Below are 60,948 nucleotides of genomic sequence, written 5' to 3' on the forward strand. Positions count from 1 at the left end.
CTTGGAACCCAGGTTCAAAACCCTGAGGTCCTTGGCTTGAGCGTGGGCTCATCTGGCTTGAATGCGGGGTCGCTGACTTGACCGTGGAATCATAAACATGACCCCATGGTCGCTTGCTTGAGCTCAAGGTCGCTGGCTTGACCAGGGGGTCACTCACTCTGCTATAGCCCCCCGGTCAAGGGACATATGAGAAAGCTATCAATGAACAACTAAGATGCCACAAGAAAGAGTTGATGCTTCTCATCTCTTTCCCTTTTTTTCTGTCCCTATTTTTCCCTCTCTGACTCTCTCACTGTCTCTGTGAAATAAATAAACACACACACACACAAGTTATTCTAACAGGTGTAAGGGGAGAATCTCTTTAATATTAAATATTTCTTTATTCTTTTTGTTTGCTTAATTTCTTTAAATTTGTTGAACTCTACTTATCTTAATTCTACTTATTTTTCAGATGCAGTTTTATATTTTTCATGTTATTTTTTTATTAACTCTCTCTCATCACTTTGTATGCTCAACAAAAATTTTAAGCACACAAATACTCAATAAAATAAATATCTCTGAGTACATAAGTAATTAAATTAATGAATTACCAGGTCAACACCTTTCTATTTTATTTCCATTTCATTCAGCACACTTTACTGAACATCTACCATGTACCAGATCCTGGATTAGAAGTGTCTTGAGGATACTGTTAAATATCTTTGCCTACATGTTGTCTCGCTATCTTTGTTTAAGCCCTAACCTGTACCATCAAAAGTTAAGGCAGATTGGAAAAGTAATATTTCCAGTAAAGTTATCAAATGTATGTCTGTTGTGGCTGGTATCTCAATTGGAAACATGGCACCACTGCTAGGGAGAGATCATTAAAATACAGATTGTAGGGCCACCTGGGCTATGGGACCAGTGATACATCTATGTTTTTAAAAGCCCTTCAATGAGCCTCCGATGCACCTCAGGTAGAAAACCTATTGAAAAACACCTGGCTCAAACCTAGCTCCACCACTGATCAGATGTTTGAGCTCACGTAATTTTCCTATCAGCTCTTAGCCTGTTTCTTTTCTGTATATTGGGTTTTGGTGAAGAGGAAGTGACTCTTAGAGCACTTGGCTCATAATTTGACACCATTTTCAGGAGCACAGAATGTTTGGAATAAAAGGTTCATTATATGTTGCTCAATTATGATTCTCAGCTCAAACTCTGTTTGTTCACAGGAAGGATAGATGAAGGTTGAGAAATTGCTCAGCGCTATAACTTCCCAGGAAGCCTGTCAACCTGATCTTGAAGTACCAGCTTTCTGCCACTGGAGGTCCTTTAAAAGATTCCTGACTGATTTCCAAGGGAGTCAAGCCAGTGTGGGAGCAGACACACTCTGGTTATTGCGGGTAAATGAAACCAAGTGGGGAAGAGTGGGCTCAGCTACAGTAGGAAACTCAGATCCATCCTTATAACCTTTAATCTGGTCTTGGTCTTCCAACAGAACTAGAAATGAGAAATCAGAAAATAAAAATGCCTTCAAATATTTTATTGCATACAGAGAGATCGAGTAATTTTTTTCTGTGATCCATCACCAGTATATTTGCTAAGAGATGGATATTTATTGCTTTCACAAAATGACAGATTTTTTTCCGGACACACATGCTGATTTAGTTTCAACTATGTGGCAGAATTTCTTATAGACCATATCTTTCACATACTCTGGAGCGAGGTATCCAGCTCATTAATTTTGAAGAAAGGATTCTGACAATGTATGACATAAATTAGAACAATAGAAGTTTTGGGGGGAAGGGGCAAGAGCTGTCAGAATTTAAGAAATTAGTCTAAAGAAGTTGCAATGCTGAAGGTGAAATTTTGCATTTTGGTTACTAAGTTATTTTGTAGTATTCAAACATGAAAATCAACAAAATGTAGACATTATTAGAACATATGTACCAGATTTGGAAAATAATTCCGTGAATTGACTGCACACCATTTTCCTAATAAGATTGGAGAAATTTTCTTACAAATCCTCTTAGGTGTTCTAAAGAAAAACTGTGGGCAAGTGTATGGTTTTATTACAAATATTATGAAAAAGGCTGAGTGATTCCTAAAAGATTATCCAGCTAATAGGACAGTGCCTGAATTTGTGTCAATTCTCCTAAATTTGGGGGTTATTTTGATAAACATTGCAAAAATAACATCTGTGATCTACAGGCACTGGCTGTATTTTCAACCTTGTGACTCTAAGGAAATGTACAACGAACAGAATAAATGACAGATACGCAGGCCAGTCAGTAACCAAAGTTGGCGTCAAAGCTCTGTACCTAGCTGTGAGGCTGGGTAAGCGAGTTTTCTTGGCTTGGAGGTTGCTGTGTTGGCTGTTAAGCCTGGACACATAAAACATTGAAAGCTTTATGCCACCCTCATGGTAATTTTTCATTGTCACATTTCTCTGGTGTTTCAAATAAACTGCAACAGTTCAACTATGATAGAACATTGACCATAGTGTGGCTATGAGTGGTTTCTAAGACTATAAGCATGGGGGTCAGTGTAAAGACTTAAAGACTATTGTAGTTGTCCAGGTAAAAGAAGACTGTTGCCCGATTAAGTCAGATGAAGTAGAGATGGAAGAAGGAGATCAGTTCAGCTTGGTGTTGTCTGAATATGACTGATGAGAAAACAAATGAAGAAGCAAAGATGATGGTCATATTTTTTGACGTGAGTGATTGGGTTAATATATATTAACTGAGCTTTGGAAAGAGGAGAAAGGCAAGTTTTGAAGTAAAGATTATTGATCTATTTTTGGACATAATTTGTTGATACCAGTTATGTTTCAGATACTGAGATCTAGGAGGCAATTGGATAGATATGAAGGTCAATGTGACAGACAGAATTCAAAGAGGATTCCTAATGACCCTGATACCCTTGTATAACCCTCTTCTTTTGAGGGTGTGTATACGGGGTTACTTTTAACTTGCTTCTAACTAACAGAATATGGCAAAAATTGGTTACATAAAAGGTAAAGGGATTGGGACTGGATTAAGGAGCTTGTATAATAAGAGAAAAGATGCCATCACCCAAGGAAAGTCTGTAGTGTGAGAGAGCCAGCAGGCCAAGGACAGAACCTGGAGGCACACCCACATTTTGGGAAGGAGATTTACTACCCCCAAAATAATAATAATAATTGAAAGATGACATCAGAAATTTCTTCAGAATTAATTTTGAAGAAAGGATTCTGACAATGTATGACATAAATTAGAACCATAGAACTTTTTGATGTGAACAGGAAGGAGTGAAGTTAGAAAATCTAGGGAATAGTGAGCAACCATGTTAAACAGAGCAGGAAGATCCAGGTGGGCAGAGACCAAAATGTGGTCCACGCAGACATCACAGGGTTTGCTTCTGAGCAGTTTTAGTCAAGGATGTTGGTGAAAAACATGGGGGAGTCGGATGCAGTGGGCTGAGGAATGAAGCTGGAATGATTAAATGAAAAGGATAGGCAGTCTCTAAAGAGAATAAAGTAAGTCATCTTTATCTTTTTCCTTCTCTTTCCCCTTCCCCTACACCATCCCCTTCCTTCTTATTTTCCTTCTTATCCTCCTCCTTCTTCACAATGAGGTAGATTTGAACACATTCATGGGCTGAAAGAAAAGATCCTTCAGAGATTCAAGTATTCCCTTTCATTATTGATTTAATATTTGCAGCTTGCTACTGTGCTGGGCTACTATGACAAATCAGATCTACTTCTGACTTTGAGGGGGCTATGTCAGACAGAATAATGACCCCCCAAATGGTGTCCACATCCTAAGCTCTGGATCTGTAAATATATTACCTGTTAGATGGCAAAAGGACTTTGCAGATTGATTAAGTTGAGAATCTTGCCATGGGGAGATTTTTCTGGGTTACATGAATGGGCACAACAGAATCACAAGGGTCCTTATAAGAGGGATTTGGGCAGGTCAGAGTTACAGAAGGAGATATGAAGGAGAGTCAGTGAGAGATTGGAAGATGCTGGGCTGCTGCTTTGATGGAGGAAGGGGCCTCAAGCTAAGGAGTGCAGGTGGCCTCTAGAAGCTAGCAAAGCAAGGAATCAGATTTTCCCCTATAGCTTTTAGATGGAGTATGGCGCTGCTGATACCTTGGCCTAATAAAACCTATTCAGACTTCTGATCTCCAAAACTGTAATATAATATATATATATATATGTTGTTTTAAGCCAGTAAAGGTGTGGCAGTAGAATACTAATAAAGAAGTTAATGACAGAGACAGTCTTACAGACCCTTTCTTGATAATGCTGCCCCTGGGTGGGCACAGGGCACCATGGGAGAATCCACCAATGGGCCCTGACTGGAATCATGGCTGCAGGGTTTGGGGAGGAGGCAAGGAGAGCTGGACAGCAGCAGAAACATCTAAGCAGCATTAGATGGAAAAGTAGGAGTCAGGCAAATGGAGGTAGGCAGTGCGGAGGAGAGAATATTTCAAAGACGGAGCAGCAGGGACAAACCTTCAAGTCAAGAGAAAGTGGGACCAGCTTTGAAAACTTCAGGAAGTGAAGTGAGACTGGACTCCTGAGTCTCAAGTGAACAGTGAAGGGAGACGAGGCTGAGGGCTGGGCGGGCACCAGCCGTGTCTGCCATGCTAACTTGTTTGGGGTATATCCTAGTGACATATACGAATCAGTGAAGAGTCTTCAGTAGGGGAATAAACATAATATATGTAAGTCACAAAAATATCTCTGGATAATCTGTGAGAATAAATTGGAAATCTGGAATCTGGAAGCTGAGTTATGCGAAGACAGTAAGAATAAGACCTTGAGGCCATGGTGGCTTAGCCAGGGGGTAGGTTATGGAAATGAGGAAAGGATGGAACTACACGTGATAAAAGCAGCAGATGGGCATCAGGAGCAAAGCAAAGTCTGGAGGAGGGCTGAAGATGGTCAGCTAAGTTGACAGGCAACAGGAGAGAGTCCCTGGAGATGGGACGTGGAGGGCGGCAGGAGAGGAAAACTTGCAGGGCAGCAGAGGTGGGTTGAAGCTCACACTTGATTGCCCCACTTTCTGTGTGAGCTGGGCCATCCTCTGTGGGGGCCAGGGTTGGGGGAGGTACAGCTTTGAAATACCTGCTTAGAAGAGTTATTAAGGATCAGACCAAATCCAAGAATTGGGCCACTGGCTTCTTCCACCTCATTCTAAATCTATACATTGCGTTGCCCTTCATACCCTGCACAGTCAAAACCCCACGCATGACTTTTGACACCCCCAAATCTTACTTTACTAATAGCCGACAGTTGACTAGAAACCTTATAGATAGCATAAGCAGCTAAATAGCACACATTTTCAGACTATATATTTATATACTGTATTTTTACAACAAAGTGAGCTAGAGAAAAAAATGTTATTAAGAATTTTATGAAGAAGAAATACATTTACACAGTAGTGAGTATAAAGACCAGCCCAGTTCAAAAGTGTGTTTTTAAAGGGTCAACTGCATTTTGGCCTTGCGGCTCCCTCCTCCTCCCCAGGGGGTGTCATATTTTTAAATTTTTTTTATTAATTATAATGAGGTGACATGGATCAATCAGGGTACATAGGTTCAGAGAAAACATCTGAAGGTTATTTTATTATGTACATACATATCACCCAAAGTCAAATTGTCTTCCCTCACCTTCTATCTGGTTTTCTTTGTGCCCCTCCTCTCTCCTCACCTTCTCCCTTTCCCCCCTCTCTCCCCATCCCCGGTAACCACCACACTCTTGTCCCTGTCTCTGTGTCTTTTTTTTATGCCCTACCTATAAATGGAATCATATAGTTCTTAGTTTTTTCTGATTTACTTATTTCACTCAGTATAATGTTATTAAGATCCATGCATGTTGTTGTAAATGATCCGATGTCATCATTTCTATGGCTGAGTAGTATTCCATAGTGTACATGTGCCACATCTTCTTTATCTAATCATCTATTGAAGGGCTTTTTGGTTGTTTCTATGTCTTGCCCACTGTGAACAGTGCTGCAATGAACATGGGGGCTGCATGTGCCTTTACGTACCAATGTTTTTGAGTTTTGGGGGTATATTTCCAGTAGAGGGATTGCTGGGTCATATGGTAGTTATATTTTTAATTTTTTGAGGAAGCACCATACTTTCTTCCATAATGGTTGTACTACTTTATATTCCCACCAACAGTGAATGAGGGTTCCTTTTTCTCCACAGCCTCTCCAACACTTGTTATTACCTGTCTTGTTGAATCTAACAGGTGTGAAGTGGTATCTCATTGTAGTTTTGATTTGCATTTCTCTAATAGCTAGTGAAGATGAGCATCTTTTCATATATCTGTTGGCCATTTGTATTTCTTCCTGGGAGAAGTGTCTGTTCATGTCCTCCTTTCATTTTTTATTGGACTATTTGCTTGTTTGTTGTTGAGTTTTACGAGTTCTTTGTATATTTTGGATATTAGGCCCTTATCTGTGTTGTTGTTTGAAAATATCATCTCCCATTTAGTTGGCTGTTTGTTTTGATGTTAGTTTCTCTTCCTGTACAAAAGCTTCTTAGTCTGATGTAGCCCCATTCATTTATCTTTGTCTTCACTTCCCTTGCCTTTGGAGTCAAATTCATAAAGTGCTCTTTATAATCAAGGTCCATGAGTTTAGTAGCTATGTTGTTTTCTATGTAATTTATTGTTTCAGGTCTTATATTTAGGTCTTTGATCCATTTTGAATTAATTTTAGTACAAGGAGATAAGCTGTAGTCAAGTTTCATTCTTTTGCATGTGGCTTTCCAGTTTTCCCAGCACCATTTGTTGAAGAGGCTTTCTTTTCTCCATTGTATGTTGTTGACACCTTTATCAAAAATTATTTGATAACAAAATAAACAGACAGCCAACTAAATGGGATATGATATTTTCAAACAACAGCTCAGATAAGGGCCTAATATCCAAAATATACAAAGAACTCCTAAAACTCAACAACAAACAAACAAACAATCCAATAAAAAAATGGGAAGAGGACATGAACAGACACTTCTCCCAGGAAGAAATACAAATGGCCAACAGATATATGAAAAGATGCTCATATTCTTTAGTTATTAGAGAAATGCAAATCAAAACTGCAATGAGATACCACCTCACCCCTGTTAGATTAACTATTATTAACAAGACAGGTAATAGCAAATATTGGAGAGGCTTTGGAGAAAAAGGAACCCTCATACACTGTTGGTGGGAATGTAAAGTAGTACAACCATTATGGAAGAAAGTATGGTGGTTCCTCAAAAAACTGAAAATAGAACTACCTTATGACCCAGCAATCCCTCTACTGGGTATATACCCCAAAAACTCAGAAACATTGATACGTAAAGACACATGCAGCCCCATGTTTATTGCAGCATTGTTCACAGTGGCCAGGACATGGAAACAACCAAAAAGCCCATCAATAGATGACTGGATAAAGAACATGTGGCACATATATACTATGGAATACTACTCAGCCATAAGAAATGATGACATTGGATCATTTACAGCAAAATGGTGGGGTCTTGATAACATTATACGAAGTGAAATAAGTAAATCAGAAAAAAAACAGGAACTGCATTATTCCATACGTAGGTGGGACATAAAAGTGAGACTAAGAGACATTGATAAGACTGTGGTGGTTACGGGGGGGGGGAGAGGGAGAGGGAAAGGAGTAGAGGGTGGGGCACAAAGAAAACTAGATAGAAGGTGACAGAGGACAATCTGACTTTGGGTGATGGGTATGCAACATAATTGAACAAGATAACCTGGACATGTTATCTTTGAATATATGTATCCTGATTTATTGATGTTGCCCCATTAAAAAAATAAAATTATTAAAAAAATAATCAAAATTAAAAATTAAAAAAATTATTTGACCATATACATGTGGTTTTATTTCTGGGCTTTCTATTCTGTTCCATTGGTCTGAGTGTCTACTTTACTGCCAATATCATGCTGTTTTGATTGTCATGGCTCTATAATATAATTTGAAGTCAGGTATTGTAATGCCCCCAGCTTTGTTCTTTTTCCTTAGGAGTGCCTTGGCTATTTGGGTTTTTTTATAGTTTCATATAAACCTGATGATTTTTTTGTTCCATTTCTTTAAAAAATGTCATTGGAATTTTGATGGGAATTGCATTAAATTTGTATATCACTTTGGATAATATAGTCATTTTGACTATATTTATTCTTCCTATCCAAGAACAAGGAATATTTTTTCATTTCATTGTATCTTTTTAAATTTCTCTTAACAATGCTTTCTAGTTTTCATTATATAGGTCCTTTCCATTCTTTGTTATGTTTATTCCTAGGTATTTTATTTTTTTTGTTGCAACCATGAAGGTGATTATTTTATTTGAGCTCATTTTCTGAAGTTTTATTGTTGGCATATAGAAAGGCAATGGACTTTTGTATATTAATTTTGTATCCTGCAATATTACTGTATTGGTTTCTTGTTTTTAGTAGTCTTTTTTGGAATCTTTGGGGTTTTCAATGTATAGGATCATATTATCTGCAAAAAGCGAAACCTTTACTTCTTCTTTCCCAATATAAATGCCTTTTATTTCTTTCTCTAGTCTGATTGCTCTGCCTAGGACTTCCAGCACTACGTTGAATAAAGGTGGAGAGAGTGGACAACCTTATCTTGTTCCTGATATTAAGGGAAGAGTCCTCAGTTTTATGCCATTTAATCTGATGTTAGCAGATGGTTTATAATAGGTGACCTTTATTATGTTGAGATATTTTTCTTCTATACCCATTTTGTTAAGTATTTTAAACATAAAATGATGTTATATTTTATCGAATGCCTTTTCTGCATCTAATGATAAGATCATATGGTGTTTGTTCTTTTTTTTGTTGATACGGTGTATTACGTTAACGGTTTTACGTATGTTAAACCATCCTTGTGATTCAGGGATGAATCCCACTTGATCATGATGAATTATTTTTTTAATATGTTGTTGTATTCGATTTGCTAGTATTTTGTTTAGGATTTTAACATCTGTATTCATTAGAGATATTGGTCTGTAGTTTTCTTTTATTGTGTTGTCCTTGCCAGGTTTTGATATGAGGGTTATGTTGGCCTCATAAAATGTGTTTGGCAGTATTGCTTCTTCTTCAATTTTTTGGAAGACTTTGAGTAGAATAGGAACCAAATCTTCTTTGAATGTTTGATAGAATTCACTAGTATAGCCATCTGGCCCTGGACTTTTATTTTTGGGGACTTATATTTTTGTGATAGTTGTTCCTATTTCCTCCCTGCTAATTGGTCTGTTTAGGCTTTCTGCTTCTTCATGACTCAGTCTAGGAAGATTGTATTGTTCTAGGAATTTGTCCATTTCTTCTAGATTGTTAAATTTGGTCACATATAGTTTTTTATAATATTCAAAAATAATTCTATGTATATCTATAATATCTGTGGTGATTTCACTCCTTTCATTTTGAATTTTGTTTATATGAGGCCTTTCTCTTTTTTCCTTAGTGAGTCTTGCCAAAGGTTTGTCAATTATGTTGATCTTTTCAAAGAACCAGCTCCTTGTTTTATTATTTTTTCTATAGTTTTTCTGTTCTCTATTTCATTTATTTCTGCTCTGATTTTTATTATTTCCTTTCTTCTGCTTGTTTTGGTTTGTCTTTGTTCTTCTTTTTCTAGTTCTTTAAGATGTGAAGTTAATCGGTTTACTTGGGCTCTCTTGTTTGTTCATATAGGCCTGTAGTGATATGAACTTCCCTCTTATTACTACTGCTTTTGCTGTATCCCAGAGATTCTGATATGTCGTATTGTTATTTTTGTTTGTCTGTATGTATCTTTTTGATTTCTGTGCTTATTTCTTCTTTGACCCACTCATTTTTTAAAAGTATGTTGTTTAGTTTCCACATTTTTGTGGGTTTGTTTACCTTTTTTGCAGTTGAATTCTAGTTTCAAGGTTTTATGATCAGAAAATATGCTTGGTATAATTTCAATCTTTCTGAATTTGTTGATTTTATTTTTGTGGCCCAACATATGGTCAATTCTTGAGAGTGTTCCATGTACACCAGAGAAAAATGTATACTCTGGCACTTTGGGATGAAATGTCCTCTAGATGTCTATTATATCCAATTGTTCTAGTGTTTTGTTTAAGTCCAATATATCTTTATTGATTTTCTGTTTGAATGAACAATCTAGAGCAATCAGCGGTGTATTGAGGTATCCAAGTATGATTGTATTTTTGTCGGTTTTTGTTTTTAGGTCAATCAGTAGCTGTCTGATATATTTTGGTGCTCCTTGGTTTGGTGCATATATATTAAGAAGTGTTATGTCTTCTTGATTCAATGTCACCTTTATCATTATGAAATTACCGTTTTTGTCTCTGATTACCTTTGCTGTCTCTAGTCAGCATTGTTAGATATGAGTATTGCTACACCTGCTTTTTTTGGATGTTATTTGCTTGGAGTATTGTTTTCCAGCCTTTCACTTTGAATTTGTTTTTATCCTTGTAGCTTAGATGTGTTTCTTGTAGGCAGCACACAGTTGGATTTTCTTTTTTAATCCATTCTGCTACTGTGTCTTTTTATTGGTGAGTTCAATCCATATATGTTTAGTGTAATTATTGGCACTTGAGGGTTTTTGATTGCCATTTTATATATTGGTTTCTGATAGTTTTGTATCTTGTTTGGTTCTTCTCTTTTATTTTTCTATTATTTGTTTTTGTTTGGTTACAATCCATACATCTTTCCTCTGTTACTTCTTTTTTCAAGCCATGTGCTTCTGTGATGGTTTTTTTCAGGGGTGGTTACCATTCAGTAATGGAAAGGATACATATCATGTTCATTGTAGTACATTATCTCCTGAGTGCTTCTGCACTCCATCCTCCTTTGCTACTATTAATCTTTGTCCTCTCCCCTTTTTTTTTGTTTTTGTTGTCACAGATTAATCTTGTTTTTATTGTGATCTTGATGGAGCTTTTACTTGTAGTTTTGTTTTGTTCTTTGTATCTGGCCAGAAAACCCACTTTAGTATTTCCTGAATTGGGTGTTTTTTGGTTATAAATTCCCTCATCTTTTCTGTATCTGTGAATGTTTTTATTTCTCTTTTGTATTTGAAGGATAGCTTTGATTGGTATAGTATTCTTGGCTGGAATTTCCTCTCTTTCAGAACTTTAAATATTGGGGTCCACTCTCTTCTAGCTTGTAGAGTTTCTACTGTGAAATCTGTTGATAACCTAATCTAAATCTGTTGTAATCTAATAATACAACATTCTTTTATATGTTGTATTCTTCTTTTCCCTGGCTGCCTTGAGTATTTTTTCTTTGTCATTGGTTTGTGCCAATTTCATTATGATGTGCCTTGGAGTAGGTTTGTTAAGATTAAGATAACTTGGTGTTCTGTTTGCTTCCTGAATTTGAGGCTTTAGTTCTTTCCACAGGCTTGGGAAGTTCTTGTCTATTATTTGTTTGAATATGTTCTCCATTCCATTTTCTCTCTCTTCTCCTTCTGATATACCCATTATTCTTATGTTGCTTTTTCTGATGGAGTCAGACAATTCCTGTAGGGCTATCTCATTTTTTTAAATTCGTGAGTCTCTCATCTCTTCTCTGTAGTGCCTCTAGTTGCCTATCTTCTATGTCACTAATCCTTTCTTCTATCTGGCCTGTTCTATTGGCTAAGCGTGTTACCTCATTTTTCAGTTCATGAATTGAGTTTTTCATCTCTGTTTGATTTGGTTTCATAGTTTTAATTTCCTTGGTGATATATTGTTTCTGTTCATTGAATTGTTTTTTGAGCTTCCTAATTGCCTTTCTGTGCTTTTTTGTATATCCCTGAGTATTTTTAGGACTTCAATTTTAAATTCTCTGTCATCTAACTCCAAGGTTTTTAGGTTATTAAAATTTTTTTTAATAGATTTTACTCATCTATCTGAGCTACATCTCTCTTTTGTATCCATGATATTTGATTTCTTTTTCCTTAATTGCATTTGAGAGTGGTATTGTTAATAACTCTAATAAAATTTGATTGAAATTTTTTTTTGAGTAAATACAGTGAAAAACTGGAGATTCTATTGTGCTTAGTGAAACAAAAATACATAGAATGGAGGGCCTAGGTTGGAGGAAAGTGACAAAGAGGCAAGAAGTGAGGCCAGAACCCACAAAATGCCACAAGAAAAATATTTGGATCAAGAATAAAATAATTTGTTTGTAAATGATGGTCAAATGAAAGAACTAGTGTAAGAAAAAGAAGAAAAAGAAAAAGAGAAAAAAGAAAAAATACAGTAAAAAATAAAAATTCTACTATATTAAATGGAACAAAAACTACACAGAATGGAGATCCGGAGTTGGGGGTAATGCTAGAGATAAAAAGAGAAGTAAAGAGCACACAAAAGAAAATTTGAATCCAGAATAAAATGATTTGTTTGTGGGTGAGATCCAAATGAGAGAAAAAATGAAAGAGAAAAGACGAAAGAGAGAGAGATAGAAAAAAAAATTGAGTTAAGAGTTTTGGAATGTAACACTGATAAAAAAAAAAGAATGGAAAATGTAACACCTATGGGTAATAAAGTTCAAAATGAAAAGAATAAAACGAAAAGAGGATAAAATGACCAAGGTGGAAGAAAAAGAAAAAGGATAAGACATATAAGAAAAAAATGAAAAAAGTTATAAAGACTGTGGATTTTTCCTAATTTTGAAAAGTTACCTTCTTCCTATTTCTTTCTCTCTTTTTGGCTGCTGGTGTTGTACCCCAGGTTCTGCCCCTGTGGCACTCTTAGCAGAGATTTGCTGTTGTGTTGCTATGGTGATGACATAAACTAGGCTTCAGTCCCATTGGTAGGCGGGGCTTGTTAGTGTTTGCAGGTTCCGACAATGGGAGAGTCATTTTCCTGGAGCCTCTCCCCAAATCTCTCCTTCCTGAATCAGCAGCCTGGGGACCCAGCTGTGAAGTTGCCCCAGCCAGTGCCTGGAGAGCAAGAGGCTCTAAGAGCTGCCAAATCCCCCCTCTATCCCCACTCAATGCAGGGTTCTGGGTAAGGCTTTGCCAGCCAGAGCTGCCCGTATAATCAGGCAGGGCTGGGAGCCAATTGCTTTTCAGGTGTCTTTCTATGAGCCTCCAGGCATGTCTATTATGCCTCAGCGCTCTGGATCTACTCTCCCCAGGCTTTTTACACTTTGTAACCTGTATCAGCTGGCAGGAAGATGCCCCAGTCACTGCCTGCAAAGCAAGAGGCCCTGAAAGCCAACAAGTCCCTCCTCCAGGTTTGTTCAAAGCAAAGCTCTATGTATGGAAGCTTTGTCAACCAGAGCCACCAGCTCAAGCAGGCAGGGGAGTGAGCTTACTTCTGGTCAGGCTCCTTTCCAAGGTTCCTGGGTATGTCTAATTATATTTGCCTCAGCGCTCCATGGGTCTGCTCTCCACAGGCTTCTCCCTTGTTGGGAAGCCTACAGCTCAGCCTGCCCCACTTCAGCAGTGTTCTCTGAGGTCTGTTCCGTGGGACTGTACTTTTTAACCTATATTGGTTGGCTAGAAGTTGCCCCAGCCACTGCCTGCAGAGCAAGAGGTCCTAAGAACTATTAAGTCCCTCCTCCAAGTCCGCTTAAATCACAGGCCTGGGAAAGATGGCTTTGTCAGCCAGAGCTGCCAGCATAAGCTGACCAGGCAGTGATTAGACTGCGGGCCAGGCTCCTTTCAGCGTTCCACAGGTCTGCTCTCCAGAGGCTGCCTGCGTGCCCTTACCCCACCACTTTCACAGTTCTCATCCCCAGGAATGTGCTTTGTTAGCCTGTATGGCTGGCGGAGGCGCCGCGCCTGGACAGGTCCGGGTGTAGGGAAGCCGGCTTTTGCATACTTCCCATGTGCTGTTGTTTGGGAAGCCGGGATTATATAGAAACTCTGGTCACAGCCCATGCAGAGGGCCACTACTGACAGTCTCCAACCCAGACCCTCCATCTGGGAACGTGGGCACCCACGCCCGAAACGCCAGGTGGATTGACTCGCACACTGCCTGTGCTCACCAACCAGGATACCGGGAGTAAACAAGGCAACTGCTTACCCACCTCTGCCAGGGTCTGCTGCTGGCATTAGCTTCACATGGGCTGAGCCGTGAGCACACTCTCTTCTCAGCTTGAACATCTCTGCCCTAGCCCAGCTTTTTCTCTCACCCCCAGCCTTCCCTTCCTCTCAGTTCCAAGTGAAAGCCACCCTTCCTCATATCTGTGAGGAAAGCAGAATACTCCATTTTCTGTCTTATTTCCTTCAGAGTGGATTATATATTCAGTCACCTTTTCACCCCAATCATACCTTTGTTTGATGTATGTGTATTTTAGATGCTCCTGAGATTGTTTTTCTGTCTCTAGTTGTTGAATTTGTTGAAATTTCAGGGAGAGGTATCGGGAGCACTCCTCACAGCGCCATTTCTCTGATGTCACCTCAGGTACTCTGGCATCATATCTTGAAGTCAGCTGCATCTTTCCCCCACCCCAGGTGCCTCTGGACCAATGAAAAGGAGGCTCTGCCCTGTCACCGACTTTCTTGTTCCAGCTTCTTGGTTTATTGTCAATACCCGGAGGATAGTCAAGGCTCATTTCAAATTTCTCTTGATCCTACAAGGTGTTTGCTTGCTTGGCTTCCAGCTGCCAGCTCTGCTATTGCTTTCTAAGCACTTCTTTTTGAGAGAATCTAATCTTTGATTGCTGCTAATCCCTGGAAAAGACTGGTTTGATTTTCCAGCACTCTGGGCAGCTTGCAGACTGTAATGCAGACTGTAAAACCACCTAATCTAGCTTCCTATGTGTGGGAAGAAGAAAAAGATTATAGCTAAACAGGGTCCTTCATGTTGACAGTATAAATGCCACTAGCATCTCTGAGGTTAGGAGGGGTTCTTTCTGCAGGGTTGCCCATAAGTATGTGTATTAGGGAGGGGGGAAGTGACAATTCCCTCTCCCGAAGGGGAGGTAGGAACTTATTTTAATGGTATAATTTGTATATAGACACGGGTCTTGGTGAGAAAATTTTGGTGGTGTGTCACATGGGGCAAGTTACTTACTGTATTAGTCTTCTGGGGCTGTTATAACAAAGTGGTGCAGATAGGGTGGTGCCAACAGCAGAAATTCATTTTTTCACACTTCTGGAGCATGCAAGTCTAGGGTTAGGGTTGGTTTCTTCTGAGACCTCTCTCCTTGTGTCCTCTCCTGGTCTTCCCTCTGTGCACTTGCATCCTGGTGTCTCTTTGTTTGTCCCAAATTTTTCTTCTTGTAAAGACACCTGTCAGATTGGATTAGGGCCCACCCATAATGGCCTCATTTACCTAATTACCTCTTTAAAGTTCCTATGTTCAAATATAGTCATAATCTTAGGTACTGAGAGTGAAGGCTTCAACATATGGATTTGGGGTGGGGGGGAGACAATTCAACCCATGACATTTATCCTCCTAAGGCTCAGTGTCCTTCCTTACCTCTAAAGTAAAGATACTAATTTACCTTCCTCATATGGTTGACTTGCACATCAAATAGACCACTGCATGAAAGTGATTTAATACAGCACTTGATACAGGAGTGCTCAGCAAACAGCTGCTGTTGTGATATTGTCTAATGGCTCTACTGGGTGTGGCAACATTTACAAAGTGGGAAAAAGTATGTTCTTTGACCTCAAGAAGCTATATAAGGTCTATGCTCCCTTTTACTCTGCTATAAAGTCTCTTAACCATATATCTAGAATACATAGAAGACCAATAATAATAGTTATTCCTAGAGTGAAGAACTGTTTTGATGTAATTGATATCATCCATTGTTGTAATGGAAGTTTTTTTTTTTAAACTTCGATATAAATTTGGCTTTCTTTCTTTCTTCCCATCTATTGTCTTATAACTTTCATCTTTAGACTGCTATATTTAGTTACAGCAAAAATTTTAAAATACCTATTTTATAACAATATATGTATTTAAAATAAATCTTTTTTGCCCAAAAGTTATGAAGATACTTTATAATATCTTACTATGGTCTTCTAAGAGTTTTCATGTTTCACATCTTTTCATATTTAGGTCTTCAACCCAATATGAACAAATATTTGTATGTAGTATTTGATAGGGCACCATTTGATAGGTGCCGTTTTTCCATTTTTCTTCTATATGGGAAGTTAATGGTCTCAATGCTATTTATTGATATTTCACCTGTAAAGCCAGTAGCCACAGCCACTATCACAGCTGCCTGACCCGTGCAGGTTCAAATTTGATTCAGACAGACGGTAATGAAACAACAGAGCCAAGAACTGATGGGTCATTACCTTTAATCCCAGCTCACACCCAGCAGGTGAGAAATAGACACAGTGGGAAAACACTTCCCTTTCCATTCAGGGCTCCCAAAGCCACTAACTCATCTGAGTTTCCTAAAATCAAAGGTTTCTACTTCACCAGCCTTATTCACCTCTGTTCCCTATCTCTTTCTCTCTGCACAAACTGGCTTCTCCTTCAGCACTCTGCCATCTTATCTTGGTTGCTTCTCCTCTTTAATGCTAATTTCAGGAGCAGAGCAAGAGCAAGCCCCTGGTCTGTCTCATTTTATAGTGTAGAAACCAAAACCTTTAATTCAATATACAAATAAAGAAGTCTCTGATACAAAGTCACTTATCTGAGGCATAAATGGGATTCCTCATAAGAGTGCACCACCCCACATCATGCAACAGTTTAGGGTGTGGGGAAAAGCTTAGTTTTGAAAAGATCTTAGTATTAAAAGGGCGGGAAAGTCTTAGTCTTAAAACTAAGCCTTAGCCTGCAATGACTTTGCTGGCGTACAGCCTGTCTCCCACACCCAATATAAACTATAAGTGAGCAAACATATATATCATATTTACAAACTTATTTGACTGACATCACCCCTTCCCTATTGATTTGTAGTTCTTTCTCTCTGATGTATTAAAGTTTCATACATATGTACTTGGCTCATTTGACAACTTTTTATATGGTGCCATTGATCCATCCCATGCTCCAATTATTGTTTTAATTATTATATGTTTTAAAGAAGTCTTTTTCAAGTGCAGTCATCTATCTTAATTTTCTGTCATTGACAATATTGTAAAAGAGTCAGATAAAGTATTCTAATGACACCCCCCCACACCCAACCACACACATACATGTAGGATCATGTAGATCCGTGGTCCCATCTCCAGAGACTGATTTCATTGGTAAGCAGTGTGGCCTGGACCATCTGGGGTTTCTAGGTTGTTTGAACATCTTACCCTGCTCTTCAAGCTTGTCTTGTCCCAGTGAGACCTCCACCATCACTAATGCTCCCTTTGTAGCCTGTCTGACTTTTCCTTCTTGTGACTTTAAAAGGTTTTATCTTTATTGTTGGCATTCTGCATTTTATTAAATGGGTTCTACTTGTGGATTTGTCTGTTTTTCTTTATCCACATAGTATGCGTTCCTCTGGGGCCTTCTGTCTTTATTCAGCTGTGGATGGCTCTGAGCCATCACCCCTTTAATTCCGCTCCTCTGCCCTTCCATCCAGTCTCTGGACAGAACTCCAGTTAGATGCAAGAGGAAGCCTTTTGCTCTCTCTTACGTGTTTCTTAAATTCTCTTGTGCTTTTTATCTTCCCACCTCTTTGTACAGCACTCTAGGCAAATTGCCTAATGCCACAAACCTTTTTACTTTAACTGTGTGAAGGGTTTATCCAGTTTACTTTGTTTTTAAGACTTAATTTCCATGTCAATATATGTTATTATTTCCAGGGGGTATTTGGCTAATCTGCCAATTTAATTTCATAGTTTTGTGGTTTAGTTAAATAGTAGCTATTTCTTCCTTTCTCTCTTTGAGGCCCTTAAACATGCTTATGTTAAAGTCATTTCAAACATTTCTAGTAATTATTCTGTTTTGTTGGAAGCAGGGTTGCTTGCCAGACTTGGCAAAAATAAAAAATAAAAGGACAAACAGTTAAATTTGAATTTTAGATAAAAATAATATTTCTTTTTTTTTTTTTTTTATAATTTTATTTTTTTAATGGGGTGACATCAATAAATCAGGATACATATATTCAAAGATAACAAGTCCAGGTTATCTTGTCGTTCAATTATGTTGCATACCCACCACCCAAAGTCAGATTGTCCTCTGTCACCTTCTATCTTGTTTTCTTTGTGCCCCTCCCACCCCCTATCCCTCTCCCATTCCCCCCTCCCCCCCCGTAACCACCACACTCTTATCAATGTCTCTTAGTTTCACTATTATGTCCCACCTACGTATGGAATAATACAGTTCCTGTTTTTTTCTGATTTACTTATTTCGCTTCGTATCATGTTATCAAGATCCCACCATTTTGCTGTAAATGTTCCGATGTCATCATTTCTTATGCCTCTCCAACATTTGCTATTACCTGACTTGCTAATAACAGCTAATCGAACAGGTGTGAGGTGGTATCTCATTGCCGTTTTGATTTGCATTTCTCTAATAGCTAAAGAAGATGAGCATCTTTTCATATATCTGTTGGCCATTTGTATTTCTTCCTGGGAGAAGTGTCTATTCATATCCTCTTCCCATTTTTTTATTGGATTGTTTGTTTGTTTGTTGTTGAGTTTTATGAGTTCTTTGTATATTTTGGATATTAGGCCCTTATCTGAGCTGTTGTTTGAAAATATCATTTCCCATTTAGTTGGCTTTCTGTTTATTTTGTTATCAGTTTCCCTTGCTGAGCAAAAACTTCTTAGTCTGATGTAGTCCCATTCATTAATTTTTGCCTTCACTTCTCTTGCCATTGGAGTCAAATTCATAAAATGCTCTTTAAAACCCAGGTCCATGAGTTGAGTACCTATGTCTTCTTCTATGTACTTAATTGTTTCAGGTCTTATGTTTAGATCTTTGATCCATTTTGAGTTAATTTTTGTACAGGGGGACAGGCTGTAGTCGAGTTTCATTCTTTTGCATGTGGCTTTCCAGTTTTCCCAGCACCATTTATTGAAGAGGCTTTCTTTTCTCCATTGTGTGTTGTTGGCCCCTTTATCAAAAATTATTTGACTATATATATGTGGTTTTATTTCTGGACTTTCTATTCTGTTCCATTGGTCTGAGTGTCTATTTTTCTGCCAATACCATGCTGTTTTGATTGTCGTGGCCCTATAATAGAGTTTGAAGTCAGGTATTGTTATGCCCCCAGCTTCATTCTTTTTCTTTAGGATTGCTTTGGCTATTCGGGGTTTTTTATAGTTCCATATAAATCTGATGATTTTTTGCTCTATTTCTTTAAAAAATGTCATTGGAATTTTGATGGGAATTGCATTAAATTTGTATATTGCTTTGGGTAATATAGCCATCTTGATTATATTTATTCTTCCTAGCCAAGAACAAGGTATATTCTTCCATCTCATTATATCTTTTTCAATTTCCCTTAACAATGGTTTATAGTTTTCATTATATAAGTCCTTTACATTCTTTGTTATGTTTATTCCTAAGTATTTTATTTTTTTTGTTGCAATCATGAAGGGGATTATTCTTTTGAGTTCCTTCTCAGTTGTTTCATTGTTGGCATATAGAAAGGCTATTGACTTCTGTATGTTAATTTTGTATCCTGCGACCTTACTGTATTGGCTTATTGTTTCTAGTAGTCTTTTTGTGGATTCTTTGGGGTTTTCGATGTATAGGATCATATCATCTGCAAAAAGTGATACCTTTACTTCTTCTTTTCCGATATGGATGCCTTTTATTTCTTTGTCTTGTCTGATTGCTCTGGCTAGAACCTCTAGTACCACATTAAATAAGAGTGGAGAGAGTGGACAACCCTGTCTTGTTCCTGATTTAAGGGGGAAAGCCTTCAGTTTAGTGCCATTTAATATGATGTTAGCTGATGGTTTATCATATATGGCCTTTATCATGTTGAGATATTTTCCTTCTATACCCATTTTGTTGAGAGTCTTAAACATAAAATTGTGTTGTATTTTATCGAAAGCCTTTTCTGCGTCTATTGATAAGATCATGTGGTTTTTGTTCTTTGTTTTGTTGATATGGTGTATTACATTAACCGTTTTACGTATGTTGAACCATCCTTGAGATTCTGGGATGAATCCCACTTGATCATGATGTATTATTTTTTTAATATGTTGTTGTATTCGATTTGCTAGTATTTTGTTTAGTATTTTAGCATCTGTATTCATTAGAGATATTGGTCTGTAGTTTTCTTTTTTTGTGCCATCCTTGCCTGGTTTTGGGATGAGGGTTATGTTGGCCTCATAAAATGTGTTTGGAAGTATTGCTTCTTCTTCAATTTTTTGGAAGACTTTGAGTAGAATAGGAACCAAGTCTTCTTTGAATGTTTGATAAAATTCGCTGGTATAGCCGTCAGGGCCTGGACTTTTATTTTTGGGGAGGTTTTTAATGGTTTTTTCTATTTCTTCTCTACTGATAGGTCTGTTTAGGCTTTCTGCTTCTTCTTGACTCAGTCTAGGAAGGTTGTATTTTTCTAGGAATTTATCCATTTCTTCTAGGTTGTTGAATTTAGTGGCATAAAGTTTTTCATAGTATTCTACAATAATTCTTTGTATATCTACGGTGTCCGTGGTGATTTCTCCTCTTTCATTTTGGATTTTGTTTATATGAGTTCTTTCTCTTTTTTCCTTGGTAAGTCTTGCCAAGGGTTTGTCAATTTTGTTGATCTTTTCAAAGAACCAGCTCCTTGTTCTATTAATTTTTTCTATAGTTTTTCTGTTCTCTAATTCATTTATTTCTGCTCTGATTTTTATTATCTCCTTTCTTCGGCTGGTTTTGGGTTGTCTTTGTTCTTCTTTTTCTAGTTCCTTAAGGTGGGAAGTTAAGTGGTTCACTTGGGCTCTCTCTTGTTTGTTCATATATGCCTGAAGCGATATGAACTTCCCTCTTATCACTGCTTTTGCTGCATCCCATAGATTCTGATATGTCGTATTGTCATTTTCATTAGTCTGTATATATCTTTTGATCTCTGCGCTTATTTCTTCTTTGACCCATTCATTTTTTAAAAGTATGTTGTTTAGTTTCCACATTTTTGTGGGATTTTTTTCCTCTTTTTTGCAGTTGAATTCTAGTTTCAAGGCTTTATGATCAGAAAATATGCTTGGTACAACTTCAATTTTTCTGAATTTGCTGATATTGTTTTTGTGGCCCAACATATGGTCAATTCTTGAGAATGATCCATGTACACTGGAGAAAAATGTATACTCAGTCACTTTGGGATGAAATGTCCTGTAGATGTCTATCATATCCAGGTGCTCTAGTGTTTTGTTTAAGGCCACTATGTCTTTGTTGATTCTCTGTTTGGATGACCGATCTAGAGCCGTCAGCGGTGTATTGAGGTCTCCAAGTATGATTGTATTTTTGTCAGTTTTTGTTTTAAGATCAATAAGTAGCTGTCTTATATATTTTGGTGCTCCTTGGTTTGGTGCATATATATTAGGAATTGTTATGTCTTCTTGATTCAGTGTCCCCTTAGCCATTATGAAATGGCCATTTTTGTCTCTAAGTACTTTTCCTGTCTTGTAGTCAGCATTATCCGATATGAGTATTGCTACACCTGCTTTTTTTTGGATGTTATTTGCTTGGAGTATTGTTTTCCAGCCTTTCACTTTGAATTTGTTTTTATCCTTGTTACTTAGATGAGTTTCCTGTAGGCAGCATACAGTTGGATTTTCTTTTTTAATCCATTCTGCTACTCTGTGCCTTTTTATTGGTGAGTTTAATCCATTTACATTTAGTGTAATTATTGATACTTGTGAATTCCCTATTGCCATTTTATATCTTGCTTTATGTTAGTTTTGCGTCTTGTTTGATCCTTCTCTTTCGTTTTTCTATCTTTTGTTTTTATTTGGTTGTATTCCATACATCTTTCCTCTGTTGCTATCTTTTTTATCTCATGTGCTTCTGTGGTGGTTTTTTCAATGGTGGTTACCTTTGAGTAATGAAAAGGGTCCCTACCCTGTTCATTGTAGCGAACTATTTTGTGAGTACTTTTGCACTCCATCGTCCTTTGCTACTGTTAATCTCCGTCTTCTCCCCCTCTTTCTTTTTGTTGTTGTCACAGTTTAAATTTGGTTTTATTGTGTTCTCCTTGGAGCTTTTACTTGTGGCTCTGTTTTTTTTTTTGTTCTTTGTATCTGATTGGAGAACCCCCTTTAGTAATTCCTGGAGTGGGGGTTTTCTGATGATAAATTCCCTCATCTTTTCTGTATCTGTGAATGTTTTTATTTCTCCTTCATATTTGAAGGATAGCTTTGATGGGTATAGTATTCGTGGCTGAAAGTTCCTCTCTTTCAGGACTTTAAATATTGGGGTCCACTCTCTTCTAGCTTGTAGAGTTTCTGCTGAGAAATCTGATGATAATCTAATGGGCCTTCCTTTATATGTTGTATTCTTCTTTTCCCTGGCTGCCTTGAGAATTTTTTCTTTGCTGTTGGTTTGTGTCAATTTCATTATGATATGCCTTGGAGTAGGTTTGTTGGGGTTAAGAAAACTTGGAGTTCTGTTTGCTTCTTGAACTTGAGGCTTTAGTTCTTTCCACAGGCTTGGGAAGTTCTCATCAATTATTTGTTTAAGTATATTCTCCATTCCATTTTCTCTCTCTTCTCCCTCTGATATACCTATTATTCTTATGTTATTCTTTTTGATGGAGTCGGATAATTCTTGTAGGGCTATCTCATTTTTTTTTATTTTTGAGTCTCTTTCTTCTTCCCTCTGTTGTGCCTCAAGTTGCTTGTCTTCTATTTCACTAATCCTCTCTTCTATCTGACCTGTTCTATTAGCTAAGCTTGTTACTTCGTTTTTCAGCTCGTTAATTGAGTTTTTCATCTCTGTTTGATTTGTTTTTATAGTTTCAATTTCCTTGGACATATATTCTTTGTGTTCATGGAGTTGTTTTCTGAGCTCCCTATATTGCCTTTCTGTGTTTTCTTGTATATCTCGGAGGATTTTTAGGATTTCTATCTTGAATTCTCTGTCATTTAGCTCCAAGGTTTCCAATATATTAAATTTTTTCTCCATAGATTTTTCCTCATCTAGCTGTGTTACCTCTCTTTCTTTTGTATCCATGATATTCGATTTTCTCTTCCTTAATGGCATCTGAGGGTGGTTTTGTTGATAGTATTAATGAGATTTAATAAAGAATAAAAGGTTAAAAAAATAAAAAAATAACAAATCGAAAAGAGTTGTTTTTTTAAAAAAATTAATAATGAAATAAAGAAAAATAAAATAAAATAAAAATTTTTAAAAAAAAGAAAATTATTCCCCCCCTCTTTTTTTCCTCTCCTCTCCTCTCCCCTCTTTCTTGAGAAAATCTTGTGGTGGACTGTGAGTTATAACAAACAATGCCTGTGATGGAGGGCCTGAATTGGGGAAAAGTAATAAAGGGGCAAAAAAGAGAGAAAGAAAAAAAAAAAAAAAAAAAAAGGAAAAAAAAAAGAGCGTATGGACCCACAAAAAGCAAATAAGGAAAAAATTTGGGTCAAGAATAAAATGATTTGCTTTTAGGTGTTGGTTTTCTAAGAGTTATGATGAGAGGAATAAGAGGAAAATGGAAAAATGGGGGGACAAATTAAAAACTTACTATTGTATTTAGTGGAACAAGAACTAGATAATATGGAGAGCCAGGGATGGGAGCACTGCTAGTGAGTTAAAAAGGTGAAGTAAAAACCCCCCAAAATGCCACAAACATAGGTTTGAGTCCCAGATAAGATAATTTGTTTGTTATTGAGGTTTGAATGAGAGGAGATGTAAAGGAGAAAGGAAGAAACTAATATAGAGGGAGAAAAGAAAGAGAGAGAGAGAAAAAAAGAGGGAACCACTAAAAGAAGAAAAAAGAAAGGAGAGAGAGAGAGAGAGTTAAGGGTTTTGGAGTGCAACCCTCATAGAGAGAAAGGAAGAGAAGAGAAATGATAATGGGAGATGTAACACTTATGGGTAGTGTAGTTCAAGGAGAGGAGAGAGTAAGACCGGTAGAGAGTTAATCGGCCAAATTGGAGGAGGAAAAAAAAGTCTCAAGAATGAAGATAAGAGAAACAAACGAACAAATATAATAAAATGGGATAGGTTATAAAGTCTGCAGATTATTCTTGATTTTGAGAGGTTATCTTCTTGCTTTTTCTTTTCTCTCCCTCTTCCTGGTTGGTGACTCTGTACCCCGGGTTCTGCCCCTTTGGCACGCTCAGGTAGAGGTTTGCAGTTGATAAGTCTCTATGGCAATGTCATGTATTGTGCTTTATTCTCGTTGGGAGTTGAGGCTCATTAGCATTTATAGGCTCCGACAGTGAGAGAGTCCGTGTTCCTGGAGCCTTTCTCCTAGTCTTTCCTTCCTCAATTAGTAGCCTGATAGTCCAGGTATGGGGTTGCTGCTGCCTCTGCCTGGATAGTAAGAGGCTCAAATTGCTGGCAACTCCCCATTCTATTTCCACTCAGCACAGGGCTCTGGGTAAGGCTCAGTCAGTCAGAGCTGCTAGCATAATCAGGTGGGCTTTCTGCCCACTCAAAGACCACTGGCTCTGCCACTCTGTCCGGTAACACAAGCGGGCGCCCACTTCCGGGGCGCTTGGAGGAAACTCTCACTCACTGTCTGCAACCAGGATATCCGGCCAGCAGTCTCACGCTCTGAGTGAAACCCCCAACCGCAGGGAAAAGTTGCAGCGTTGGAATTGAGTCTCGCTCCGTCCCCGTGTGCGGTTTTTGCAAGGCGCTGGGGCGGCCCGAGATTCCGCTTTGGCCCACACAAAGGCCCCTGACTCTGCCCCTCTGTGCGATAACACGGGCGCGCACTGCCGAGGCACTCGGAGGAATCGCTCACTCCTTATCTGCGCGCGCAAACCAGGATATGAGGCCGGCCGCGGTTCCCTCTGAGTGAAACACCCTCCAGCACGGAAAATCTCCACCGTTGGAAGTAGTTCTCACTCCCTCCCGTGCATGGCTTTCCCAGGGCGCTGGGGCTGCCCAGAGACTCTGCCCTCAGCCCACAGAAAGGCCTCTGACCCTGCCTCTCCGTGGGGCAACACGGGCACCCACTTCCGCGGCTTAGGAAGAAATCTCTCTTCCACTAACTGCGCACCGACCAGGAGACCTGGTAAAATGGCCGCTCCGCTTGTCTTTCTTTGTTTGGGTTTGGCGCGAGTGTTAGCTTGTATTGCCCGGGTTGCCACAGGATCAGATTTTCCTCGGCTTGGATCTCTGAGCCACAGCCTGGTTCGGCCGTTTTTGCTGCGGCGGCCTGGATCTATTCACCCCCTTTGCCCGCCTCAGTTTCTATATTCACAGTTACCAGAGAAAGCCGCCCTGTTTAGGTTAGTGAGGAAGGCGGAGCATTTCTTACTCCCTATTTCCTTCGGGGTTTGGTTATATATTTAGCCAATTTTTCACTCAATCATACCTTTGGGTGTATTGCGAAGAATCTGGAAGCTCCAAGTATAGGTTTTTCTGTTTCTGGTTGAAGATCTTGTTGAGTTTTGGGGGAGATTTATCGGTATCGCTTCCTACTCCACCATTACTCTGACCTAAAAATAATATTTCTTAGTATAAAAAATAATTATTTTTGTATAAGTGTGTCCCATGCAATATTCAAGACATACTTACACTAAAAGTTTTCCATTGTCGTGTATTATGTATGGCTCTTCCGGCCTTGTGACCTGCATTTTTAACAGTATCTCGTGGTGATTATGATGTACACCAAGCCTGAGAATCACAAGTCTACCCTACACTTTCTCCCGAGTTATAAGAAAAGGCATTCCTGATTATGATGTATTGGTTATTTTTCTATGTTAACTTTTCTTCTATGATTTGAAATGGTAGTTTGCAGTTGTGTCATAAGAAGGTTATTTTCAAAGTTGTCTTTCACTTTTTTTCTCCCTTTGTGGTTGCCTTAAAGTTGCCTTCATCTGTTCCCCTGGGATCTGCCTGACCAGAAGCAGCTCTCCTCTGATGACTTGACCTCCACAGCAATGCTGGGGATATTTCAGATGCAGTCTTTAAGCCAGTGTGCAGTGTGCAGTGACCCAGTAATAATGTGCAGCCCATTTCTGGTCTACATGTTGTTTCTTTTGTTGTTAACGGTACTCAAGCTATTCAAAGGAAGTGTGCTCATGTGTGTGTGTATGTTTGTTGGTGTGTGTGTGTGTGTCTGTGTGATAATGAATATTTAAAACAAAGAGGAAAGTTTATCATGTTAACTCAACACCATCACCATCATTATGTAAAGTCTTTGTGGCAACATTCTAATTCCTGTTTCTTTAATCAATACTAAAAGATATGATGAAGAATTTTGAAATATGGTTGTCCTTTGTGAGTTTAAATAATGAAACATACTGTGCGGATGAGTTTGGCTGTTTATAGAAGAAAATAAGGGGGAGAAAATGTGTGACTCAAGAGTTAGGGAACACCCCAAATCCAAGTAAGATGCTAGTTGAGAGAGGCAGGATTGAAACGAAGTATAACTCAGGAAGTTTAGATCTAATCTCATGAACAATACTCAAGGAAAACAGCATCATTGGGTGGATTACCATCACTGAGCTCACAATGCAGACCAAGGACTGGTGTTTCTAGCCCTGAAGAGACCACACAACTGCACATCTACTGGGTGGATTGACCTTGCAATGAGGATGGGTGCACTGAGCTATTAAATATGTTGGTGAACTACTCTTAAAGGCCATCCATTGTTATAGGCTGAACAGTGTCCTTCCAAAACTCATATCCTAACCCCAGTACCTCAGAATGTAACTATATATTGACATAAAGTTTTTAAAGAAGTAGTTAAGGTATGATGAGTTCATGTGGGTGGGCCTTAATTCAATCTGACTAGTGTTCTTCTAAGAAGAATAGACTTGGACACATATGCAGAGAGAAGACCATGTGAGGACGCTGGCCGAAGATGGCCATCCTTAAGCCAAGGAGAGAGGCCTCAGATTAAACCAACTCTGCTGACACCTTAATCTTGAAATTCCACCTTCCAGAACTGTGAGAAAATAAATTTTTGTTCTTTAAGCTACCTAATCTGTGGCATTTTGTTATGGTAGCACAGAACTAATATATCCATCCAACTCTTTGCATTCTGCATTCTGAATTCAGAATCCTGGGATAAATTTCTGCTTATTATTTGACCTCCCAGACAACTATTACTATGGGAAAGAATGCACTAACCCAATACTGTGAGAGTCTGGGCTTGTCAGCTCTATTGCTCTTTGTGAATTAGTTAACTGGCATTCTGTTAATGCATCAGTTTTATCAGCATGTTTAGGATGGTTCAGTCTTTGAATATTTTTATTACTTATAAACGCTGTAAAATAAAGTTTCTGGCCCTACAGAGCCATTTTCGCACTGGAAATGTGTTTTCATCATGTCTCCTATTGTGTAACATAAATATTCAGCATTTATAAGTGTTCTTTCTAATTTTTCCCCTTAAGAATGTGCACAACAAATAGTCCCATCCCATTTTCCACACCTTATCTCTTGAAGTTTTGTGGTCAAAGATGGGGTGGAGAAATGGAATAAGGTTTGGGTACAGGATGAGAATGTCAGTTATTCAAAGGACTTCGTTTAAAAAATTAAAGTTTAGTAGTTTTTTGGGGGGTTGCATTAAATATCCTAACAGTCACTCTTCGTTGGCTATATAAAAATAGTAGCATCAAAACTTTTGTCTTGGCAAAGACTATGTTGTCACACAGATCAGTGGGGACAGAAATAAAAACAGCTGAGGAGGTGAGTAATTGTACCAAAGTCACACTGTGTACTTGAACTTGACAGCTTTTGAATTAAAGCTCCTGTTATAGAGAGCCAACCTCATGAGCTAGCTTGTTTTTCAATGATTTAAGGTAAAGTTTAGTAAGTCTTTTTTTTTACTATGATTATAGGAAGAATTAATAGTTTCCACTTGAATTTTTATTTATCTATAAACAAGATACTTCTAGCTAGATGAAGTTTGTGAAATACTATATTTCCCCCTTTTTGCTCCATGATGTTGATCTCAGTAAGACAGGCCAATAAGCCAGGACAAGTGGAATAGGGAAACCGAGATGGATAACAAAATGGCCAAGCAATTTGCAGCCTTCCAGTAAATTGCAAAATCCTATCTTCCCTAACCAAGGACAGTTAAGAGTAAATGTTTTATACTGCTCCTCCCCAACCACAGGGTAAATAGCTTAAATCAACCTTCTCCGTGGATTAGTAGAATCCACTAATTGTGCCATTTGCCAACCATACCTGAGAACACATGAAGTTAAGGGAATCTTATTTTGGTGCATCAGCATAAAGCTGATGAGTATTCTATTGAGATTCTCCCCTAAAACTTCCCCTAGACCACTAGCCTTTAAAACCCTCAAGACAAAGGACCCAGTGCCTGCTCTGCCTCCTGGGAGCCTTTCCCTTCCCCTATTTTTTTTTTTTTGTTTGTTTGTTTTAAGTAAGAGAAAGAAGGAGAGAGAGACAGTAAGGGAGAGAGACAATGAGAAGCATCAACCCCTAGTTGCATCATTTTTTAGTTGTTCGTTGACTGCTTCTCATACATGCCTTGCTGTGTGGGAGGGCGGAGGCTTAGCCAAGCCAGTGACCCCTTGCTCAAGCCAGAGAATTTAGGCTTAAGCCAGCAACCTTGGGCTTCAAGCCAGTGACCTTGGAATCATGATGATTCCCATGCTCAAGCCAGTGAGCCTGTGCTCAAGCTGGCAACCTGACGGTTTTAAACCTGGGACCTTGGCCTTGGCCAGTTTGTTCAGTGGTAGAGCGACGGCCTGGCGTGCAGAAGTCCCGGGGCACACAGGAGAAGTGCCCATCTGCTCCTCTACCCCTCCCCCTCTCCATCCTCTCTGTCTCTCTCTTCCCCTCCCGCAGCCAAGGCTCCATTGGAGCAAAAATGACCCGGGCGCTGGGGATGGCTCCTTGGCCTCTGCCCCAGGCGCTAGAGTGGCTCTGGTCACAGCAGAGCGACGCCCCGGAGGGGCAGAGCATCGCCCCCTGGTGGGCAGAGCGTCGCCCCTGGTGGGCGTGCCGGGTGGATCCCGGTTAGGCGCATGCGGGAGTCTGTCTGACTGTCTCTCCCCGTTTCCAGCTTCGGAAAAATACAAAAAATAAATAAATAAATAAACAAACAAACAAACCTGGGACTTCAGCATCTCAAGTCGATGCTATATTCACTACGTCATCTCTGGTCAGGCCTCTTTCTCCTATTCTTTCCCCAAGGTATGCATCTCCTAACCTCTAAAGGTCCTCATAAGACTTGCAACCAGAGCAGGAGAGCAATGGGCAGTGGCAGCTTGTCCCAAGCTAACCCTCTAAACCTGTCACCAAGGCTCCCCTTTCTCTGACCTTCCAGCGAGCCCAAGTAGCCCTGCCTAGTCTCTCCTGTTGCTTATTCTACCCTAAGCCTTTCTTGTTTCACTGTCCTCAGCTTTAATAAATCTTTAATAAATGTACTCTCAAACTCACCTGTACTTATGTTATGGGCTCTTTCCTGCACCAAGTCAAGAACCCACACACTATAGACTGGTGAGGCAGACACACCAAGGGCCAGGTTCCCTTTCTGGTAACAATAGCACTGAAAAGTGTGTGTGTGTGTGTTTCTAACAACCTTTCTATTCGTATACTTAAAAGTTTCCAAGTCTCTGTTGTCCTCCAACTTTTACAATTTTTCCATGTCTTTAGAATAATAGCTATGGCTTTGTCACTGCAAAGGGAGGCTGACCTGGGAAAGAAACTGGATCCCATGGCTGTGCTAATGGGTGGAAGAATGTGAGAGGTATTTTTCCCAGGAAGCTGACCTTGGCCCAACGTATCTCAACCTCCTACTCCCCCTAAGTCACTCCACTCCTTGTTCACTTCAGGTTTTGGGTCCTTTCCAGTTGTGTGAACAAAGTGACTGGGCAGTGGACACTCAACCTTAATTTGTTAGTGATTCATCTTATAAGGAGCAGATCAGACCAACACAGTAGGATTTGAAAAACATAGGCAATTTCTTTGTGATCTTTACCTTCACCAGGCTTGAAATTCGTTTATCAATAAGAGTCCTCTTAATGAAGGGAGTCTCTAACCAGATTGCAAGGTGGCTTTTTTTGTAAGGTAACAGATTACATGTTTGCACAGGCTCCTTACTTTTAATTTATTAGGAAATACATGACAACTGAGTGCCCAGCGAATATGACTAGGATGCTAGATCTTTAAGAGTAGCATGGAAGATCTCCAAAGACAGTCCTTGCCTTGCCAGCCAAACACATGCCCTGCCAGCCACAGTCTGCTCTCTAAACATGTCTGCCTGGCCTTCTCTCTAGTCCATCTGGAGGGAGGAGGTCAGCAGAACTGGCTAGCATCCAACTAAAAGCTTCCCCACAAAGACAAAGGCACTGCCTTAGGAAACTGGACTCTGGATCATGGAAACTAACATTAATGCACTTAAAGAGGCTGATTTGTGAGAATGACAGTGGGGAACCAGATTAATTTTATTACCTTCAAAACATGATCGCAAGATGGTAATTTAGAAATAATATTTTGCCTTAGGAAGTTTAAGAAATGTTGTAGATATAACAGGGATTTGAGCCCACAGTTTTCTGTCTCCATTGGGACCTGGACTCTCGTCTCCTGCACAGGGGAAGCAGTAGGGCTGAGTTCAGCCCCTGCTCTTGAGACAGGCCCTGGCGTGGGCCCTGGCGGTCTCGTGCGGACAGTTACTGATACTTGGGCAAACTTCTCATTGGTGTGGTTCTATCAGGTCAGTACAACAATCTTTAAAAAAATATACATTCCGGCCCTGGCCGGTTGGCTCAGTGGTAGAGCGTTGGCCTGGCGTGGAGTCCCGGGTTCGATTCCCAGCCAGAGCACATAGGAGAAGTGCCCATCTGCTTCTCTACCCTTCCCCCTCTCCTTCCTCTCTGTCTCTCTCTTCCCCTCCCGCAGCCGAGGCTCCATTGGAGCAAAAGATGGCCCGGGCACTGGGGATGGCTCCTTGGCCTCTGCCCCAGGCGCTAGAGTGGGTCTGGTCGTGACACAGTGATGCCCCGGAGGGGCAGAGCATCGCCCCCTGGTGGGCAGAGCGTCGCCCCTGGTGGGCGTGCCGGGTGGATCCCGGTCGGGCGCATGCGGGAGTCTGTCTGACTGCCTCCCCTTTTCCAGCTTCAGAAAAATACAAAAAAAAAAAAAAAAAATACACACACACACACACACACACACACACATTCCACCTTTGGGGTTTTCTAAATATATTTTTATTCAGAGGAAAAGTACAGATGTAAGCCCAAACTCCCTTAGTTACCCATCATGCAAAGTGTCTGCTCACCACTTGTCCAGATCTCGATTACTCCACCTTCTCTTTTCTAAATGCTCTCCTAATTAATCCAAATTTCTTGACTTCTCAGCTCCTCTAAATGTTATAAATTATCTTTTCTGAGACTTTTCCAATGTTTTCCTGCCCTTTCCCAAGCATCACAGTACTTAGAAATAAGTAGCATCTCATAACTGTCATTGGATTTGATTTTAATTTACAGAAGTTCTCTCGTATTTACAGATTAGAGTTGGAGTTTCAGATCTTTCTAGTTCCCTGAGATATGTTTGCCCCCTGGGTTATAAGGGGGCCCAGAGGAAGAGGGCCTCAATGCTGTTTGCCTCGCTTTTTATTTCCTAACAGACGAGTAGGCATTGAGGGGAGAAGAGTAACACCAGATGGGAGAGGGGAAGTAGCCCACAAGATAGGCTAACACTTTTCCTCTTCCAAAACATAAATGCTGTGAATACTGCATTTGGGACCAAAGGTATGTCTCTAGTCACCATTTAGCTTCTCATTTAGAGCACTGTAGAATTTATTAACCTTACACTTTAGTTCAACACATTTTTATTAAGCACCTATTGTGTGCCAACACTAAATGATATAAAAACAAAGAGGAGACAGCAGCTGGACTCAGGGACTCACAGTCCCTGGGGTGGGAAGGAGGACCCAGGAACAGAGTACCTCGTTACCAGGTGGTTACTGTTCAGTCGGGGTCACTGACAAAGGGGTGTGGCCCCTACCTTATGCCTGCAGTACATTTTCTTTCTAATCTTTTGCAAATGCACCATGAATTCTCATTCATAACTTTGCGAGAAATAGAAATGTGTGTCCTGTTTGTGTTTCACCTAAGTAATTTTATAGTTTGAAAACAGAAATTTTAAAAACATGAGTATAAATGCTTCTTGAGCCTGACGAAGCAGTGGAGCACTGAATAGAGCATTGACCTGGGATGCTGAGGACCCAGGTTCAAATTCCTAGGTTGCTGGCTTGAATGCAGACTCATCTGGCTTGAGTGCAGGGGTCACTGACTGGAGCTGAGGGGTCGCCAGCTTGAGCAAGGGATCATAGACATGACCCCATGGTCACTGGCTTGAAGCCCAATGTCGCTGGCTTGAGCAAGAGTTCACTTACTTTGCCGGAGTGTGCCCTGGTCAAGGCACATGTGAGAAAGTAATCAATAAACAACTAAGGTGCCACAACTATGAGTTGATGCTTCTCACCTCTCTCCCTTTCTGTCTGTCCCTCTCTTTCTCTTAAAAAAAAAATGCTTCTTGATGCCCAGCAGATATTAAATGTGATTGACCACCTATACTTACCAAATCCTGGGAACTGGGCTTTAAACAACTCACACATTGTTATTGTTAAGTGAAACCTTAGCAATGCAGTCTTGTTTTGTTTTGTTGCAATGCTCTGAACTTGGTGGGATTGAAAAGTGAGAATTCCCACTGGATTCCCAAACCCTGGTGAGGCAGTTTCAACTCTGAAGGGATTTTTCTAAATTTGCATCCCAATTTCCTTTACTGGTTTTCCCAGGAATGAACCACTAGCATGATATTTGAACCAAAACCCTCCAAATTTTTTTCTGTGCAAAATGCAGAATTCAAACGGCAGGAAGGGAATGTATTCTGTAGGTCAGCCTGTTTATTTCAGGCTGTTTGCACAAGCTGCCATGGTCTGAGCCACTTACCCGGACAGCATATCCTAGGGTAAAATGACTAGTTGGAATTAATGGAATCTTGGTGTCACCTCAGTCCATTGGCAGTCCCCAGGCTGTCATTAACCCCCAGGATGCATTTGCTTCTCCTAGTAGTGTTTCCTCCTGGGTAGCAATTGCTAAATGTAGTGCACGGGAAAAAGTCAGGCCCACTATTTCCAGTTATACCCTGAAAGATAGTATAGCCATTGGGTTTCTAACATTATCCTTAAAAAGTTATCTTTGCTTACTGCTCAAGGCATTTTATGTTAGCTTTTTTATGAAGGAGAAGAAAGCAATTTTGAATTTCCAACTTGAGCAATATATCAATAGGTGATAACAACTAACTGTGGCTATAGTGAACATAATCACTAGGTTTGTTTCAGCTTTACACGTGTTGTCCATGAAACAGATATGCATCCTGAAGTAAAATTAAGATGTTTCAGAAACAAAAAAAGCAAAAGCTGGACAAATAATTTTTTGAACCCTACTGGCTCTTTACAAGATAGCTAAATTCATTAGTGTATGATAAATATCACTCTGAAAAAAAATCAGCCCACAAATTATTGTTCAAAGTTTCTGTTAGAAGTTGTGTTTTTGAAAAGTGACTGAATTTCAGGCTTGGAACATTTAAAATGTTTAAAAAACTTTTTTAATAAAAACAAATTTTCAGACTTATAAGATCTATGACGTTTTCAACTTGAGCTTTGGCCTTTAAACTTGGAAGACATTTTCACATCCTCCTTTATCTTTACAAGTAGCTGACTTTGTTTCAACCTGAACAGGAAGACTGGATAAAGAAATATCAATTTCTTCACTCTGTATCGGATGTGATATTTTTTAAAAATAAAATCTGTGGCATAACTAAACTTGCCCTTATAATTAATACAACTTACAGTGAAGAATACTCTTGCAGTCTTCCTTATGGTGACTCTTTTAGATCAAAAGCAGCCCCTCGTCCCTGGCAGTCATGTGGGCCATTCTGCAGAGCGAGCCTTTCATATTAACCCTGAGGCTGGGGAAGGAGGGAATGTCAAGCTGGGGGTGAAGGTGAAGGACAGATAACTGGGCCCCGTTTGTGATAACTGGTTTGGTGTCTGCAAATGACCATTTATGTCTGTCCAGTGAAGGCATCAGAAGGTACTGAGGTCTTAAGATGGTGTAACTGGGGTAATGACAGTTTCCCTTTGGAAAGCAATTAGAATGAATGAGAAGTCTTTTCTGATGATTTGGGGTTTTTGAATTATAATACAACCACCTGCCACATTCTAAAACCATGTTTTTTCTTGCTAAGCTTCAGTGTTATGTTTAGCTTTTCAAAAGCAGTTCAGTATTATATCAATGACTGGATCTAATAGATGAGATCTGATAACAGTTGAAAGGCACACTACAGAACAAAATGCCATCAATTGGCTAACACATCTTGGTGTGTCCTGAGCTGGTCAGATGTGTCCTAATAAATGAACACCAGGAGCAGATTGCCTTTGAAAACAAGATTCTATCACTGACAAGCAGTGCTATATTCAATTAATCTTCATTAAGAATGAAGTCCACTTGGATATGAGGAACTAGCCTTTCAAAGATTAGGTGAGAAATCTATTTCTTTTCTATGGGAGAGGTTTTACAATGTTTCTGATCAAGCACACAGCTGTAGAATCTGATTCTGGGAAACTGTATAATCACATTTCCAGCCAACCTTTGATGTCCCCAGAGCTGAAACCATGCTATTACATTTTCATGAGAACTCGCTGTTATTTGCCTCATTATAAGCATTTTGTCACATTTCCTTCTGTTTAAATAATCCAACTTAAAAGGAAGTATCTTGAGGGGACATGAGTCATGCTTTTTATATTAATTCCAGTTTTGGTTTCTGCCAAAAACATTAGTATTTATTTTCCATAAATGAGACATTTTTTCTCATGTTTACCTTTTTGCTGCTGTGAGCATATCCAACAGAAGACGTGCAGAGAGGCTTATCTTGTTCTATGGCAAAGGTCAGCTGCAAAGGGATGAGTCATTTTGAGACATTTTATTTTACAATGATTGGTATCCAAATGTTCATTTTTTTGTTGTTCAAAGATGTCTGGGTGCCAAGTGGGGTGCTGTGAGGGATTTCCCTAAACACAGGAATTTCAGTGCTAAAACTGTGAAATCTTGGGCACACGAAGCCTGTTGGCCAAGCTGGTGCTACGACAGGGAAACAGAACAATGGAGCAGTGAGGAGCAAGTCTAAGAGACCCTGTGGGAAGAGGCATTTCCTGTTTAGAAAGAAAATATACCAGAACTGGTGTGAAGATTAAAAGAAACAAAACAAAAAACTGGTATCCTTAGAAAACGAAGTACCTGGGATTCTGTGATAAGGTGCAAAGAAGTATCTTTTCTGAGAAACGTTTCTTTCCATGTTTCCTGAATTGCCACGAGTGAGTCTTTTTTCTGTTTAAAATGGCAACTATGGTACCTTTACCTCATGCTAAACACGCCAGGCGAGTTCTCATTTGTTCCCCCAGAATATCTCTAATTACTGAATCTCATTGCTAGCTCCACTTTCTAGGTAGGGAAACAGAGGCTCAGAGATAAAGAGTAACTTGCCTAAGGCAAAACAATGGGATTTTTGCCATGGGGAGTCTGAAAGAAAAAGCCTCATGCCGCTCTGCCTTACCGGCAGACGGGACAGTTCTGATCCTTGAAGCAAAGCCCTGATTCAGGGAATGGCTGAGCCATGGGCATTCACATCACGCCAGGCACATTTCTAACAGCCTTTACATAGGTCTGCTTATCTGATGTTCACATGAGCTGGGGGAAAGTGCTGAGCTACATGAAAGGACATGCTTCCCTAAGACCTAAGAAGCTCTCTCTTGATAAGAATCCACACTGTGAGGAGGGGCATCCGGAGTGGAGAAAGGAAACTTAAGGTAAAGGAGAAGGTAAGCCAGACAGAGAAATAAACTTAGTGGAGCTGGGGTGGTGAGAGATGAAGTTCTTAAAGACTGTTTGCTAACCCTAGAAGGAGACCACCACGGAGCCTGATTCTGCTTTTCTTTGTTGGGTGAGTTAGGTATTCCAAGTGTTAATATTAACTGAAGAGCAGCATCTAGCACAGTGGCGGGTCACAGCCTCCAGAGCCAGACTGTTCAGATCGAGATCCCAGCTCTCCCACTACCTGGCTCTGTGACCTTCTGACCAACCTCTCTGAGCTTCAGTAACCTCATCTATAAAAAGATCATTATAAAGACAACATCTTCCTTAGAGGTCATTGAAAGGAATCTATTAAGTAATTGATAAAAACACTAAGGAGAATCTCTGGGTACCATATAACTATTAGCTATAATTATTCAAGCTCAGAGTGTATTGTAAAGGTAAATATCATCATTGCTTTTATTCAAATTATTCTTAATTGTGTCCTTTATAATATGCAGTTTTGTGTTTACCTTCCCTTTTGCCTGTTTATCTACACAAGCTTCCTACTTGAGTTGAACAGGGTAAGTCACTTGGCTTAGTATGCAAAACTGAACAGTGTCCGTTACTTGGAGATACAGGATCCAGAAAAGCTACCATCCCTAAAAACTATTTAGATCCATAGGGTTGTTTCAAGATGGGGACCAGGCCAGAACAGGTCTGTTCCAGGCTGGCCAGGGTGTGTGGGTTCTTGATTTCATGCAGGAAATATTTTACAACACGAGTCCAGTTGATTTTGAGAGTACATTTATTAAAGTACTCTGGGGCCTGATCAGGTGGTGCAGTGGCTAGAACATTGGATTTAGACACAGAGGACCCAGGTTGAAACCCCGAGGTTGCTGGCTTGAGCGTGGGATCATAGACATGACCCCAAGGTTGCTGTCTTGAGCCCAAGGTTGCTGGCTTGAGCAAGGGGTCACTTGGTCTGGTGTAGACTCTGGTTCAAGGCACATATGAGAAAGCAATCAATGAACAACTAAGGAGCCGCAATAAAGAATTGATGCTTCTCATCTCTTTCCCTTCTTGTCTGTCTGTCCTTAGCTGTCCCTCTCTCTCTCTGTCAAAAAAAAAAAAAAAAAAAGAAGGTACTCTGGGGACAGTGAAACAAGGAAGGGTTCAGGATAGAAGAAGCAACAGGAGAGAGCCTAGGCCGGGCTGCACTGGCTCTCTGGAAACGTTATAGGAGCGAAATGAGCCAAGGTGGGGCAGCTATTGGCTCACTGAAAAGTGAAAGAAAGGGGGCCTTGGAGACAAGCTCAGGGGGGTTGCCGCTTTCTGTTCCCCTGGTTGCAAGTCCCATGGGGACCCCATAGATTAAAAATAAGATAAATGTTGGGCACATAGTATCCTTTGTTTTGAGGGCTTTATCTCTCTCCTTTAGGTAGGAATCCAAGGGGAGGTCTCAGTTGAAGCTCTCTGCACACTATTAGTCAGCTTTCCGGGTGAATTCTTTAATCTGTTGCTGGACCAAAATGAGCGCATAGAGGAACTGGGGTCATTTTCTGATCTGTTTCACCTTCAAAGAATGTCACTCAGGAGAGACCAGGACCCCAGCATGGTCTGGAATGTGTCAACTATTTGCTCCTAAGTGTCCTTGTTTCGGGAAGATAAGATCTTGGGTTTATTACATGGCTGTAAATTGCTCTACCAGTTGGTTCAGCTGCCTGTCTCAGAGTCCCCATTCTACTTGCCAAGGAATTTTTCTAGCTTCATACTGACCTGTCCCTGGGTCAGCTGGGCCTGCACTTGGTCCATTGCTTCCACTAAAATGGACATTTACAACAACATGGATGGACCTTGATAACATTATACTGAGTGAAATAAGTAAATCAGAAAAAACTAAAAGCTGTATGATTCCATACAGAGGTGGGACACAAAAATGAGACTCATGGACATGGATAAGAGTTACCAGGGAGAGAGTAAGGGAAGAGAGGGGGTGAGGGGAGAGGAGGGTAATGAAGAAAACCAGATAGAAGGTGATGGAGGACAATTTGACTTTGGGTGATGGGTATACAACATAATCAAATGTCAAAATGACCTGGAGATGTTTGTTCTGAATCTATGTACCCTAATTAATCAATGTCACACCATTAAAATTAATTGTCTAAATAAACAAAAAGGACAAAAGCTTTGGGTCAGCTAACAGCCCCACCCAGTCTCTTAGGTCCCCACCCCACCCCAGTCAGGTCTCCGGACACGCATTGCACACGTGCACTCCCAGAGCTCCAATACTGGGGAACAGTTCTTATTTTATAAAGTAGGGATTTTCACTGTTGCATGCACATTAGAATCACATGGGGAGATTTAAAAATACTGATGCTCAGGCCTCCCTCAGAGCAATGAAGTTAGAATCCTTTGAGAGTAAGGGTGAGGCCTCAGTGTATTTGTGTAAAGATACCACGCGATTCTAGTGTGTTATCAAGATTGAGAGGCACTTCTCTAAAACAAAGCCACCCCCACGCTTCCAGCCTCTGGCACCCAGCTTTTTTACCTTCTGAGTGTAAGAGAGCACTTTGGAATCCCCCAGGTGTATCATTTAAGGTGCTCTGGGCTGTAAACAGAAAACGTAGAAGCAGCAGGATCACCTGGAAACGGTGGAAATGCAACTTCTCAGCTCCCCTCTCCTCCCCACACAGCTGGATCAGGAGGTGGGATGAGAAACTAAAGAATTATCCTGGTGAAGCTCATGTATAACAAAGTTTGAGAACCACTGGCTTAGATCAGTGGGGGGCCATGGCTAGCAGTGCGGAAAAAATCACTTTATCCAGCCTTACAAGTTACACAGGGCAAGGGTGGGTGTGCGCAGGGTGGGTGGGAGGGAGGCGGTCGCACTGTTGTCTACACATATATTTTGCTGCTGTCACATTGGAGGTTTACAGATCACTGTGGTTAAAGGAGTAGCCAAAGACAGAGCCCCGAAAAAAGTCTTAGGATAATTTTAAGGTATAATTTGTATTGAGGACACCCCCATTTCTGTATAGAAGAGGTCTGTTTATTCGTGGATCAGCCACATTCAGGATCTTTGTGGGTACAGAAAGTGTGTGGACCTTTTAGAATAACAAGCCAGGGTCAAAATTAAGTTTAGTTTTAACCCCCACATTTTCCAGACTAGTTCCCTGAATTTGAAAAATTGAGCTAGATTTAGTAGAATAGAAATTCTATTAAATGAATGCTGGCCAGATCTGCAAGTGGGGTGTTCATTACTGGAGGCCACCATGTCTAATCCACGGTCTCTTAATATGTAAATATCCATAAATCAAGAAACTTTCTTAGTAAAATCGTCCTCCCAACCCCAATATCAATCTTTCAATATCCTTTGCCCTGGACTTTTTTTTTTTTTTTTAATTTTATTTATTCATTTTTTAGAGAGGAGAAAGAGAGACAGAGAGAGAGAGAGAGAAGGGGGGAGGAGCTGGAAGCATCAACTCCCATATGTGCCTTGACCAGGCAAGCCCAGGGTTTCAAACCGGCGATCTCAGCATTTCCAAGTCGATACTTTATCCACTGCGCCACCACAGGTCAGGCTGCCCTGGACTTTTTGACTCAGCATGAGAAACAGCAGTCACTATGCCAAGTATCTGGGATTATCTGTTTATCTCCCCCTAAGATAAATGGAATGTTTTGAACAAAAGGTAAGAGCATTAATTCTATCATATATTGATAGTTTGCATTAAAATAAACCACATTGGAACATCTATTGGTTTTTTGCTTAATGTTTGGGATTTTCTTCATTTTTAGTCTTGGTTTCTTAGAATCTATGGAAAGAAGAGCAATGTATAAAATTATATAACCAAATAAAGCTTTAACGGGATTATTTTCTAGCATGTCGGAAGAAGATAGTGGTTATTGTAATATCTTTAAAAATTACTTATTAATCAAATGACACAAACTTCTTAGCAGACATGCTGTAGGTTTAAACCTTTACAAAGATATTATTGAAGAGGGAATTGTGCACATTCTTCTTTCTCTCTAATTAGTGAGAAAACTAAGAAATAAGAGATACTAGTTTATCTACTAGACAAGTTAAGCAAGAATTTGGGTTTTTTTTATATTTCAAGAGAGAGTCGACATATTCTGAATCCACTTGCCTGTGAGGTACTCAAGATTGTAGATAGTTGTCATTTACGTGGATGATATTTGCTGAGGTACAAACATGGAATGGATGTATTTTTCTCCCCATCATTGCTGATAGCCATTCTCTCTCAACTCTACTTCTCATTCCTTAATGAAGTCTTGGGAAGAACCCAAAGCTTTTTACAACTTTCAGTTATCTAAAAATCCAGGTCAGTTAAAACTTCAAACTCATTTCTGGCTTAATGCTTATCTGTTTCCCTTCTCTCAGGACCAGACCCCGTCCAACCCTGCCCCCGGCACTGCCTCTCCCAGCTGGGTCTTCCCCACCCCCCACTGCCCGGGTCTCCTTCCCTAGCAGCCTGCACTCTTGGCTGAGAATGACCTGCTGCCTCCACAGGAGCAATTCACGTTGGAAGGGACGTGCCCTTCCTCCCTACTCAGGCTGCCCTTAGCCAGGCTTTGACGGGAGTGTGGAGAGGTCTGCTGCCCAGGGCTACACATGGCTGCCCTCCCTCCGCGGAATGAGATGCAGCCCCTTCTCTCTGCACACCTATTTTATTGGTTTGATTTTTCTGGGAGACTTTCTTTTTATCCCTTTTTGAGGGGAGTCCTCCAGAGAGAGAGAGAGAGAGAGAGAGAGAGAGAGAGAGAAATGATTAGAGTTATAAGATTTGCCCTAGGGGGTAAGTGATATTCTTCTCTTCATACCTTACTTAGGAAGTGGTGAGGCGAGGGGCTGGGTGGCAGGCTGGGCAGGTAGCAGAGATGGGAGGTTGCTTCTTGGTGAGCCGTGGAGGGAGCATCTAGACCTCAGTTATATATAACTTCCTTGAGAATGGGGGGTGGGGAGGGGGCTTTGCCTTAGTTTTGTGTCTCAGCCACTCACCAGAGGCACCAGAAAAAGGACTCGGCATCTTATTACCTGTGCCATCTCTCCCAGGGTGTCCTCAGTCCGAGATCTCGCCACAGGCCACTGACGTCAAGGCATGCGGGCCCCCGGGGCCGCAGTCTTATCAGACCAGGGAGTGGGGAAGGAGGGGGCTGAGCCTGGTCCTGGGTTGGCTGGACAGTGTGGGCACGCTGGCTGGAGGGGCACTTGTCCTTTCTTGCCCTGTCCTTCCTGCTGGAGTATCAGCTCGATCCCTGTATCTGTGCATACGTACCGCAGATAATTAGTCCAAAGGAAGAGGTGAATTATTCCCGCTGGGCCCATCTGTATCTATAGAGCTAGTGCAAGCCTTTCATCTGAGTCCAGACAGGCAGGGGCCCAAAGCACATTGGGCTTTGCTGTCATCCAGCTGCTCGAGCAGGAGGGAGAGCTGCTTCTGCAGCTGCCCACGTGTGATCGCAAGGGGGTCCTGGTTTTCTAGGAAGAACTCTTAGCATCAAGGACAAGTCATACTAACTGCTGTCAACTGCTACTGCTCCCGCAGTAGAGAGAACACTCACTCGTCCCCAGAATAGTGTGTCACCGTCTGAAATCCTCATGCCATCACAGACATAACCTTCACAAATAGAAATCAATAAAAACCATACGGGAAATTGTGTACTCACTACAGTACTTATGAATAATCAGAGTTTACATTTACAGGTACTTTTGATATGCCAGCTTTAGGCTAGGAGTTCAAGGTCCACAGCTGATAGACACAGACAGGTCTTTGTTCTCAAGTTGAGGACAACTAGAAGGTATATCCAGTCACCGTCAGCCAAGGAGACCCGATCATATATTAAGATCTTCTATCACTTTATATGTACCATCCCATTAACTCCTCACAACCACCCTATGGGATTAGGTAATTAGATTATCCCACTTTTTTTCAGACGCATACTCCTATAGCTTAAGAGTATACAAAACTTGCCCAAATCACACAGACAAGGACAAGCCAGGGGTAGTCCCTGGCCTTTGTCCTCAATGTTAACTGCTAAGCCTTGTGATACTGATCAAATCTTTATCAGCTTAGCAGACATGGGTCTCAGCGGGTAAGTGAGGATGTTCAGAGCTCTCAGACCTCAGCATAAATGATGCAATTTTGCTAGTTTTCATAGTTAGGTCTTCTTTGAAAAATCGGGGTCGACAGAACGTCCGCTGTGTTGTCTTCCACCCTGGACCTCTGAGGAGCAGGCTGTCTCCTCTATGAGGGACATACAAGTCAAGGCCACTTCCAAGTGATTGTTATCTTAGAGAGAGATGAATGTCATTTATGGATGTGACCAGGCTAGTTGCAGAGTGGAGTCTGGTTGCCACTGAAATAGGAAGTCCAGAGAGCCAGGTATAGGGAAGAGCTACAAGAGTCTGTGGGGGAAAAAAATCTCAATGACTTAGTTGTGCTGAATGCAATTACTGTTTAGATTGTGAAGTAAAGGCTTCAAGGTCAAAGTCCAAGCATGTGAGCAGAATACAAAAGGGTTCCAGTGGCCAGAGGACCTCTGGCTGTCCCAAAAGGGAACAGAGAAACTACCATGGCCTGCAGACCAGACAGAGAATGTCAGCAAAGGCCCATCTGACCTGCATAGAAATGCCTCCTGCCTCCACCCCTCCTTTTCTAATGGTTTCAGGAGGCAAGAATTTCAAATCAGACATGCAGTCACCTACTTTTGTGCTATTATCAGTAAGTACAATTAAAGATCAAGTAAAGGGAACTTAAGTGAATGAATTGTTTAGAGTAGTTCAAATTCAGCTGAACTCACCACTTTATTTTCTTAAAGCTCCTGAATACATCTTTCAGTTTAAAAAAAAAAATTGTAAATTCTGCAGGCAAGATTTTCTAAAAAAGTACAGAGTAGAAGGACAGTTTTTTGTTTGTCTGGGCACAGCTCCTTTCCCCGGGCTGACAGGCACCAGCAGTATTAAGAAAGGGCGCCCTCATTTGTAAGGATGTCGGAACCCATAAATATCAGATGATTTGACATACGAATGCCTTGTTCCCTGGCACATCCTGTGCCCTGAAGTGAAAACAGAATGTACAAGCCAATTCGGGTTGCTGGGGATAGAGATCATTGGGGCCAAGATTGTCTGAGACTTTCCTTCTTTGTTGATAGTCCCCATCTCCAAGCCAGAAGCCATGGCAACAAAAACGATGTGTCATCTGGCACCTGGTCGGACAGGCCTGGCACCGACAAGCAGTCAGGTTTCTCACCAATGAAATTGGAGGCCGGGGTCCCATCTGTTGGAACTTGTTATTCGTGTCAGTATAGTCTGTGAAGCCCCTGTACCACTTTCCAAAGTGGGTGAGTAAACAAAACCTGTCCGTGACGAGTGGGCTGTGCCACAAACACAAGGCACCTGAGCCAAGCTCCCCCCCATTCATCTCAGCTATGCGGACTAGAGGTTGAAGGGAGGCAGTGCGCTGCCAGGGCCGGGGGCGGAGAGGGAACAGGACATTGGCCAAGGGCAGGTGAGACAGGCAGGGCACTTCTCAGGCCAGAGGAAAGGCAAATGAGAACCACCAGAGAGGCTATGCGATGGATGTTCACGCCGTGGCACAGAAAGGCCAAGGATGTGGTGGCAGCAGCAGTCAGAGATGGATGTGTTCAGCTCGCGCACCACAGGACCCAGAGTGAGAGCAGGTAGGTTTGATTCTTGCAGCAACAGGCGCAGAGACTGAGGGCCCCTTCCAAATCCAACCTGCATGGAGGCACGCTGACATCCCTCACACTGTCTGCAGCTTGCTCAGACCTCCCTCTGGGACTCAGAAACCTCTCCAAAAATAGTGCTGGGAGCTAAGACGAAAACTTGACAAACGCAGCAGCAGCAGCACTGTTCCTTGGTGGACAGCCATTCCTTTCTGCGGAGTCCGTCTCTCCTCTGGTGCTTAACAGCTGCTTGCTTCTTTAATAGCTCCCCAGGGCCTAGGTCCAGTTGGGTTTCGTCAACAAAAACAAGAAAGATTACAGCTTTCCAGATAAAAACGACTATAAAGATCATTTAGTTCACTGACCTCATTTTACAAATGAGGAGACAGTGGCCAAGAGAGGCTAAGTTACTTCCCCAAGGTCACACAGCTCGTGCAGGGGAATTGGTTCAAATAGATGAGCCTTCACTTAGCATGTGAGAGGTCAGTGGAGTCCATCCTGTCCTCCCCAGTGCTGAGGACGATGGAATGGAGGGCCATTACGGAATGGAGTGCAACCGATTAATGGACAGAATATCAATAAGTGTTATTAATATGTTATCATGGGCAATTTGGCCAGAAGACCCAGAAAAGACTTCAATCCTGACTTCAGTTAATTCCACACATGAAGTCCCTGAGAAGAAATATATCCATGGAACATTGATCAGTAAGACAAAAGAGAGTATTTTTTAATTAACCCAGGCTTTGTTCCCAAACCTAAGAGAATTCTAGTGAATTAAAGTAAAATCCCAGGATGATGCCTATTTCGGGCAGACTGCCCTGGCCAGAGCGATCAAGTCCATGTTAAGGAGGCTGTTGGACATGCCTGCAAGGGAGGGCATGGAAGAGGAAGGAGAAAACAGATCCTCTATTCTGAGAATCCTGAAGTAACTGAGCTGGACACCAAAGTGGATTCAGGGGCCATGTTTTCAAACTTCCTTAATTAGTCATTTAAGAGCTGAAAGCACTGAGGTCTAGAGCGGTAAAGTGAATTCTCTCTCCAGCATTGACGAAGCTCTAGGACGGACCACAGCAGAGCGGCCCCTACAGTGGGCGGCAGTTTGGCAGGATCCTGATGGAAACAGACAGGGGGAGAGCCCATGGGCGAGCAAAGGCCTGTGATCACACCTAGGAAACTGCAACATTAGAGACATCCAGACTTGAGTCAGATGGCTGAGCCTTGTCCCTTCTCTCTCCAGAGTCAGCTGGACTCAAAGACAGTGAGACCCAGAGGCTATGTGGTGACCATCTGCTGCCATCAAGTCACATCAACCAGAATTCTTTACCCTGGTGTTCCCATGAAGAGGAGCGTGGGACAGGGCAGAGCTCGGCAATGCTGAGGATTCACCCGAGTCTCCCGAGCAGGCAGGGTTAGCCCAGGAGGCAGCTGAATGACTGTTTCTGGCTGAGAGCCTAGTTGGGTTGAAGAGTGCCTATGTCATAGGGTTCCTCCTGCCCCACCTCACACGCCCTCCTGGCAGGTGAGGGCACTCTTTAGGTCTGAGCAGGTATATAGAAGAAGCTATGGGAGTATGGAGATCATGCCATGGAAATAAAAGGAGGAAAATAAAAATTATCTATAATTCTAACATGCAGAAGGACCTACCACCACCGTTTTCCGCTCGCCCTCTGTCCCTTTCTCTCTCTGTCTTTTGCTCCTTCTCTTCTCCCCACAGAGATTCTTTATTAGCAGGCTACCGCTGAGCTACAGCAGAGAGGCCACTGCTGTTGGGTCTCAGAAACAGCCTTGAACTAGGGTGGTCCAGGGAATTTCTGATTTGTCTCCTCCTCCCCGCCCCCACAAATGCATATATCTATATATATATATATATGTACTTGTCAGTCTTTTAAGATATCATTGTTATGCTATTAATTAAATTTTTTCATTGTGTTACGATTTTATGTGAAATTCTGTAAACGTATAGAGTGGCCTGAGGTTGCCTGCCTGCAAGGCCTGACCTGTTGGGTCCCCTGCTCAGCATGTGGTGTAGATGGCGGCACTGTCCCACTCCTGAAACTGTCCCCTGCTGACCCAGAACTTCTGGAAGGCCTGCAGGAACGCCAGGATGGGGCCTCTGGTCCACACAGAGGTCTTCCTCACAGCTTCAGCAGCCACGGTGGGGCTGACCTGGGGCAGAGGACGCTCAGTTCCCTCTGGAAGCGCTCGGGGAAGCCGTCCAGCTGGGTGCAGCCGCCACAAGCAGCACGTTCACGGTCATCTCCTCCATGGAGCCTGCCTCCTGGTATTGGCCCGGGCAGGTGGCTGTAAACGCCTGCAGGCTGGCTGCTGCCCATCCAGGTGGTCTTGAAGAGCATCTCTGTGCTCTGGAAGCACTCGCGGCCAATGGTGATGAGCTTGGCATTGGGAGCTCACACCCCATCGCAGCTCTTCCAGGCCCAGGCCGAGCTCCTCCTCGGGCAGGAAAGCCAGGTAACAGCAGAGGGGAATTAAGGCTGGTTGAGGCCCCGGGCACAGAAGGAAATATTGGCCCCCTTAAAAAAAAGAGAAACAGGGAAAATAAAAATACATGTTAACCATATTTTTAAATAAATAAAAAATATTATGCACTATTAGTGTTAAAATTGCACATATGAAACCAAACTTGGTGTCATTAGAAAAAAAGTGTAAAGTTGGGGTTTTGTAGGGCCCTTCAGAAGTTGGGGCCCAGGACGTGTGCCCGGTGAGCCCTTCGTTAAATCCGTCTCTGAGTAACAGCATGTCTTCTTGACGTGCTGAACACTGTGCAGGTGGTCGTTTGTGAGGCTGTGGCTGGCCTTGTGAGCAGCTGCAGCAGGTGGTTGATGAGGTTGCTCCCAGCAGAGTCGGAGCCGTGGGGCCGGCCCACAGCACATTGTCCTCTGAGATGGCGACCGCATGCGGGACACGATGCTTGCTCTCCCCCACCAGCCCTGGGGTCTTGCCGTAGGAGTAGAGGAACAGCAGCGACTGGGACATCCTGTGCATGGCGGGGTGCCAAACGTCTTAAACATGAGCTCTGCATACTCTCCCAGTTGCTTCTGGGGCTGGTGGGCGGGGCGTTGGAGACCAGCACAGCGTGCTCCTTGAGGATCTTCACGGCCGTGTGGAAGATGTACTCACAGATGTTCTGATGCAGTCCCAGTCCACCACAATGCTGTATTTTTAGGGCTAACCAGCTTCAGGGGTTAATTTTTGAAAGTGCTTCTTCTGTGTCACTCCTTGTGCTAAGTTTTTATGCAGGATTTTACTTAATATTCAAATCAATCCTGCAAAATAGATGTTCTTGTTAACTCCTTGTCCAGAATATGAAGGCACTGTGACTTAGAGGGTGAGGTGACATGCCCAGGTCACAAGCCCAAGAAGATGCAGAGCCATAGGCCTTGGCTATGTCCCTTTGACTATCAACAGGGCTTTCCCCCAGTAAGCCGTGTGACTTCCATGCTTTTTATAGATTACGATTTATTTTATATACAGTCATATCCCTCCGCCATGGAGAGAAAGTCTATCTTTCCCAGGAAACACTAAACCCTTAACAATGAAAAGAAGAGATGAGATAAAGATGGAGAAAGTATAGCATGCTCTTTTCTGCTTAAACCCTCCCATGACTTCATGTCAGCATTAGCATAAAACCTAACTTCCTGATGTGCCTGGTCAGACCGCTTTCCTCCTGTCTGACCTCCATTCTCCCTTGTACTCCCTGTGCTCAATTCACATTGACCTTTTTTCCTGTTTCTTTAACAGACAGACCAAGTTCACTTCTGATTTAGAGCTTTGTAACTGGCTATTCCCTCTGCCTGGACTGCTTTTTACACAAAAGTGTTCCTTATGATTGTATATTTCTTTTTCCAACAGTCCTGTCAAGATTTACTATTTTCTTAGGTTATAACACCAGGCGCATAAATAATCAGAATTCTTATATCTTTCTGGTAAACTAACCTGTTCTCACATGATATGTCCCTATTTTTTTCCAGGAGTATTTCTCTTTAATGATTACTTCTCCATATATTAATACAGTTATGCTGGCTTCCTTTGGTTAAGTACACGTATGGCATACTGTTTTTCATTCTTATACTTTCAACTTTAAAGTGTCCTTATATATTATATCTGTTGTAAGGAGCATGTAGTTGTGTTATTTTATAATAAAGTCTGACAATGTATTGTAATGACCTTGATTTTAATATAATTACTGATCTAGAGCAAAATCTAGCTTTGTATAGTTTTCTATTTATCTTATCTATCTATCATCTGTCCAGCTATCAATCTATCTATTTTTCTATCTATCTATCTATCTATCTATCTATCTATGTTCAATTTTGTACAACTAAAAATGTCTTTATTTTGCTCCCATTTTTAATATATACTTTCTCTAGCTTGACACTTATATTTTCTTTGCTACTTTAAAAATGTCATTTTATTATCTTTTGTCTTCCTTTTTTTATTGAAAAGTCAGTTGTCAGCTCGTTGTTGCTCATTCGAAAGTGAACAATGTCACTTCTATCCCATCTGGTTGCTTTTAAGACATACTGTTGGTCTTTGGTATCCTGAAGTTTTATTATGATGAGCCTAAGGTTGTTTTCTTTGGAATTATCTTCTTTAGGTTATCAACTTAAAGTGTTGTTGTTATTTTTTCTTTTTAAATCTGTGGCTTGGAGGGGTTTTTTGTTTTTGTTTTTGACAGAGACAAAGAGACAGAGAGAGGGACAGATAAGGACAGACAGACAGGAAGGGAGAGAGATGAGAAGCATCAATTCTTCATTGCAGCACCTTAGTTGTTCATTGATTGCTTTCTCATATGTGCCTTGATCAAGGGGCTACAGCAGACTGAGTAACCTGTTGCTCAAGCCAGCGACCTTGGGCTCAAGCTGGTGAGCTTTGCTCAAGCCAGATGAGCCTGCGCTAAGCTGGCAATCATGGGGTTTTGAACCTGGGTCCTCTGCATCCCAGTTTGATGCTCTATCCACTGCACCACTGCCTGGTCAGGCAGGGTTTTTTTTTTGTTTTTTTATTGGTGGATTGGTTTTAGAAAATTATGAGCTTCAAATATCACTTCTGGCTATTTCTTACTTTCTTGTTTTCCCGGGAATACAATTATGTTAGACATTTTTGATATATTGTTTATGTTTTTATCTTCTTTATTTTCCATTCTTTTTTCTCTCCATTCCATCTTTTGAATATTTTTTGCCCTTATTTCCTTTCACTAATTCTCTCTTTAACTGTGTTAATCTGCTACTAACTCTTCTACTGAGATCTTGATAGTGTCTAGATGCTTCTCTATTTATAATTGTTTAACTAAATTAATGGTGATGTCAAAACAAATACTAGAACTCTGACTTTTTGTTATAATTCTTGTGCTTTCATATTACCAGACTTCTCATCAAGTTTTTATTTATTTATTCATCAAACATTTATTAATCAACTTCTATGTTCTAAGAACCATGCAAGTTGCTGAAGGTATAGAGGGAACACTATAGACAAAAATCTCAGTATCCACAGAAGTCATATTCTTATTTGTATTCATAGAGGAGTGAAAGATAGAGATAATCAATAAATGAAGCTACAATGTAATTTTAAATATTAATAAATTCTATTCTGTGTCCTTTCTGAACATCTTATAATCATTTCTATCTGCAAAAAGATCTCTACTTGTCTTCTTTTAGGCATAGAATGGTCTGGTGTTTGGATTCAAAGTACATCTTTCCAAGTAGGACAAAAGGAGAGGTCAAAAAACCTCTAAGGGAGCACATTTTTACTGTAAAAACTCACTGAAAGATTTGCCATTAAAATATTTATAATTTTACAAAAATCCTGAAAGTCAACCTTACTATAAAAAGTAGACCCTATTGAACAAGGGAGATATGTCTACTTTTAAAATCGAAGTACCATCTTTGGCCTAATGAATACATGGCTCAACTTCCTTCTATAATTATTACCTATTATTGCTTTGAGAACAAGGTAGCTAAAATACTATTTTTGTGTTGTTTTTTATTGTGGTAAAAATGCATAAAATCAAATTTACCATTTTAACCATCTTTAAGCCCATAATTCTGTGGCATTAAGCACATTTTCATTGTTGTGTAACAATCACGATCATCTCCTGAACTCTTCTATCATCCCAAACTGAAATTCCATAGCCATAAACAAATAACCCCTAGCCCCATTTTGTTTTCTGTCACTATGAATTTGATCATTCTAGGTACCTTGTCAAAGTGGAGTAATACAATATTTTAAAATATAATTTTTGAACCTAACCCACCCTACATAGGAATCAAATAGTAAATTGCTAGTGCAAGTAACTCTTATTCTGACCATTTTTATTGATTGTGGGTTTTACACATTTCATTTATTAAATCTATGGGGTGGTTTTAGTGAATGGAGCAATTGAAGAAAATTTCTACAAAATAAATTACTAGAGCTTTCTTATGCCATGCAGGGCCTCTAAGTGAATTTAAGAAGGCAAGTTTCAGAACTCGTAGGTTATTGTTATTGATTTCCTAATTAGAATATAAGTTTATAAGAGCTTTAGGTCTTATAAAAATATTTTTTATTCATCATAACACTTGCATGGTAAAATGGACTAAAATCAATTACAGCTGCACCATTTGATATAAGGAGAACCTTGATTGTGCGGATAACTCCAACAAATGCATTAACAGCATCACAATCATTTGCTGTCACTGTGCTAATTGAGTAGACAGAGTTTTCCTTTGCAGCAAACAGATACTGATAAAACATTTTTAGCTGTTCTGTCACCCATTAAACTGATGGTGGGCAGGTCTTCTGTGCCTATAAATTTGGTCTATGTTCAACGAAGCTACACATTTAAAATCTTGACTTTTAAGATTTCATAAGTCTTAAATATGTTTTAACTCCCTATCAGAAACACATTATATATGACCCAAGCATATTTGAAGAGATGAGGTAAATGTTTTGGATACCTTCGATTCTCTGTCCTCTAATAAAATAAACTTTGGAAATGCTCGTCTGCTCATAAAGTTGAAATGAGTGGATTCTGTATGCACCAGTTCAGGGCACAGGCTGCAAAAGTAGTAAGATTGGTACCCTTGTTCTAGGAGTGTTTATTGAGTTATTTTTCAGCAAGTTAAAGGGATGGGGGTAGAGAAACTTAGAGATAGGTGATCGAGTAAGAGAGAGCAAAGCAGAACATAATAAAAAAAGATAGATTGGTTAGGGCCCTGGTCTGTTGGCTTGTTGGTAGAGCTTTGACCTGGTGTGTGGAAGTCCTAGGTTCTCTTCCCAGTTAAGACACACAGGAGAAGTGACCATCTGCTTCTCCCCCCAGCCCCCTGCAGCCATGGCTCAAATGGTTTGAGCAAGTTGGCCTCAGACACTGAGGATGGCTCCATGGCTTCCACCTCAGGCACTAAAATAGCTCGGTTGCTGAGCAATGGAGTACCAGCCCCAGGTGAGCAGAACATCACCCCAGTAGTGGGCTTGCCTGGTGGATCCTGGTCAGGGCGCATGCAGAAGTCTGTCTCTGCCTCCTTTCCTCTCACTTAATAAAAAAAATAGATAGGTTAGTTTTCAATGTTATGCTTATAAATGGATATATTAACCTAAAGCTGCAATTAAGAAAATAAATATGACTATGTATTTTTTTTAATATTAATATTTTTTTATTAAATTTAATGCAGTGACATTGATAAATCAGGGTACATATGTTGAGAGAAAATATCTCTAGATTATTTTGACATTTGATTGTGCTGTATACCCCTCCCGCAAAGTTAAATTGTCTTCTGTCACCTTCTATCTGGTTTTCTTTGTGCCCCTCCCCTCCCCTAACCACTCTCTCCTTCTTTACCCCCTCCCCCCTCCCCCAACCCCCCCCGCCCCTGTTGCCATCACATTCTTGTTCATGTCTCTGAGTCTCATTTTTATGTCCCTTCTATGTATGGATTCATCTCAGTTTTTTTTCTGATTTACTTATTTCACTCCGTATAATGTTATCAAGGTCCATCCATGTTATTGTAAATGATCCGATGTCATCATTTCTTATGGCTGAGTAGTATTCCATAGTATATATGTACCAAAGTTTTTTAATCCACTCGTCCTCTGACGGACATTTGGGCTGTTTCCAGATCTTCGCTATTGTGAACAATGCTGCCACAAACATGCGGGTGCATTTCTCCTTTTCGAGCCGTTCTATGGTGTCCTTGGGGTATATTCCTAAAAGTGGGATAGCTGGGTCAAAAGGTGGTTCGATTTTCAGTTTTTTGAGGAATCTCCATACTGTTTTCCATAGTGGCTGCACCAGTCTGCATTCCCACCAGCAGTGCAGGAGGGTCCCCTTTTCTCCACATCCTCGCCAGCACTTATTCTGTGTTGTTTTGTTGATAAGCGCCATTCTGACTGGTGTAAGGTGATATCTCATTGTGGTTTTAATTTGCATTTCTCTAATGATTAGTGATGTTGAGCATTTTTTCATATGCCTATTGGCCATCTGTATGTCCTCTTTGGAGAACTGTCTATTCATCTCTTTTGCCCATTTTTGGATTGGGTTGTTTGTCTTCCTGGTGTTGAGTTTTACAAGTTCTTTATAAATTTTGGTTATTAACCCCTTATCAGACATATTGTCAAATATGTTCTCCCATTGTGTAGTTTGTCTTTTTATTCTGTTCTTGTTGTCTTTAGCTGTGCAAAAGCTTTTTAGTTTGATATAGTCCCATTTGTTTATCCTGTCTTTTATTTCACTTCCCCGTGGAGATAAATCAGCAAATATATTGCTCCGAGAGATGTCGGAGAGCTTACTGCCTATGTTTTCTTCTAAGATGCTTATGGTTTCACAGCCTACATTCAAGTCTTTTATCCATTTTGAGTTTATTTTTGTGAGTGGTGTAAGCTGGTGATCTAGTTTCATTTTTTTGCAGGTAGCTGTCCAATTTTCCCAACACCATTTGTTAAAGAGGCTGTCTTTACTCCATTGTATTTCCTTACCTCCTTTGTCAAATATCAGTTGTCCATAGAACTGTGGGTTTATTTCTGGGTTCTCTGTTCTATTCCATTGATCTATATGCCTGTTCTTATGCCAGTACCAGGCTGTTTTGAGTACAATGGCCTTGTAGTATAACTTGATATCAGGAAGTGTGATACCTCCCACTTTATTCTTCTTTTTTAAGATTGCTGAGGCTATTCGTGTCCTTTTTTGGTTCCATATAAATTTTTGGAATATGTGTTCTATATCTTTGAAGTATGTCATTGGTATTTTAATTGGTATTGCATTGAATTTATAAATTGCTTTGGGTAATATAGACATTTTAATGATGTTTATTCTTCCTAACCATGAGCACGGTATATGCTTCCACTTGTTAGTATCTTCCTTGAATTCTTTTATCAATGGTTTGTAATTTTCCGAGTACAAGTCTTTAGTCTCCTTGGTTAAGTTTACTCCTAGGTACTTTATTTTTTTGGTTGTAATTGTGAAGGGGATTGTTTCCTTAATTTCTCTTTCTGACTGTTCATTGTTGGTGTATAAAAATGCTTCTGATTTCTGAGTATTGATTTTATATCCTGCCACTTTGCTGAATTTATTTATCAGGTCCAGTAGTTTTTTGACTGAGACTTTAGGGTTTTCTATATACAATATCATATCATCTGCAAATAATGATAGTTTTACTTCTTCTTTTCCAACTTGAATGCCTTTTATTTCTTCTTCTTGTCTGATTGCTGTGGCTAGGACTTCCAGGACTATGTTAAATAAGAGTGGTGAAAGGGGGCACCCCTGCCTTGTTCCTGATCTTAAGGGTATTGCTTTTAATTTTTGCCCATTGAGTATGATGTTGGCTGTGGGTTTCTCATAGATGGCTTTTATCATGTTGAGGTATGTTTCCTGTATTCCCACTTTGCTGAGAGTTTTGATCATGAATGGGTGCTGAATTTTATCAAATGCTTTTTCTGCATCTAATGAAATTATCATATGGTTTTTCTCCTTCTTTTTGTTTACGTGATGAATCACATTGATTGATTTACGAATATTGTACCAGCCTTGCCTCCCCAGAATAAATCCCACTTGATCATGGTGTATGATTTTTTCCATATATTGTTGGATCCGGTTTGCTAATATTTTGTTGAGGATTTTAGCATCTATATTCATCAGAGATATTGGCCTATAATTTTCTTTCTTTGTGTGGTCTTTGCCTGGTTTTGGAATCAGAATTATGCTCGCCTCATGAAAGGAGTTTGGAAGTCTTCCTTCCTCTTGAATTTTTTGAAATAGTTTGAGAAGGATAGGAGTTAGTTCTTCTTTGAATATTTGGTAGAATTCCGTTGTGAAGCCATCGGGCCCCAGACTTTTCTTTGTTGGGAGTTTTTTGATAACTGTTTCGATGTCCTTTGGTGTAATTGGTCTGTTTAAGTTTTCTGATTCTTCCAGATTGATTTTTGGAAGATTGTACGTTTCAAGGAATTTGTCCATTTCATCTAGGTTGTCTAGTTTTTTGGCATACAGTTCTTCATAGTATTTTCTTACAATATTTTGTATTTCTGTTGTGTCAGTTGTTATTTCTCCTCTCTCATTTCTAATTTTATTTATTTGAGTCCTCTCTCTCTTTTTCTTGGTGAGTCTACTTAAAGGTGCATCAATCTTGTTTACCTTTTCAAAGAACCAGCTCCTAGTTTCATTGATCCTCTGTATTGTTTCTTTAGCCTCTATGTCATTTATTTCTGCTCTGATCTTTATTATTTCCTTCCTTCTACTACATTTGGGCTTTACTTGCTGTTCTTTTTCTAATTCTTTTAGATGCAGGGTTAAGTTGTTTATTTGAGCTTTTTCTAGCTTATGAAAGTGTGCCTGTAGTGCTATGAACTTCCCTCTCAGCACTGCTTTCGCTGTGTCCCATAAATTTTGAGTTGTTGTATGCTCATTGTCATTCGTTTCTAGGAATTTCTTTATTTCTTCTTTGATCTCATTCTTAATCCATTCATTATTTAACACCCTGCTATTTAGTTTCCATGTGTTTGAGAATTTTTGAGCTTTTCTGCTGTGATTCATTTCTAGTTTCATGCCGTTGTGATCGGAGAAAGTGCTTGATATGATTTCAGTCTTCTTAAATTTGTTGAGAGCACTTTTGTGCCCTAACATGTGGTCTATCCTAGAGAATGTACCATGAGCACTTGAAAAGAATATACATTCTCCTGCTTTAGGGTGAAAGGTTCTGAAGATATTTATTAAATCGAGTTGATCTAGTGTTTCCAATAAGTCTGCTGTTTCTTTGTTAATTTTCTTTCTTGAGGATCTATCTAGTGATGTTAGTGGGGTATTGAAATCCCCTACTATTATAGTATTGCTGTTGATCTCGCCCTTTAAATCCATCAAAGTCTGTTTTATATATTTGGGTGCTCCTATACTAGGTGCATAGATATTTATAATAGTTATATCTTCCTGTTGGATTACTCCCTTTATCATTATGTAGTGGCCTTCTTTATCTCTTACTATATCCTTTGTTTTAAAGTCCAATTTGTCTGATATAAGTATTGCTACTCCAGCTTTTTTTTCATTTCCATTTGCATGAAACATTTTTTTCCATCCTTTTACCTTCAATCTGTGTGTGTCTTTTGTTCTAAGGTGTGTCTCTTGTAGACAACATATGTATGCGTCCTGTTTTCTTATCCACGCAGCTACCCTATGTCTTTTGATTGGATCATTTAATCCATTTACATTTAAGGTTATTATTGATATGTAGTTGTTTATTGCCATTTTCTTCTTTAAAGGTGTATTCCTTTTTCTTTTTTTTTTTTCTGTATTCTTTTCCCACTTTATCTGTTTACACCAGGCCCCTTAATATTTCCTGCAGCATTGGTTTGGTTGTAATGAATTCCTTGAGTTGTTTTTTGTCTGGGAAGCTTTTTATTTCTCCTTCAATTTTAAAGGATAGCCTTGCTGGATAAAGTAGTCTTGGTTGTAGGTTCTTGTTCTGCATTACTTTGAATATTTCTTGCCATTCCCTTCTGGCCTCAAGTGTTTCTGTTGAGAAGTCAGATGTCATCCTTATGGGGGCTCCTTTGTAGGTGATAACTTTTTTTTCTCTTGCAGCTTTTAATATTTTCTCTTTATCGCTTAGCTTTGGTATTTTAATTATGATGTGTCTTGGTGTAGGTTTCTTTGGGTTTCTCTTTAATGGAGTCCTCTGTGCTTCTTGGATTTGTGAGAATTTCTCTTGCATTAATTTAGGGAAGTTTTCAGCTATGATATGATTGAACAAAGTCTCTATCCCTTGTTCTTTTTCTTCTTCTTCAGGAACCCCTATCATGCGGATGTTATTTCTCTTCATGTTGTCACAGAGCTCTCTAAGAGTTTCCTCTGACTTTTTGAGTCTTTTTTCTCTTTTCTTCTCTGCTTTCATGCCTTCATTCCAGTTGTCTTCTAACTCGCTGATTCGATCCTCTGCTCTATCTATCCTGTTTTTAATTCCTTCCATTGTGGTCTTTATTTCTGATATTGTATTTGTTGTCTCCAACTGATTCTTTTTTATACTTGCTATTTCTTTATTTAGGTTTTCAAACTCCCCCTCCATTGTTGTTCTAAGATCCCTAAGCATCCTTACAATCATTATTTTGAACTCCACATCTGGAAGTTTGATTATTTCCATATCACTCAGTTCATCTCTCGAAAGTGTCTCTTGTGGTTTCATTTGGATTGCACTCCTTTGTTTTCTCATCTTCTTCTTCTTTTTTTTTTTATTTGTAGAGTTGATTGAGTCTAGGCTTGGTGTTGTCTGCCTCCAGTTTTCAGTTGTGTTATTTTTAGGTCTTCGTGGGTTGGTATCAGCTATTATTTGTAATCCACTTTCGGATTTGGGCAGCTTTGATGTCTTGATTTGTTTGTTTTCTTAACAGGTGATAGTCTTGTTAACTGATCTCAGCAGGGGGCTTCCTTGAAACTGTATCCAGGAATGCTGTGGGTGTAACCTGAGACGCTGAAGGTCTCTTCCTCCAACTAATCTCACTGGGGGCAGGGTTTTTTCTCTCAGCTTCAGTAGGGGGAGGTGTATCTCAGATCTCCATGGAGACCTGAGTTACTGCCCCTCCTCCCCACTTCTTGTTTTCAGCTGTGTCTTGTTGTGCTGATTGGAGCTGGATAGATGTCCGGAGATCTGTGATCCGGAAGCACTTCAGCTCTGTTTTGTGAAAGGTTCAGTCCCTCCCCCAGCTATGGCCGCCTCCAGCATGAATGAGTCAGCTTTTTTATTTTGTTTCTTGCATACCTTAGCCCCTCACAGTCTGTCCCTCTCCCTGTCTTTTCCACTTGGGAGATAAGCTGGTCTTTTCAACCCACCTTGCTCCCTGGTCGCCAGGTAAGTAGCTGTGAGCAGTAGTTTCTGCTCTTTTTCCTCTGTGAAATCCTCTCTGGGCTCTCAGCCTCACCCCCCTCCTTCCTTTCCTGTAAGCAGAGGAGATTCAGGCACTCCTTACCAGGATTATTGTGGCTTCCTCTTTGCTCCTTGGTTTTTGAGAGCTGTTCTTGCAGTTCAGTGTTGGTTTTTCATGCTGATTTTTTCTAAATTGATTTGTATTCCAGTTTGGTGTTGAGAGCTGGGTGTCTGTGCATCCGCCTACTCCGCTGCCATCTTCTCTCTCTCAGAAATATTAAAGTTATGAAAAAACATGATCAACTGAGTGTTGGATGCCAGTAGATTTAGGATCTCCTTCAGAACAGGGCACATATAGCATTGATCTTTAGACCCCAAGTCAATATGACTATGTATTAATCATTGGCTCTTGCTACCCTGAATTATTCTGCATATTTTATTCATATGTCCTGTTTCTTTAGCAGAAGAGACTTCCTATGCCTTGCTGTTTTATTAAATATGTATTTGTGGTTGACAATGGTGGTGTTGGTGATGACTTCTACTGAGAAAGCCAGGAAGAGGAGAAAAGGCAAGAAAGGAAGAAATAAGGGCACGAGGAAAAGCCAGGAGCAGAATCTACTACTGGGGCCACCCCTGCCACTCTGCTCTGCTCCTGCTGCCCACATTTCAGTTTTGTAAACATTCTTGCCTTTTTTCTTTCATGGGGAGATCTCATTTGAATGCAAAATCTTTTGTTTATGATAAGCTTAATAACAAACAAGAAGTAGATTTGCTGGTAAAGTTGTGGAGTAAAGGGAACCCTTGTGCACTATTGGTGGGAATAGAAATTGGTGCAGTCACTGCAGATAACAGTATGGAGTTTCCTCAAGCATTTCTAAATAGAACTACCATGTGATCTAGCAATCTTTTCTCTGGGTATATATCTAAATGAAACAAATTATCTTGAAGGGGCAACTCCACTACAATATTCATTTTAGCATTACTCACAATAACCAAGGTATAGAAACAACCTAATCATCCGTTTATGGGTGGATAAAGAAAATGTGGTGCACACACACACGTGCACATGCACATACACAGTGGAATATTATTTCACCCTAAAAAAAAAAGAAAATCCTCTCATTGTGATAACATGGATGAAAGCAAAGGACATTATACTAAGTGAGATAAGACAGATAGAGAAAGACAAATAGTGCATGGCATTTACTTATATATGGAAGCTAAAAAAGAAAAAGGTGAAGCAGCCCTAACTGGGTAGCTCAGCTGATTAAAAAGTCATCCTAATATGCCCAAGTTGCAGGTTTGATCCAAGTCAGGGCACGTTCAAAAACTGATATTTTTGCCTGACCTGTGGTGGCGCAGTGGATAAAGCATCAATCTGGAAACACTGAGGTTGCCGGTTCAAAACCCTGGCTTGCCTGGTCAAGGCACATATGGGAGTTGATGCTTCCTGCTCCTCCCCCTTCTCTCTCTCTCTCTCTCTCTCTCTCTCTCCCCCCCCTCCTCTCTAAAATGAATAAAAAAACCTGATATTCTTCTTTCTCTCTCTCAAATCAATCAATAAAAAATGTTCAAAAGTGAAACAGAGAATAAAAGTGGTTCCTGAGGGAAGCGGAGCAGAAACAGAAGTGCTTGGTAAAGGGTTCAAACTTTCCATTATAAGAGAAATAAGTCTGAGGCTCTAATGTATAATGTGATGACTACAGTTGATAACTGTATTGTAGTATGATTGAAATTGTTAAAAGAGCACAACTTAAATATTCTTACCCCCCCCAAAAAAAAAACCATAAAAGGCAAAAGTGTAAATATGTGAGGTGATGGATGTGTTAATTAAATCACGGGGGCATTCCTTTCACAATGTTTACATATACATATATCAAATCACCACGTTGTACACTTTAACTATCATACAATTCAATTTGTTAATTATATCTCAATCAAGCTAAAAAAGGATGATTTACAGATTTCTAATCAACTGAATGCAAAGAAAATATCTTTAAGTGATCAAGATAATTAGCATTTAACAAGAAAGCAGTGATTCAATTTTCTAAAGAATTGATTATTTAGTATCTTATAAGATTACTTTTTCCTACATCCTAGAAAGTACAAAGCCGTGCCATGTACCTTGGAAGGAGAGAAGAAAATGTTGTTTTATGTTATTGAGCAAATACTTATTAGGAGGACCTCTTTGAATTGAATGAGACTTGAGCCAAATAATAGATATGGCCCAGGAAGGGGGGGGGGGTGGACCTGGAGTCAGAGCATCTTACAAACACAAGGCCAGCAGAATCAATTCTCACCCCTGTGACCCGTGCATAATACCTTGACACCAGCAGGACACAGCTGCTATTTATTGCTCTCCTTGCCAAGAGCTGCTGCATGGCTTCCACCTAAACCAAATAGAACATTCTTCATACATGAATTCAAAATTGCCCCTGAACTTATATTATAAAAGGGAGGTGTAAATGAATTTCTGCATTACATAGCTTAGAACTTCTATTTACCTGTCTGGTGAAATTATTATGTAATTAACCTTCTTGTTCCCATAAGAGCTTATTTTGAGCAAAAGCAACGCCTAATTTTGGTTTCATTTTACCCATTACAGGGCTTGGCAAAAGTAGGTTTATAGTTATTCACATAAAAACAATATGAAGGTTATGATTTTTACAATAGCTTTATTAACACAAAAGAAAGTCACAAAGGCACAGTAAACCTACTCTTGCTCACCCCTGTATAATGTAAACCCAGAGGAGAAGGTTGGTGCGTGTAGCCTAACATTGGTGCCCCGTAGGTACAAAATATTTAACAAGTTCCAATGTCTAAAAAGTCTACATATTAAAGTGTCAAAATCTATACGTTAAAGATTGCTTAGCCAAGTTAAGCAAGAATTCTACAGCCAAACTAGTTCAGTATTCTAACAAAACTAAGCATATACTTTTTAAAAATCACCTATAAAGTGACTTAATATATCATCTCTGTTTAAAAACTACAGCATATCATTAGCAAATAACTTCAAAGTGCATTGAATATAAAAACTTTATTTACAAACTGAAATACAATAACCGCTACTTAGATACCCGGAAAGTCAAGCTGTCTGTCTGAGGCGGACTTTCTATGTGAGCGAGGTTGCACCATTCTTAGGGGGGTGACTTTATGGCAATAATGACAGCGAGGTACAGACACTGATCTATAAACCACATCAGAGGAGTTCCTGACCTTGATGTGTCAGAGGTTCCAAAACTATAGCAGGTCAGATAACACTTAAATGCCTAGATGATGCTCTACAGGTAAGAATCACTGCTGTGGTATCTTCCTTTCTGGGAAAATTGTTCCAAGGCAGTTATGTGCAGTCCTGGGTAGAGTTTGGCTGAAAGTGACAGTAACTGCAGCAGGGTGTCTAGGTAGATGTGGTAACAGAAGAAGGAGATGATAGACAGGCTCATAGCAATCGTGTGGAGAGAGAGTTCAACAGCACAGCTCACGAGGCATCATCGACACATTCACAGTCACCTTCTAGCTTTGATGCTGGGAACAGACACTCAGAGGCTCCCGAGGGCTCTCAGCACCATCCACAACGCCTGGGTATTGGTGGCTGGCAGCAGCTGCCGGCATGGCACTGCTTGCAGGGCTGGTCTGGCCCAGCTCTCCCAGGTGCAGCACCAGGCTTGCTGGGGCACAGCACCATCTTGTATTTTCTCTCCAGCTGCTGCCTGAGGCCCAGGCCCAGCTGCTGCAGTAATGCTGGGGCTGCCGGGTCCCTCCCTTCACACAGATACTGTCTCTGCCTAGAGTGCACGATCCCCTGTTTCTGATTTCTGCTAGTCCTCCCACTATCAGTTTAAATGTCACCTTTTCCCTTGCCCCTGCCCCATCTAAAGCAGGGTGGCAGTCACCTGTCTTTATCACTCTCTATTCCGGTCTCTTCTTGGTTTCTCTCCATAGCACATATGTATTAGATTTTACTTGTTTGGATGTCATTCATTGCAGTCGCTTCCTTCTGTAAACAAGGATGCTAATGGAAAAGCACTTTGCTCAATGAAATTCACAGCAACACCCATAGCTATAACATCTCAAAGGGTGGGGACACCTAGAAGTCCATTTGCCTCAGAATAAATCCAACTATTAAGTGACAAAGCAAACAC

At 40.3% G+C, this 60,948-nt stretch overlaps 1 pseudogene; it reads right to left on the reverse strand.

Annotated features, from left to right (window-relative positions):
* Positions 1–45,479: 45,479 nt before the first annotated feature.
* Positions 45,480–60,418, reverse strand: LOC136329781 (actin-like protein 7B; annotated as a pseudogene).
* Between the last annotated feature and the right edge of the window lie 530 nt (positions 60,419–60,948).

The sequence above is a fragment of the Saccopteryx bilineata genome, chromosome 3 (assembly GCF_036850765.1).
Source record: "Saccopteryx bilineata isolate mSacBil1 chromosome 3, mSacBil1_pri_phased_curated, whole genome shotgun sequence".
In the NCBI taxonomy this organism is placed as follows: Eukaryota; Metazoa; Chordata; class Mammalia; order Chiroptera; family Emballonuridae; genus Saccopteryx; species Saccopteryx bilineata.